Consider the following 54201-nt stretch of genomic DNA (forward strand, 5'->3'; position numbering starts at 1 on the left):
TATTTACCACCACAAACCGATGCTGGCACTAAGACCGCACTCAATGAACTGTATACGGCCATAAGCAAACAGGAAAACGCTCATCCAGAGGCGGTGCTCCTAGTGGCCGGGGACTTTAATGCAGGGAAACTTAAATGCGTTTTACCTCATTTCTACCAGCATGTTAAATGTGCAACCAGAGGGAAAAAACCTCTAGACCACCTTTACTCCACACACAGAGATGCGTACAAAGCTCTCCCTCGCCCTCCATTTGGCAAATCTGACCATAATTCTATCATCCTGATTCCTGCTTACAAGCAAAAACTAAAGCAGGAAGCACCAGTGACTCGGTCAATAAAAAAGTGGTCAGATGAAGCAGATGCTAAGCTACAGGACTGTTTTGCTAGCACAGACTTGAATATGTTCCGGGATTCTTCCGATGGCATTGAGGAGTACACCACATCAGTCACTGGCTTCATAAATAAGTGCATCAATGACGTTGTCCCCACTGTGACTGTATGTACATAGCCCAACCAGAAGCCATGGATTACAGGCAACATCCGCACTGAGCTAAAGGGTAGAGCCGCCGCTTTCAAGGAGCGGGACTCTAACCTGGAAGCTTATAAGAAATCCTGCTATGCCCTCCGATGAACCATCAAACAGGCAAAGCGTCAATACAGGACTAAGATCGAATCGTACCACACAGGCTCCGACGCTCGTCGGATGTGGCAGGGCTTGCAAACTATTACAGACTAAAAAGGGAAGCACAGCCGCGAACTGCCCAGTGACAAGAGCCTACCAGACGAGCTAAATGTATTCTATGCTCGCTTCGAGTAACACTGAAACATGCATGAGAGCATCAGCTGTTTCGGACGACTGTGTGATCACGCTCTCCATAGCCGATGTGAGTAAGACCTTTAAACAGGTCAACATTCACAAGGCCTCATGGCCAGATGGATTACCAGGACGTGTACTCCGAGCATGCGCTGACCAACTGGCAAGTGTCTTCACTGACATTTTCAACCTCTCCCTGTCTGAGTCTGTAATACCAACATGTTTCAAGCAGACCACCATAGTCCCTGTGCCCAAGTACACTAAGGTAACCTACCTAAATGACTACCGACCCGTAGCACTCACGTCTGTAGCCATGAAGTGCTTTGAAAGGCTGGTCATGGCTCACATCAACACCATTATCCAAGAAACCCTAGACGCACTCAATTTGCATACCGCCCCAAAAGATCCACAGATGATGCAATCTCTATTGCGCTCCACACTGCCCTTTCACACCTGGACAAAACGAACACCTATGTGAGAATGCTATTCATTGACTACAGCTCAACGTTCAACACCATAGTGCCCTCAAAGCTCATCATTAAGCTAAGGACCCTGGGACTAAACACCTCCCTCTGCAACTGGATCCTGGACTTCCTGACAGGCCGCCCCCAGGTGGGAAGGGTAGGTAACAACACATCTGCCACGCTGATCCTCAACACGGGGCCCCCTCAGGGGTGCGTGCTCATTCCCATCCTGTACTCCCTGTTCACTCATGACTGCATGGCCAGGCATGACTCCAACACCATCATTAAGTTTGCTGACAGTGGTAGGCCTGATCACCGACAACGACGAGACAGCCTATAGGGAGGAGGTCAGAGACCTGGCCGTGTGGTGCCAGGTCAACAACCTCTCCCTCAACATGATCAAGACAAAGGAGATGATTGTGGACTACAGGAAAAAGAAGAGGACCGGGCACGCCCCCATTCTCATCTACAGGGCTGTAGTGGAGCAGGTTGAGAGCTTCAAGTTCCTTGGTGTCCACATCACCAACAAACTAACATGGTCCAAGCACACCAAGACAGTCATGAAGAGGGCACAACAAAACCTATTCCCCCTAAGGAGACTGAAAAATTTGGCATGGCTCCTCAGATCCTCAAAAGGTTCTACAGCTGCACCATCGAGAGCATCCTGACTGGTTGCATCACTGCCTGGTATGGCAACTGCTCAGCCTCCAACCACAAGGCACTACAGAGGGTAGTGCGTACGGCCCAGTACATCACTGGGGCCAAGCTTGCTGCCATCCAGGACCTCTATACCAGGCGGTGTAAGAATTGTCAAAGACTCCAGCCACCCTAGTCATAGACTGTTCTCTCTGCTACTGCACGGCAAGCGGTACTGGAGCGCCAAGTCTAGGTCCAAGTGGCTTCTAAACAGCTTCTATCCCCAAGCCATAAGACTCCTGAAAATGTAATCAAATGGCTACCAGACTATTTGCATTGCCCCCCCCCCCCCCTCTTTACGCTGCTGCTACTCTCTGTTTATTATCTATGAGTAGTCACTTTAATAACTCTACCTACATGTACATATTACCTCAATTACCTTGACTAACCGGTGCCCCCGCACATTGACTCGGTACCGGTACCCCCTGTATATAGCCTCGCTATTTTTATTTTTACTGCTGCTCTTTAATTATTTGTTACTTTTATTTAGTATTCTTTTATATTGTATTTTTTTGTGATTTTCTTTTGGTATTCTTTCTTAAAACTGCATTGTTGGTTAAGGGCTTGTAAGTAGGCATTTCACTGTAAGGTCTACACCTGTTGTATTCGGCGCATGTGACAAATACAATTTGATTTGATTTAATTTGATTTGAATGATGGACTGTCGTTTCTCTTTGCTTATTTTAGCTGTTCTTGCCATAATATGGACTTGGTCTTTTACCTAATAGGGCTATCTTCTGTATACACCGCCTACCTTGTCACAACACAACTGATTGGCTCAAACGCATTAAGAAGGAAAGAAATTCCACAAATGAACAAGGCACACCTGTTCATTGAAATACATTCCAGGTGACTACCTCATGAAGCTGGTTGAGAGAATGCAAAGAGTGTGCAAAGCTGTCATCAAGGCAAAGGGTGGCTATTTGAAGAATCTCAAATACAAAATATATTTTGATTGTTTAACAGTTTTTTGGTTGCTACATGATTATATATGTGTTATTTCATAGTTTTGATGTCTTCACTATTATTCTATAATGTAAAATGTTTTACTAATAAAGAAAAACCCTTGAATGAGTAGGTGTGTCCAAACTTTTGACTGGTAGTGTATGTTACGGAAGTATTATTTCAGTGATATTTGTAGTCATGGTAATAAAACATTAGAACAAAGGACACAAAACAGAAAAAACTTAATTTAATTCATATATATTTTTTACTCTCATCGCTTCTCCATTCAACCATTTTACTGTTTTAAGCCGTTCCCACTTGTCCCTTTGTTGCACCTGGGAAGCACTTCACGATGTGGGGAGAAAGCTACAAATAGAACATAAAGAGCACATAGTACAGTTAGGGTTGGGTTTGGGCTCATAAATACACTTTTTTTTTTTTTTTATGAAAAAACGTTTATGTGAAAAGCTTATCAGATTCAGTTTAATAAGAAATCCATGACCATTAATGCCCTATGTGCAATGACTGATTTATAAATTCAATTAATTTTACAGTTTATTGGCAGTCAGATGGTTCCTTAACCTGAAGGTAGTCGATGGACCAGGAGAAACTGTAATCCATGGTTCAGAGTTATTTAAATAACCACTATTAACTTCAAGGGATTTGGCCACAAACATTGAACTTTGTCTAATTGCCCCCATGACCCACTTCGTGTTTTTTTTAAAAAGGTGTAAAAAAGTGAACTATCCCTTTAACATCTTCAATTTATTCAATTGAAATTGACCCCAACCCTGTTATGGGGTATTCATTTTTAAAGTGATACTGAGAAATTCTTGGAGATTCTTGGAAGTTTTTCCACTTACCCAGAGTCAGATGAACCCATTAATCCCATGTTTTCTTTGTATGCAGTTTGGAGATTATTGAAGTTAGCATGCCATGAGTCATTAGTTATTTTATTTTTTTAAATCAAGACAATACCTGCACACTGTCAAATGCTCATTTGCAGTCAATGAACAAAAACCTACTCACCAGTTATTGCGGCAGTTATTTTTCAGGATCCAATCTGTCTTTATTCAACCCTTTTGTCTTCGTGTTCAAATGATATAAGTTCAGTGTGTCATAACTGATTCTCAAAAGTCATAATGACACAACCAGATATTTCAATTTGAGTTAGGTCTGACTCCGGCTTATCTGTACAATGCTACAAAAAAGACATTCAGTGCATTTGGAAAGTATTCAGACCCCTTGACTTTTTCCACATTTTGTTACGTTACAGCCTTATTCTAAAATTGTTTAAATTGTTTTTTCCCCTCATCAAAAACAGGTTTTTAGAAAATTCTCTCCCCCGATTGTTCAGTTTGGCCGGGCGGCCAACTCTAGGAATAGTCTTGGTGGTTCCAAACTTCTTCCATTTAAGAATGATGGAGGCCACTGTGTTCTTGGGGCACCCTTCCCCAGATCTGTGCTTCGACACAATCCTGTCTCAGAGCTCTATGGACAATTCCTTTGATCTCATGGCTTGGTTTTTGATCTGACATGCACTGTCAACTGTGGGACCTTATGTAGACAGGTGTGTGCCTTTCCAAATCATGTCCAATCAATTGAATTTACCACAGGTGGACTCCAATCAAGTTGTAGAAACATCTCAAGGATGATCAATCAATTTTCCCAAATTCAATCATATCTTTAGGAGTCACTGTAACTAGCTTGCTTACAGTTTGTGGTGAGTGAGTGTGTTCTTGCAGAAATACCTGCCCCCTTTCATTTTGAGCACCTGCCCCATGAAAGGTCTGTGCACGGCCCTGCATTTACACTGAATAAAAATATAAATGCAACATGTAAAGTGTTGGTCCCATGATTCATGAGCTGAAATAAAACATTCCAGAAATATTCCATACACACAAAAAGCCTATTTATCTAAAATGTTGTGCACAAATTTGTTTACATCCTTGTTAGTGAGCATTTCTCCTTTGCCACCTGACAGGTGTGGCTGATTAAACAGCATGATCATTACACAGGTGCACCTTGTGCTGGGGACAATAAAAGGCCACTCTAGAATGTGCAGTTTTGTCACACAACACAATGCCACAGATGTCTCAAGTTTTGAGGGAGCGTGCAATTGGCATGCTGACTGCAGGAATGTCCACCAGAGCTGTTGCCAGAGAATTGAATGTTCATTTCTCTACCATAAGCCGCCTCCAACGTCGTTTTCGAGAATTTGGCAGTACATCCAACCGGCCTCACAACCGCAGACCACGTGTAACCACGCCAGCCCAGGACCTCCACATCCGGCTTCTTCACCTGCGGGACTGTCTGAGACCAGCCACCTGGACAGCTTCCCTGAGAAACCGTCTCAGGGAAGCTCATCTGCATGCTCGTTGTTCTCACCAGGGTCTTGACCTGACTGCAGTTCGGCATCGTAACCGTCTTCAGTGGGCAAATGCTCACCTTCAATGGCCACTGGTACGTTGGAGAAGTGTGCTCTTCACAGATGAATCACGGTTTCAACTGTACCGGGCAGATGTCAGACAGCGTGTTTGGCGTCGTGTGGGCAAGCGGTTTGCTGATGTTAACATTGTGAACAGAGTGCCCCATGGTGGGGGTGGGGTTATGGTATGGGCAGGCATAAGATACAGACAACGAACACAATTGCATTTTATCAATGGCAATTTGAATGCACAGAGATACCGTGACGAGATCCTGAGGCCCATTGTCGTGCCATTCATCCGCTGCCATCAGGACTTGTACACAATTCCTGGAAGCTGAAAATGTTCCAGTTCTTCCATGGCCTGCATACTCACCAGACATGTCACCCATTGAGCATGTTTGGGATGCTCTGGATCGACTTGTACGACAGCGTGTTCCAGTTCCCGCCAATATCCAGCAACTTTGCACAGCCATTGAAGAGGAGTGGGACAACGGTCCACGGTCCAGATGGAACAAGATAAATGGATACCTCAATTGAGATTGATTCCTTTCCTCCATGATGACTGATCCTGCATGACATAAGAGGGATCTTATCCAGTCCTTTTATCAGTGATTGTGAAAGAAAGGAAACGAAGAAAGGAAACCAAAGTAGAGTATTGAAACATCCCTCTGGATGTAAGGAGGGTGAAAGCTAAGCTCCTGTCCTTCAGGCTGAAAGCTAAGCTACTGACCTAGAGGCTGAGAGCTAAGCTACTGTCCTAGAAGCTGAAAGCTAAGCTACTATTCTAGAGGCTGAAAGCTAAGCTACTGTCCTATAGGCTGAACGCTAAGCTACTGTCCTAGAGGCTGAAAGTTAAGCTACTGTCCTAGAGGCTAAATGCTAAGCTACTGTCCTAGAGGCTAAATGCTAAGCTACTGTCCTAGAGTCTAAATGCTAAGCTACTGTCCTAGAGGCTGAACGCTAAGCTACTGTCCTAGAGGCTAAATGCTAAGCTACTGTCCTAGAGGCTGAAAGCTAAGCTACTCTCCTAAAGGCTGCAAGCTAAGCTACTGTCGTGTAGTCTCTCTCGCTGGCTTCCAGTCATCAAATTCACTATTCTTGTCTAGAATTGCTGGGTTTGAGCCTAGCCCATCACTAGCCAATAAGGAAAGACCTCCATCTAGTGGCTGATGATGTCAGTGACTCACCCAGACTAGAGTGAAGCATTGTGGGATTGCAGGGTATAAATATCCCTCCATCCCTTGTCTCAGATTCTTACTGAAGACAGAGTGAGTTAATGTCCATCATGTCATTCTGTTGTATAGGCTACGTCCCAAATGGCACCCTATTCCCTATGTAGTGCACTACTTTTGACCAGAGCCCTACGGGTGAGCCCAGAGACCTACAGTGCACTGTATAGGGAATAGGATGCCACAAAGGCATACAGTACAGCACTGTACCACTGTTGTCCTGGCAACGATTCACAGAACAAGGCCAGATAGATTAGTTTGCCTGCCAGTGACTGTCTTTGCCTCCCTCTTTCCCTCCGTCCCCTATTTCTCCTGCACTGAATATTTCTTATCCATTTAGCTTGCTCTGGCCCAAAATGGCACCCTATTCCCTATATAGTGCAATAGTGTTGACCAGAGCCCTATGGGCCCAGGTAAAATGTAGTGAACTACATAGGGAATTGGGTGCCATTTGGGACTCAGACTGGCTGCTTGCATTCAGCATTGTGTAGTGTGGTAGTGGGGTGGGTATAATTAAAGTGACACAACTGCAGTACGTGGGGTCTGTGAGCTGTGAGAGACATTTAAAAGGGAAGTAGCCGTTTCAGTACAGCAGCGAGCCACAGAGAGAGAGAGGAGGATAGAGCTTCTCAGTATGCCGTAGAACATCCATGTTTCTAATCTAGCTTGTAAAGGACCCTGATAGGAACTGGGAAAGAGAAATGTGTTTTATATTCTCACAGATTTAACTGTGTTATTTGGATTGTGCACATCAGTGCTTTCCACTTCACTGGATCTGGATGCAGGATCTAGCCAGCCCAGAACTGCAGCAAGTCAGCTGGTTTTATCCGTTTACCCCAAATTGCTTTTTACTCCCTTTTCTCTTCTATTCGCTTGAAATGCGCAGATGAGCAAGAGGCAGTCGGTCAGCGGCACAGTGAGCACAGGGGACCAGGAGGACATACAGAACAGTACAGGCATCTTGAAATAGAAATATAAAAGGAGGAGAGGAAGAGGAGGAGGAGGAGGAGGAGGAGGAGGAGGAGGAGGAGGAGGAGGAGGAGGAGGAGGAGAGTGTGTTGTGTGGCAGAGCTGTGGTATGCCCTGCTCAGTGCCTAGCAGTAACATGGCCGTGATACAGAAGAAGGAACAGAGAGAGACCCCCAGCAAGAAGACAGCACCCCAAGAAGACAGAAAGGGTGTTTCTACCAGAGATACTCAAGACAACCAGAAAAAGGACAGCAGAGCCGGGAGACAGGGAGGTGAGTACTGTAGCGTTGATATGGTTGTTTCTTACTGCAGGGGTTACAGGGTGGTGGGTAGCTGTAGCTTTGCTATGGTGAGGATGATAGCTTTGCTGTTGGGGTGTTCACTGTGTTTATAGAATGACATGGAGGTCATTGACGTGAGGTTGGTATCGTAGCTTTGCCGTGCTGTTTACTGTGTTTATATACAGGGCAGGCTGTCTAAAGCAGAATCAGACAGCATCAGCCTCTCCCTTCTAGTTCATCATCAGTGAGGATATGTTCCATCATGTATCTAGTAAAAGCATGATCTGGCGCACACCCAGAGAACATTATTTAGTGTAGAGGTGCTGACTAATGGAGAATAAACTGTAAAAACAAATGAAGAGAGTTGCACACTCTATCTATATCTCCCAGTAATTGATTGGGTAAACTAGGTGGTTTCTTATCCAATAAATGACTGGGAGTTTATACATAGAGTGTGCGACTCTCTTTATTTGTTTATATAACCATCATGTATCTAGGCCACATAATAAAGTTATCTTACCTTAGATTTATTCCGTAGAATGTCTGCCTGACATGTACCAATGGATCAGATGATCTGATATTGCCTCATATCTGTAGATAGACTTTCATCATATTCTCTACTGCCATTTTGTTTTGTAAACAGTGAGGTAATGAAGTAGCTTATTGAATCACACTCTTTCTCTGCTGTGGTAAACATCAACACGCATCATAAGACTGAAGCCCATTATTATAATATCCATTATTAAAACATCCATTATTATAACATCCATTATTATAACATCCATTATTATAACATTGAGTGTCAGGGAAGATCATTTTCGTGTGTCTGTCTCAAGCAAAATAAATATACTTTCTTATGTACGTCTCTTGCACCAACATGTTGAGGCTTATCACCGGTCTGTTATCTTATCAACATGTTGAGACTTATCACTGGTCTGTTATCTTATCAACATGTTGAGACTTATCACTGGTCTGTTATCTTATCAACATGTTGATACTTATCACTGGTCTGTTATCTTATCAACATGTTGAGACTTATCACTGGTCTGTTATCTTATCAACATGTTGAGACTTATCACTGGTCTGTTATCTTATCAACATGTTGAGACTTATCACTGGTCTGCTATCTTATCAACATGTTGAGACTTATCACTGGTCTGTTATCTTATCAACATGTTGAGACTTATCACCGGTCTGTTATCTTATCAACATGTTGAGACTTATCACTGGTCTGTTATCTTATCAACATGTTGAGACTTATCACTGGTCTGTTATCTTATCAACATGTTGAGACTTATCACTGGTCTGTTATCTTATCAACATGTTGATACTTATCACTGGTCTGTTATCTTATCAACATGTTGAGACTTATCACTGGTCTGTTATCTTATCAACATGTTGATACTTATCACTGGTCTGTTATCTTATCAACATGTTGAGACTTATCACTGGTGTGTTATCTTATCAACATGTTGAGACTTATCACCGGTCTGTTATCTTATCAACATGTTGAGACTTATCACCGGTCTGTTATCTTATCAACATGTTGAGACTTATTACTGGTCTGTTATCTTATCAACATGTTGAGACTTATCACTGGTCTGTTATCTTATCAACATGTTGAGACTTATAACTGGTCTGTTATCTTATCAACATGTTGAGACTTATCACCGGTCTGTTATCTTATCAACATGTTGAGACTTATCACTGGTCTGTTATCTTATCAACATGTTGAGACTTATCACTGGTCTGTTATCTTATCAACATGTTGAGACTTATCACTGGTCTGTTATCTTATCAACATGTTGAGACTTATCACTGGTCTGTTATCTTATCAACATGTTGATAAGGCTAGAGGCTGTCATGGCTTAAGGCCTGTATCAAGTACAACCAGTAGATTTTCTAGAAACTGGAACGATATGACCTATCTGATTCTAAGACATATTTGTCTAAGGTTGTGTCTCAGATTTTGCCAGCAGGTATAAACCATAATGATGCTGTTATAATGTAAAACCTGTCATGAACTGTAAGTCCACCTTATAATGTCTTATAACATCTCACAATGATCCTGACTAAATAAGAGTCATTTTTTGTCAGCTGAATGTCAGAGAGACCTGAACATGATGTTCTCTTTAATTCTTTCTTTCATACCAGAAAAAGGCAATGAAGACATAAAGCCCAATAATTCAGAGAAGAGAAGAGCAGTCATCTGTGTCCCTGCCTCCATCAAATCAGCTGTGATCAGTAACAACACAACCAGTCCTGGAAACCCAGCAGGTCTTACACCAGTGCTCTCCCTCTCCCTCTCCCTCTCTATCTCTACACTGAGAAAAAAAGTATTCCATAGGGGTTCTTCGGCTGTCTCCATAGGACAAACATTTTTGGTTCCAGGTAGAACGCTTTTTGGTTCCAGGTAGAACGCTTTTGGGTTCCATGTAGAACCCTCTGTGGAAAGGGTTCTAGATGGAACCCAAAAGGGTTCTACCTGGAACCATAAAAGGTTATTCAAAGGGTTCTCCTATGGGGCCAACCAAAGAACCCTTTCAGTTTCTAGATAGCACCTTTTTTTTCTAAGTGTATCTCTATCTGTCTCTCTCTCTCTCTGTGCCTGGGGTACTGTTTGTTCTTTGTGGGTCAGTCATCATGAGTTCTCTTCCTCTGAGGTTCACCACTGTTATCAAAACATGAATTTCATGCTTTATTATCATGGAACAGTTTGAGTATAAGCTGTCATTGTGCCTTCATACAAACCTTTCCAATGTTATTTATTGTCTTAACTCTTTATTGAAACTTAAAAAATGTCCCCCAATTGTTAACCTAATGTTATTCTGGCCAGACTGAATGAAATTGAGTTTATGGAGCAGCTAGCTACAGTCAACCCATCTTAAATCCCCTGTCATCATCACTGATGTTGATCACTGATGTCACCAACCCATACTGTATGTACCGTGACGTAGAGTGAATGGTACATCTTTTCTAATATTCCAGGGCCACAGGCGCTGAAGGTTGATGAGAGGCTGAGACTAGCGAAGGAGCGGAGGGAGGAGCAGGAGAATCAGCTTGGTATGTGTAGCCACACATGATGACCCTACATCTAATACACCTATGAGACCACTCAAATGTCAGTCACTTATTTTAGTAATTCCTCTGAAGTATTTTGGTAGCCTGGTCCCAGATCTATTTGTGCTTTCTTCTTGCCAGCTCCCATGGTCACTGTCATGCCAAATTAGTTTATTAGGAGTTATCTATACTGCACAAAGATCTGGTACCAGGGTAGAATTTTGGTGGCTACTAAGTCCCACAATGTGTTTGCAGTGTCCAGAGAGCTGAGCTGGTTGGCTCGGGAGGAGCGGGCCAGGCGTCTCTATGAGCAGCGGCTGGAGGAGAGGAAGAGGAGGCTGCAGGAGCAGAGAGAGAAGGAGGAGAAGCGAAGGACAGCTCTTGAGCGGAGGGAGGAGCTTAAAAAACAGCTTAGTATGTAGCCACCACCCATGATGATGGTGGTTCTCAACCTGAGGTACTAGTCCCCCCAGGCGGTACCTGGCCTATACCCAGGGGGTACCTGGCCTATACCCAGGGGGTACCTGGCCTGTACCCAGGGGGTACCTGGCCTATACCCAGGGGGTACCTGGCCTGTACCCAGGGGGTACCTGGCCTGTACCCTGGGGGTACCTGGCCCGTACCCAGGGGGTACCTGGCCTTCTGGGTACCTGGCCTATACCCAGGGGGTACCTGGCCCGTACCCAGGGGGTACCTGGCCCGTACCCAGGGGGTACCTGGCCTATACCCAGGGGGTACCTGGCCTATACCCAGGGGGTACCTGGCCTGTACCCAGGGGGTACCTGGCCTGTACCCAGGGGGTACCTGGCCTATACCCAGGGGGTACCTGGCCTGTACCCAGGGGGTAACTGGCCTATACCCAGGGGGTAACTGGCCTATACCCAGGGGGTACCTGGCCTGTACCCAGGGGGTAACTGGCCTATACCCAGGGGGTACCTGGCCTGTACCCAGGGGGTAATTGGGAAGACTCATAAGAACATAGGCACAATGAACAGCTAAATGTGATTTAGGGCTCTGTAACCAAAGGAGGTTGAGAACCACGGACCTATGATTTAGTTAAATAAATAAACCAAACTAAACTCCACTTAATGTGTATGTAGTTTCCAGAGAGCTGGGCCGGTTGGCTCGAGAGGAGCGGGCCAGGCGTCTCTATGAGCAGCAGCTGGAGGAGAGGAAGAGGAGGCTGCAGGAGCAGAGAGAGAAAGAGGAGAAGAGGCGCACTGCCGTGGAGGAGAAAAGGAGGCAGAGGATGAAGGAGGAGACAGTGAGTTCTTGTGCCTGAGGGGTCAGATGGAACAGTAGTTGCTTCTGATTAGGTGTCTATTGTGGGCATCAGTGTTGCTTTACAGCTTTTTACAAATAAGCAGTTTTTCCACAGAAAATAAAATGTACTAGTGTAAGTTGAGGGTCTGAGTACAGGTGGATGGATGACCTTCTGTAGGAGCAAGGACTGGATGGAGACGGATAACTATTTAGCAGCTTTAATGGTCAAACCACATTGAACATCACCAGCCACCGGAACTAGAACTGTCTGTCACTTCCTGTATCAATAAAGCTTAACCCCACACAATTAAAGAATTGGCCAATAGGAAAACAGATAATTCGTTACCAGGTAAAGAAATAGGTAAACACAGTTATTTCCTGTAACACAGATTCACCACAAATCAGCAATGTCTATAACTGCCATATAAATGAAATTATTACTCAGGAAATAATCCTACACTAGTAATTCCAGAAAACAGATACTGTTTTCCACATTTTGTGTACATATTTGAAGCTAAACGGTTTTAAGGCTCAATACGATGTTATGGATCTTGGACCAAGTTACTGTATCACTAGTCTTGCTTGCCAAACTCATACAGTGGATGTGAGAAGAGACTACTGCATCTCTGACACTGAGGCTTGTTGTTGTCTGAAGGAGCGCTATGAGTCTGTGGTGAAGAAGACCTTGGAGAAGAGCCAGAGGGCCAAACAGAGACTGAGCCAGGGCTCTCGAGGAAGGAAGACCGACAACAAAAGCGGTAAATCAATTAAGGCTGTGTCTCAAATGGCTCCCTATTTCCCAGCTTATTCTTTTAACCTTCACTTTCTTAACTTTCCTCCTATTTCCTACCCTTTCTTACCTGTATTTTCTATCTCTCTTGTATTTTTCTATATCTCTTGTATTTTCTATCTTTGTCTTGTATTTTATATCTCTATTGTATTTTATATCTCTCTTCTATTTTATATCTCTGTCTGGTATTTTATATCTCTCTTGTATTTTCTCTCTCTGGTCGTGTATTTATATCTCTCTTGTATTTTATATCTCTGTCTTGTATTTTATATCTCTGTCTTGTATTTTCTATTTCTCTTGTATTTTCTCTCTGTCTTGTATTTTATATCTCTGTCTTGTATTTTATATCTCTCTTGTATTTTATATCTCTGTCTTGTATTTTATATCTCTGTCTTGTATTTTATATCTCTCTTGTATTTAATATCTCTGTCTTGTATTTTATATCTCTGTCTTGTATTTTATATCTCTCTTGTATTTGATATCGCTGTCTTGCATTTTCTATCACTGTCTTATATTTTATATCTCTCTTGTATTTTATATCTCTGTCTTGTATTTTATATCTCTCTTGTATTTAATATCTCTGTCTTGAATTGTATATCTCTCTTGTATTTTATATCTCTGTCGTATTTTATATCTCTGTCTTGTATTTTACAGTGAGGGAAAAAAGTATTTGATCCCCTGCTGATTTTGTATGTTTGCCCACTGACAAAGAAATGATCAGTCTATAATTGTAATGGTAGGTTTATTTGAACAGTGAGAGACAGAATAACAACAAAAAATTTGATTTTCATTTTAATGAGGGAAATAAGTATTTGACCCCCTCCCAATCAGAAAGATGCATGGTTCCCAGGTGTCTTTTATACAGGTAACGAGCTGAGATTAGGAGCACACTCTTAAAGGGAGTGCTCCTAATTTCAGCTTGTTACCTGTATAAAAGACACCTGTCTACAGAAGCAATCAATCAATCAGATTCCAAACTCTCCACCATGGCCAAGACCAAAGAGCTCTCCAAGGATGTCAGGGACAAGATTGTAGACCTACACAAGGCTGGAATGGGCTACAAAACCATCGGCAAGTAGCTTGGTGAGAAGGTGACAACAGTTGGTGTGATTATTCGCAAATGGAAGAAACACAAAAGAACTGTCAATCTCCCTCGGCCTGGGGCTCCATGCAAGATCTCACCTCATGGAGTTGCAATGATCATGAGAACGGTGAGGAATCAGCCCAGAACTACACGGGAGGATCTTGTCAATGATCTCAAGGCAGCTGGGACCATAGTCACCAAGAAAACAATTGGTAACACACTACGCCATGAAGGACTGAAATCCTGCAGCGCCCGCAAGGTCCCCCTGCTCAAGAAAGCACATATACAGTCCCGTCTGAAGTTTGCCAATGAACATCTGAATGATTCAGAGGAGAACTGGGTGAAAGTGTTGTGGTCAGATGAGACCAAAACCGAGCTCTTTGGCATCAACTCAACTCGCCGTGTTTGGAGGAGGAGGAATGCTGCCTATGACCCCAAGAACACCATCCCCACCGTCAAACATGGAGGTGGAAACATTATGCTTTGGGGGTGTTTTTCTGCTAAGGGGACAGGACAACTTCACTGCATCAAAGGGACGATGGACAGGGCCATGTACCGTCAAATCTTGGGTGAGAACCTCCTTCCCTCAGCCAGGGTATTGAAAATGGGTCGTGGATGGGTATTCCAGCATGACAATGACCCAAAACACACAGCCAAGGCAACAAAGGAATGGCTCTAGAAGAAGCACATTAAGGTCCTGGAGTGGCCTAGCCAGTCTCCAGACCTTAATCCCATAGAAAATCTGTGGAGGGAGCTGAAGGTTCGAGTTGCCAAACGTCAGCCTCGAAACCTTAATGACTTGGAGAAGATCTGCAAAGAAGAGTGGAACAAAATCCCTACTGAGATGTGTGCAAACCTGGTGGCCAACTACAAGAAACGTCTGACATCTGTGATTGCCAACAAGGGTTTTGCCACCAAGTACTAAGTCATGTTTTGCAGAGGGGTCAAATACTTATTTCCCTCATTAAAATGCAAATCAATTTATAACATTTTTGACATGCGTTTTTCTGAATTTTGTTGTTGTTATTCTGTCTCTCACTGTTCAAATAAACCTACCATTAAAATTATAGACTGATCATGTCTTTGTCAGTGGGCAAACATACAAAATCAGCAGGGGATCAAATACTTTTTCCCCCTCACTGTATATCTCTCTTGTATTTTATATCTCTGTCTTGTATTTTCTCTCTGTCTTGTATTTTCTCTCTCTGTCTTGTATTTTCTATCTCTGTCTTGTATTTTCTCTCTCTGTCTTGTATTTTCTCTCTCTGTCTTGTATTTTCTCTCTCTGTCTTGTATTTTCTATCTCTCTTGTATTTTCTATCTCTCTCTTGTATTTTATATCTCTGTCTTGTATTTTCTCTCTCTGTCTTGTATTTTATATCTCTGTCTTGTATTTTCTATCTCTCTTGTATTTTATATCTCTGTCTTGTATTTTATATCTCTGTCTTGTATTTTCTCTCTCTGTCTTGTATTTTATATCTCTCTTGTATTTTCTATCTCTGTCTTGTATTTTATTTCTCTGTCTTGTATTTTATATCTCTGTCTTGTATTTTATACCTCTCTTGTATTTTCTATATTTTCTCTGTCCCTGTGTATTGTCTTTTCTCTACTATGCTTGGCTCTGCTGTAGCTCCTCGCCACTCCCCCCTGACTGCCTGGGAGAGGGCTCTGGTCTGCCGCCTCCTCACCCCAACATGCTCCTACCTAGCCAGGAGCAGGAGTCATAGTTGTCAGTCAAGAGAAGAGGAAGGTACTCTCCAAAGGCCTGTAGAGTAACAGTTATACACTGATTGTACAAAACATTAGGAACACCTGCTCTTTCCATGACATGGACTGACCAAGTGAATCCAGGTGAAAGCTATGATCCCTTATTGATGCCACATGTTAAATCCACTTCAATCAGTGTAGATGAAGGGGAGGAGACAGGTTAAAGAAGGATTTTTAAACCTTAAGACAATTGAGACATGGATTGTGTATGTGCCATTCAGAGGGTGAATGGGCAAGACAAAAGATTTAAGTACCTTTGAACGGGGAATGATAGTAGGTGACAGGCACACTGGTTTGAGTCAAGAACTGAACACTGCTGGGTTTTTCACGCTCAACAGTTTGTCCACCAAGAGTTTGTCCACCACCCAAAGGACATCCAGCCAACTTGGAGTCAACATGGGCCAGCATCCCTGTGGAACGCTTTCGACACCTTGTAGAGTCAATGCCCCCGACGAATTGAGGCTTTTCTGAGGGCAAAAGGGGGGGTGCAACTCAATATTAGGAAGGTGTTCCTAATGTTTGGTATACCCAGTGTATATAGACATTTATAAAGACCAGATCTCAATCCAAGAAAAAGGACATAGCATCAATAAAGTGTATTTGGTTAAATTAATTGATTTTAGGGGCATTGACGTTCCAATATGGATTTGGACAATGCTTACTTACAGTGGGGAAAATAAGTATTTAGTCAGCCACCAATTGTGCAAGTTCTCCCACTTAAGAAGATGAGAGAGGCCTGTAATTTTCATCATAGGTACATGTCAACTATGACAGACAAAATGAGATTTTTTTTCTCCAGAAAATCACATTGTAGGATTTCTAATGAATTTATTAGCAAATTATGGTGGAAAATAAGTATTTGGTCAATAACAAAAGTTTCTCAATACTTTGTTATATACCCTTTGTTGGCAATGACACAGGTCAAACGTTTTCTGTAAGTCTTCACAAGGTTTTCACACACTGTTGCTGTTATTTTGGCCCATTCCTCCATGCAGATCTCTAGAGCAGTGATGTTTTGGGGCTGTCGCTGGGCAACATGGACTTTCAACTCCCTCCAAAGATTTTCTATGGGGTTGAGATCTGGAGACTGGTTAGGCCACTCCAGGACCTTGAAATGATTCTTACGAAGCCACTCCTTCGTTGCCCGGGCGGTGTGTTTGGGATCATTGTCATGCTGAAAGACCCAGCCACGTTTCATCTTCAATGCCCTTGCTGATGGAAGGAGGTTTTCACTCAAAATCTCACGATACATGGCCCCATTCATTCTTTCCTTTACACGGATCAGTCGTCCTGGTTCCTTTGCAGAAAAACAGCCCCAAAGCATGATGTTTCCACCCCCATGCTTCACAGTAGGTATGTTGTTCTTTGGATGCAACTCAGCATTCTTTGTCCTCCAAAAACGACGAGTTGAGTTTTTACCAAAAAGTTCTATTTTGGTTTCATCTGACCATATGACATTCTCCCAATCCTCTTCTGGATCATCCAAATGCACTCTAGCAAACTTCAGACGGGCCTGGACATGTACTGGCTTAAGCAGGGGGACACGTCTGGCACTGCAGGATTAGAGTCCCTGGCGGCGTAGTGTGTTACTGATGGTAGGCTTTGTTACTTTGGTCCCAGCTCTCTGCAGGTCATTCACTAGGTCCCCCCGTGTGGTTCTGGGATTTTTGCTCACCGTTCTTGTGATCATTTTGACCCCACGGGGTGAGATCTTGCGTGGAGCCCCAGATCGAGGGAGATTATCAGTGGTCTTGTATGTCTTCCATTTCCTAATAATTGCTCCCACAGTTGATTTCTTCAAACCAAGCTGCTTACCTATTGCAGATTCAGTCTTCCCAGCCTGGTGCAGGTCTACAATTTTGTTTCTGGTGTCCTTTGACAGCTCTTTGGTCTTGGCCATAGTGGAGTTTGGAGTGTGACTGTTTGAGGTTGTGGACAGGTATCTTTTATACTGATAACAAGTTCATGAGTGGAGGACAGAGGAGCCTCTTAAAGAAGAAGTTACAGGTCTGTGAGAGCCAGAAATCTTGCTTGTTTGTAGGTGACCAAATACTTATTTTCCACCATAATTTGCAAATAAATTCATTAAAAATCATACAATGTGATTTTCTGGAATTTTTTTCTCTCAATTGATCTGTCATAGTTGACGTGTACAAATGATGAAAATTACAGGCCTCACTCATCTTTTTAAGTGGGAGAACTTGCACAATTGGTGGCTGACTAAATACTTTTCCTCCCCACTGTAATTACTTATTTACATGACCAGATTTCCCACCAAAATGAAAAGCTCAGTATCGCTGCTAGCAAGCAAATTAAAATGATCTACTAACTCTTTGCTTCCTTTCCTCTTCTTTTTTCAACCATTTTTGGGCACACTTACATCCTTTCACTGTATCACTTGCTAACCGTCCACCCCATTGCTCCACAACAATGAAACAAACTGGTTCAGTTGTCCATGTTTGTCCCCGTTCAGTTTCATGCCACTCCATGCCTGCCACTGCCACCAACTCTCACAAATCACCACACCGCTCTGGACCACCTGACCACCACTGGGTGCAGTCAGGCCTCCAGGCAGACTACCGCTCTGGACCACCTGACCACCACTGGGTGCAGTCAGGCCTCCAGGCAGACTACCGGTCTGGACCACCTGACCACCACTGGGTGCAGTCAGGCCTCCAGGCAGACTACCGGTCTGGCACACCTGATCACCACCGGGCACAGTCACTCTTCCAGGCAAATCTCCGGGCAGACTACCGGTCTATCATCCGGGCAAACTACCAGGTAGCCGCCTCCCCCAGTCCCAGCCATACGCTCTTAGAAAAAGAGGAGAACCCTATTCGGAGAACCCTATTTGGTTCCAGGTAGAACCCTTTTTGGTTCCAGGCAGAACCCTTTTGGGTTCCATGTAAAACCCTCTGAACATGGAACTGAAAAGGGTTCTTCAAATAGTTATCCTATGGGGACAGCTGAAGAACCTTTTAGGTTCTAGAATAACCTTTTTTTCTAAGAGTGTACCGGCAACAGACCCATCATCGTGGCACAGGTAATATTACATCACAGGTTATATAACATCACAGGTAATACCTTCTGGAAATGTAATTGTAAACATAGAGATAGATAGTTGAACCTCTATGATTGCTAAATGCTTGGGTCGACTGAGTTGGTGGGATGGTGGTGTTGGTTTGTCTCCATGTAATGTACGAACTTGTGGGAAATGATTTCCTTGGAGGAAGACAATAAACTCTATATTCTATTCTATCCATTCATCATGTAAACTGGATTATTGGACGACATTCACTGTCATACTCTACCAGAGAGTCACAATTTTCTATGCATTTTCTAAGATACAACATTTATTGGTTATAAGCCTAAATCACTTTGATGTCTTTCTGCAGTCCCAAAAAGACTGCAGTAAAATGATCTTGTAACATGGCTGTTGATTTATTATTAAGTTAAAAGCAGCACAGCAGAAGGAGAGTGAGAGGACGGTCAGACAGCAGCCTTACATAACCAATGCTCCCGTGAAAGTGTTACCCACAAACCCACAGAGCAGAGATGCAGTGCCCTCTCCAGAACGGTATGTGACTGTCCGTCTGCTACTATGTCTGGATGTTGTGTCACACAAACTACTTATCATGTACCTAATTTATTTCATACAGTGAGAGCTCTCTTGAGAATTGTTGTGCATAATTTAACCAACCACACGTCTTTTGTAGAATACTTGTAACCTGTCCAGTAAATTGATGTTGTTTGCTTATTTATCTCAACAAAAGTATTCTCCTCTTCTTTTTTTCAGTAAACCTGTGATCAGACACAAACCTGTGATCAGACACAAACCTGTGATCAGACACAAACCTGTGATCAGACAGCCTCCATCAAAGCAGGTTGGGCTGGAACTGGACCCTGTTCCGGAGGAGGATGGTCCTCCAGTCTCCAACCAAACCCTCTCCCCTGGAAACTCACGGCCCAGCCAGACCATCTCTCCTTGGGCTCCAGTCCCCAATCACACCCTCTCCCCTGGAAACTCACGTCCCAGCCAGACCATCTCTCCTTGGGCTCCAGTCCCCAATCACACCCTCTCACCCGGGAACTCACGACCTATCAGGATCTCAGCAGCAGCATGGGACCAGGTCCAACCATTCCTAGGCTTACCTGAGGACGATACAGGTGAGAGTCAGCATCTAAAAGTGCAAGGTACTGCACCATCAACTACTATTTATTTCTGGAATTCCCTAGATACATTTCAGATATTATAATGTACAGTGTAGGGTGGGGGTCAATTCCATTTTAGTTCAGTCAATGCAGGAAGTCCAGTTCTACTCATTAAAAAACAATCAGGAAATGTGGTTCAATGTGCATTTGGACTCTTATGACATGTCCACCTACTCAGCCCCCCTTCCTGGAGCCCCCTCCTGCCCCAGGTCCTCTGCTGGCACCATGGATCCAGAGGAGGCCTCACGTCTCCTGGCCGAGAAGAGAAGAGAGGCCCATCTGAAGAGAGAGAGAGAGGAGGAGGAATGCCTGCGCAGGGAGGAGGTAGAGAGGTACGGACGGAGGAGCACCTTACATCTTCCCATCTCTCTTCTACTGACCCAACATTCATCTTCCCAGTAGAAAAATAAAACCTGTTGAGTAATCTTTTTGCTTAAAAGTCAAAAATGTGGTTGTGATTTTTTTTTTTTTTATACGACGGACCTGCCAAGGTAGTAATAATAATAAATAATATGCCATTTAGCAGACGCTTTTATCCAAAGCGACTTACAGTCATGCGTGCATAAATTTTTTGTGTATGTGTGGTCCCTGGGATCGAACCCACTACCTTGGCGTTACAAGCGCCGTGCTCTACCAGCTGAGCTACAGAGGACCACCAGTAGTCTAAAGCAGGGTTTCCCAAACTCGGTCCTGGGGGCCCCCTTGGGTGCACGATTCATTTTTGCGCTAGCACTATACAGCTGTTTCAATTAACCAACTCATCAGCAAAATCTGAATCAGCTGTGTAGTGCTAGGGCAAAAACCAAAACGTGCACCTGGGGGGTGCACGAGTTTGGAAAACCCTGGTCTAAGGGAGCATTTCACATGTTCAGAGGATAGATTAATTTGTATGGTGATGTGCTGTGGTGTTATGCACGTGTTATGTTATGGCATGTTATGTGGCATCACAGGCGAGGCAGAGAGGAGCTGGAGTGCAGGAGGGCAGAGGAACGAGCACGGCTCGAGGCTGAGGCCCAGTGGCTGGCAGAGGAGAGGAAGAGGAGGGAGGAAGAGGAGCAGAGACATGCAGAGGAGGAGAGAGCCTGTGCAGAGGAAGAGAAAGCCATCAGAGCCACGCAGGAAGCTGCTCTCCTCCAGAAACAGGTGAGGGATGTAGTCTATAAATACAATTTTAGTAGAAGCCCAACTTCGTCCACTTATGTACAGTATATAAAGTTTGTATCAGTGTTAATAATGCAGCATCTTGTTCCGTAATGGCTCTGGTTCTCTGTGTCCTTTCCCAGAGAGAGGAGGAGGAGGCCCAGGCCAGGGACAAGGCAGAGCAGCAGAGGCTGCAGAGAGAGAAGCACTTCCAGAAGGAGGAGGAACAACGACAGGAGAGGAAAAAGGTGATAATGGAGGGAAGACGTGAACTCTGAACTCTAGGCAGTTACAAGAAACATGAGGGTCGTTATGTGTCATATTCTTATCATACTGAAATGCTTTTTAGGATAATCTTGGAGATCCAGATAGTGTCGAATTGACAACAAGGAGCACCCAGGATCTTTATACAGTGGAGCTTAACTTCAATACATGGGGTAGAGAGATGTTAGGGGTAATTGTTGTTGTGTTTCACAAAAAAAACATTTTTATAAGGGTGAAATGTTATGTTATGAAACATTTGTTTTCATAAGGGTGTTATGATAGTTTAAATGAAAGCTTTCAAGACTTTTCACAGACCTCTTTTTGTTTTCAGCGACTGGAGTTGATCATGAGGAGGACTAGGAAGACCTCAACTGAAGATAAAAAAGTCAGCACAACAGCCTAGTTCAGAGGAACAGTACATTGCCCTGAAGCACTCAGGTTTTCTGCCACAAGTACCAGAGTTAACCTCTTAAGCAAAAAAAAAGTTAATTACCACCGTTGTTAAGCATATTTTGTTTTTAAAAAACAAAACAAACTTGTCCTTCACCAAATTGCTGTGATTGCTTTCATGATGTGATTGCTTTCATGCAGAAATCCATCTCAAAGGTACAGTGGCTTTAGTTTAAAACTAAACAAAAAGGCCTTGCACTTTCCTGCCCCAAATACCATCCTTCGGAACCATATTTTACTTTTTTCAAAACAAACGGAACTTTCCCTTGCCTTAAACAAATTGACATGATTGTTTTCATGCAGAAGCCGGTCCTGAATGGGAAGTCAAACAGGAACTCCTCCTCTCCAGAGGAAGCCCAACCAAAAAAGAACACTGAGCCTGTGAAGAACGGCAACGGCACTTTAGAAGAGGTCATCAACCTAGGGGTCGGGACGGGGACCAAGCTGTCCAATCTAGGTCTGAGTGGCGTGGAAGACAACATAGTTCCTGTCGTGGCCTTCAAAGAACGGAGGTACTGTATATCTACAGTATATTTATGTCTGTTTGATGTATGTTCTGTGATATAATATATAATGTTATCTGAAGTGATGTCTTGTATGTCGTCAAGCTATTCTTTCTATGGGACATTAATGTATTAATTTGTTTGTTCGTTCGTTCATTCGTTCATTCAGGTCCCTGATAACTCTGACAGGCATGGAGGAGATCCAGTCCCATCAGAGTACAGGTGAGAACTCATCACCACATCCTCCATCAGCTCATCTATACTCTCTATGCTATGTAGATATTACACTAGAGTCCTGAACGAATGAGCCCCCCAAAAGTCCAAGATTTCTACTTTGGGCACCGCCAAGAGGTTATGGGCTCTCAATATTCAATGTGTGATTCGAACCCTGAAGCTGATTACATAGCTAAGGTCTCTCAATCATTTTTTGGTATGTGCCTCTTAAGTCTAAGTATGAACTGAATCCACTGATTTGATCTTATTAACCCATTTCTATCACGTACTCCTTAGAAGTTATCTGAGTATCGTACAGATCAGAGGGGGGAGACAACCCATCCACAAATCTTTCCACAGCTGTGGTGTTTTTTCCTTTTTCAACAAAGAAAGCAATAACTTCAGCATTTTTTTCCTGCCCTGCACTTTTAGAGAGAGCATGTGATAAGAAACTAACATTTCTCTGGAGGACTTTCCTATCTCGAAAGGAGATCACCACCGTTTGGTCACATTTCTCTTTAATCCAAAATGGCACGAGCTGCATGTGGCATCACCATCTACATTCTGAAACACTAGACAGGGGAGCTTGTTCAGTGTTGCTGCAATGACAATGTCTTATCTAGTCTGTAAATGAGGGTCCATGCCTCCAAGCTGTAGATTTAATGTGATTAAATGAATAGTTTGATATGGTGGGCGTTAGATACATTAATACATTGTGTAAAGATGTATTCTGTCTATACATTTTTTACTGTATTGTTACTGAAGGTTTCACAATCTTGACTGATGTTTTTAGTCATGTGCTGTAGCTTATTCCCTAAGCTTTTCCTAACTATGCTGCTATTTGAGCACTTTGCCTTCCAGTTAGTAGGATAGTGGTGTGCTAGTTTCTGACCAAAAGCTTTTGTTTTTAGTTCAAATACACGCCACTTTCTGTCTTACTTTCCCTATTTCTGTGGATATAATCTAATAATATTTTTCAAAGCTGCTATGGAACTTGTGTGGTTTGTAGTATTAGAGTCCTATACTCACTTGAGGGTTGACCACTTGCAAAGTATTTTGGCAGTTCCTTACTTGGAAATTGTGCAATCATTTTAGAAAACAAATTATATATAAAAAGGGTCTGAAGTGTAAAATGTAAGTCTGTTTATTAAGAAGGTGTAAAAACAAATAAAGCAATGCACTGATAAATCTGTGATCTGGTATGAGTAGGTTGTCATTTGTTTCATACACTGCCCTCCTGTCCATGTACAGTGCATTAAGAAAGTATTCAGACCCCTTCACTTTTTCAAAATGTTGTTACGTTACAGCCTTATTCTAAAATGGATTAAATAAAATAACATTCTCAATCTACACACAATACCCCATAATGACAAAGCGAAAACAGGTTTGTAGAACTTTTTGTACATTTATTACAAATAAAAAAACATACCTTATTTGCATAAATATTCAGACCCTTTGCTATGAGACTCGAAATTGAGCTCAGGTGCATCCGGTTTCCATTGATTATCCTTGAGATGTTTCTACAACTTGATTGGAGTCCACCTGTGGTAAATTCAATTGATTGGTCATGATTTGGAAAGGCACACACCTGTCTATATAAGGTCCCACAATTGACAGTGCATGTCAGAGCAAAAACCAAGCCATGAGGTCGAAGGAATTGTCCTTAGAGCTCCGAGACAGGATTGTGTCAAGGCACAGATCTGGGGAAGGGTACCAAAAAATGTCTGCAGCATTGAAGGTCCCCAAGAACACAGTGGCCACCATCATTCTTAAATGGAAGAAGTTTGGAACCACCAAGACTCTTCCTAGAGCTGGCTGCCCGGCCAAACTGAGCAATCGGGGGAGAAGGGCCTTGGTCAGGGAGGTGACCAAGAACCCGATGGTCACTGTGACAGAGCTCCAGAGTCCCTCTGTGGAGATGGGAGAACCTTCCAGAAGGACAACCAGCTCCGAGAAACAAGATTCTCTGGTCTGATGGAATCAAGATTGAACTCTTTGGCCTGAATGCCAAGCGTCACGTCTGGAGGAAACCTGGCACCATCCCTACGGTGAAGCATGGGGGTGGCAGCATCATGCTGTGGGGATGTTTTTCAGCGGCAGGGACTGTGAGATTAGTCAGGATCGGGGGAAAGATGAACAGAGCAAAGTACAGAGAGATCCTTGATGAAAACCTGCTCCAGAGCGCTCAGGACCTCAGACTGAGCAAAGGTTCACCTTCCAACAGGACAAAGACCCTAAGCACACAGCCAAGACAACGCAGGAGTGGCTTCGGGACAAGTCTCTGAATGTCCTTGGGTGGCCCAGCCAGAGCCCGGACTTGAACCTGATCGAACATCTCTGGAAAGACCTGAAAATAGCTGTGCAGCGACGCTCCCCATCCAACCTGACAGAGCTTGAGAGGATCTGCAGAGAAGAATGGGAGAAACTCCCCAAATACAGGTGTGCCAAGCTTATAGCGTCATACTCAAGAAGACTCAAGGCTGTAATCACTGCCAAAGGTGCTTCAACAAAGTACTGAGTAAAGGGTCTGAATACTTACGTAAATGTTATATTTCAGTTTTTTTTATTTTAATACAATTGCAAACATTTCTAAAAAACTGTTTTTGCTTTGTCATTATGGGGTATTGTGTGTAGATTGATGAGGATTATTATTTTTTTTAATCAATTTTAGCATAAGGCTGTAACGTAACAAAATGTGGAAAAGGTAAAGGGGTCTGAGTACTTTCCGAATGCACTAGGAAACTCTGAAATGTCCAACTTGTTAACTGGTTGAACGCGGCATGTGTATAACTACAACCAGTAAGCAAGTCTAAAATGAACGAGTTTCCTAGTTCCGACTAGCACCTGAATGTGGCGTTAAATAATGGTTTGTCAACTGTAAAAGCATTGAATCTGTATAAAAATGTGAAAATATAATACACCTCTTTTCCCCCTGTTCACAAGTGCAATATGGATGTAAACGCTTAGAACACAACAGTTTAATCACTCAGAAAATAAAACACCTCAATATCATTACAAACATAATCATGACACAGTAGCAAGAATCATTGTCAGGTTCAAAGATAATAGCAAGTCAGTTCAAACAGTGATATGCATGTCCCACATCTCAGTCTGTGTCCTGAAGCAGAGAGGTGTCAGTCTGTGTCCTGAGACAGAGAGGCGTCAGTCTGTGTCCTGAGACAGAGAGGCGTCAGTCTGTGTCCTGAAGCAGAGAGGTGTCAGTCTGTGTCCTGAGACAGAGAGGTGTCAGTCTGTGTCCTGAGACAGAGAGGTGTCAGTCTGTGTCCTGAGACAGAGAAGTGTCAGTCCGTGTCCTGAGACAGAGAAGTGTCAGTCTGTGTCCTGAGACAGAGAGGTGTCAGTATGTGTCCTGAGACAGAGAAGTGTCAGTCCGTGTCCTGAGACAGAGAGGTGTCAGTCCGTGTCCTGAGACAGAGAGGTGTCAGTCTGTGTCCTGAGACAGAGAGGTGTCAGTCCGTGTCCTGAGACAGAGAGGTGTCAGTCTGTGTCCTGAGACAGAGAGGTGTCAGTCCGTGTCCTGAAGCAGAGAGGTGTCAGTCTGTGTCCTGAGACAGAGAGGTGTCAGTCTGTGTCCTGAGACAGAGAGGTGTCAGTCTGTGTCCTGAGACAGAGAGGTGTCAGTCCGTGTCCTGAGACAGAGAGGTGTCAGTCTGTGTCCTGAGACAGAGAGGTGTCAGTCTGTGTCCTGAGACAGAGAGGTGTCAGTCCGTGTCCTGAGACAGAGAGGTGTCAGTCTGTGTCCTGAGACAGAGAGGGCCCCAGTGGACAGGTCAGGAGGATGGAGGTATCTGAATCATCTGCAGTAACTGCCTGGTCTGCTCAGTCTGTGCATGCACCCTCTTCAGCTGCTCCTCCAGCACACCACCACTCATCACCACTGAAAACTCTCCGTCTGAAGAATAACATGACATAGCATAGCATAACATAGCATTACATTGCATAACACAACAACAAGCCGTTGACTATAACTTCATGTACCTGCCCTTACGTTAATGCACTTCAGTTTATTACGTTTCTCAGGACAAAATAACTAGAAAGTAGTGTTATTGACATTAAGCACAGAAATGTGTTATTTTAGGCATAGACAGCATGACTGGTAAAAGTGTTGTTACAAAACCAGGACCAACCTTTCTTGAGGTTGCATAGAGTAACAATACTCAGCTGTTGGAATCTCACTTCCTGGTTCTTGAGGTACATCAGGATATATTCAGAGATGGCAGCATAGTGTGGTTTCAGTAGTTGGATGACATGGTCTGTATGATACAGTGAGGGAAAAAAGTATTTGATCCCCTGCTGATTTTGTACGTTTGCCCACTGACAAAGAAATTATCAGTCTATAATTTTAATGGTAGGTTTATTTGAACAGTGAGAGACAGAATAACAACAGAAAAACGCATGTCAAAAATGTTATAAATTGATTTGCATTTTAATGAGGGAAATAAGTATTTGACCCCCTCTCAATCAGAAAGATTTCTGGCTCCCAGGTGTCTTTTATACAGGTAATGAGCTAAGATTAGGAGCACACTCTTAAAGGGAGTGCTCCTAATCTCAGCTTGTTACCTGTATAAAAGACACCTGTCCACAGAAGCAATCAATCAATCAGATTCCAAACTCTCCACCATGGCCAAGACCAAAGAGCTCTCCAAGGATGTCAGGGACAAGATTGTAGACCTACACAAGGCTGGAATGGGCTACAAGACCATCGCCAAGCAGCTTGGTGAGAAGGTGACAACAGTTGGTGCGATTATTCGCAAATGGAAGAAACACAAAAGAACTGTCAATCTCCCTCGGCCTGGGGCTCCATGCAAGATCTCACCTCGTGGAGATGCAATGATCATGAGAACGGTGAGGAATCAGCACAGAACTACACGGGAGGATCTTGTCAATGATCTCAAGGCAGCTGGGACCATAGTCACCAAGAAAACAATTGGTAACACACTACGCCGTGAAGGACTGAAATCCTGTAGCACCCGCAAGGTCCCCCTGCTCAAGAAAGCACATATACAGGCCCGTCTGAAGTTTGCCAATGAACATCTGAATGATTCAGAGGAGAACTGGGTGAAAGTGTTGTGGTCAGATGAGACCAAAATGGAGCTCTTTGGCATCAACTCAACTCGCCGTGTTTGGAGGAGGAGGAATGCTGCCTATGACCCCAAGAACACCATCGCCACCGTCAAACATGGAGGTGGAAACATTATGCTTTGGGGGTGTTTTTCTGCTAAGGGGACAGGACAACTTCACCGCATCAAAGGGACGATGGACGGGACCATGTACCGTCAAATCTTGGGTGAGAACCTCCTTCCTGCAGCCAGGGCATTGAAAATGGGTCGTGGATGGGTATTCCAGCATGACAATGACCCAAAACACACGGCCAAGGCAACAAAGGAGTGGCTCAAGAAGAAGCACATTAAGGTCCTGGAGTGGCCTAGCCAGTCTCCAGACCTTAAACCCATAGAAAATCTGTGGAGGGAGCTGAAGGTTCGAGTTGCCAAACGTCAGCCTCGAAACCTTAATGACTTGGAGAAGATCTGCAAAGAGGAGTGGAACAAAATCCCTCCTGAGATGTGTGCAAACCTGGTGGCCAACTACAAGAAACGTCTGACCTCTGTGATTGCCAACAAGGGTTTTGCCACCAAGTACTAAGTCATGTTTTGCAGAGGGGTCAAATACTTATTTCCCTCATTAAAATGCAAATCAATTTATAACATTTCTTACATGCGTTTTTCTGGATTTTTTGGTTGTTATTCTGTCTCTCACTGTTAAAATAAACCTACCATTAAAATTATAGACTGATCATGTCTTTGTCAGTGGGCAAATGTACAAAATCAGCAGGGGATCAAATACTTTTTTCCCTCACTGTATATGAGCAACAAGAAAAATGCATGTACAGATGTAGGATCTTAATGTGACCTATATTGTCAAAGCAATATAATCCTGCAGCAACAGGATTTGAATGCTTAGTCCATAATGTTACTTGATCGGTGGTTAGGCTTTTAGCAATTACATGAAAAGTGCAATACTGTTAATATAACCATGTGTAAGTGTGGGTTTTCAGGGAATTTATGTACATCACAAAGCTCATCTTCATTTCCAGCAACAAAAGAGTGATCAAATCAAGAACTTACATCTGTATGAGCACATATGGAACAATCTTGCTTATACAGACACAGTATAGCATTTAAGAGAAAATATATGTATTATTGATAGTATTACACTATCAATCTTTGTGCTAGTCACAGATAAAATAAAGGGACTAGACAACAAACAAAATACATGCATATTACCGTTCATCTTTAGTTTGCTGATGATGGAAGCAGACCTATAGGACAACTCTGGATTGTCCATTTGTGCAGAGAACTTCACCAGACTTGAAACATGTTCAGGAGTAATCTTTGTGGCCAAATGAGATTGAAGTAAGTCTGAAAAGGGAAGACAAAAGTTGTAATAGAGGTGAGGTGACATAAGATAAATTAAACTGGCTTATGAATTGTATTCTCACCCCAGCTTGTCAGGTGATGTAAACAGGAAGTGACGCACAGAACGGTCTCCTCTGAGGTCACACTGGACACAAGGGCCTTGAGAAGTCCGGTTAAACACTCACTGTCCATAACAGCCTGCAGACAACACAAGAAGGCTTGATCATCACATGTCCATATGAATGAAAATTCATTTAATATGGCTTCCAATAATCACTGCATTCATATGATGTTTTTACAATGACATCACATGACCAGGTCAGAGTCTGGATAATCATCTTAAAAAGGACCATTCTAGGGATGCTAAAAGTTAACATGTGACTGAACATATAGATGGAAACCACATCTACATTCCAATGTCCATACTAGCAGACCAGTGAGAATGAAGCAATGTTATGGACATGCATTCTACATAATATGGACATTGGAACAGCGCCTCATATTCTAGTGAGTGAATGAGTGAGTGACATGGCAGCTGTTATTACCTGCTGTCCCTCGCTGGTGCTGCTCAGGTTGGTGATGATAACAACACTGTGGTTGATGATGGAGCTGGATCTGTGACAGAGGAGCAGCTGCCCTATCACCTGAACCAGGCCCTCACTCACCAGGCCCTCCTAGAGGGAAACACAAGGACTACTGATTGCTAACACATCGGTTGTAATCACCACCATTATCATCATTATACAATAGATCGAATCCTGTCAGATATGTCAAACCTGGAATTTGAACCAACAACCCTCCAGTTACTAGTCCACCTCTTACTTCCTACCACCTTGAGGCTACTGCTGCAACAAATCAACATCTAGTTTTAAAAGTCTTACTCTATTGGGTTGGTGTGTGGCTAGGCCAGACAGTAGAGCTATGGCAGACTCTGTCAGAGGGGGAGTAGGGGAACACAGCAGGGCCTTCAGAGGCAACACACAGTCCAAGTGCATCAGCTGCTCCTGGGTCACAACTACAAAACAAAGCACAACACTGCATCCAATCCACAAGGCTCTGTACAATCTGGGTTGAATACGTGCCTAAAATGTTAAACAGAGTGTGTTCTGCGGCTAAACGTTATAATTACCATTCCCTGAAAGGATTTGGAGGCATCTGCAAGCTTGGGATGCATTCTGTAAATAAAATATAAAACATTTGGGCTGAGGTTGAGTAAGAAAACATTTCACTGTGAAAGAGTGTAACATCTGTTGGACATGCTAGTAGATATCCATAGACTTCCAGTCATTGTGCTAACTCTAGTTAGCATTGGCTCGTGAAACGACCTCTAACTTCCTTCATACTGGACACAGAGACATATAAATGGTATCCACGAGTTAATCTGACTCTGGGTAAGTAGATACAGGGCCTGAATGCCAAAATCTTGAAGTATCCCTTTAAGACCAGCCATTACCTTCTGCACTGATGAGGACATGAGTGTCAGTAGAGACTTCAACAGAAAACGGTCTCCAATGCCCAACATCTTTGGATGATGGTCCGGGACAGTGGCTATATTGCTCAGGGCAGAGCAGCTGTAGAACTAAAATACAGACAGAATATCAGTTTAGTTCAGAGCATAATAGAAGTTCAGACTGAAGACCACTGGGACAAAAAAAGTACACGATTGGTCATCATGCTATAACGGTTTTAAATAAATACATAAATACTAAAAAACTGCAGCACATAGATACTTTGATGTGGTTTAAAAGCAGCAATATTTGGCTAGAGGGCAGGAGACAGTGACAGTGACAGTGGATGTTTTACCTGGACCTCATAGTTGGAGGACTGCAACAGAAGTGCCAGTACAGGAATGGCTCCTTCTTGACATAACACTCTCATCGTCCTCTCTAGAAAGAAGTACAGCAATGAAGGCTAATGTAATGCAAGATTAATGGAAAGGTAAAAGAAGGCAGACAAAAGAATGGCCAGATATGGAGACGTACAGTTTGTCTAGGAATTAGTTATGAGGGTTATGAATTAATGTTGGGACCACATGAATAAATCTATCCATCTATTCTTGATTGATCTCTATGGTTAACATTGACACGCGTCACTTGTTTTGAAATGTCAACAAACCAGCTAATGTGTCATTTGAACACCACCCATTGTGTTCATATCCACACAGCAACAACCCAGAATGTGGCAGCAACCTGAGATGTGTGCATAGTACATGGTGTAAAGTACATTATGCACTGGTGGACATAGTTCTGTGCAGACGTACCAGACTGTGTGAGGTTTAAAAGGGCCCAGACTGCATTCTGTTGGACTCGAGGATCGTAAGACTTGGCTGAAACCAGTAGTGGAATCACCCCATCAGCTGACACGATAGCTTCCCGGTTTGAGTCTAAATAAATGTGAGGCAATAACAAACAAAAAAACAGATTAAATGTCATGTCTAGTTTGGACAACAGAGTCATGTTGGGTTAGAATAGAATGTTGAGTTAGAAAAGAATGTTGAGTTAGAAAAGAATGTTGAGTTAGAAAATAATGTTGGGTTGGAATAGAATGTTGACAGAACAAATGGAACACGACGTCCCACATATGTGCCATGCCTTTCACCTTTCATTAACCAGCCAGAATGAAGCCGTGATCATCTTTCAGCAGGGATATCATACATGTTGTGCTTAGTTTCTTATCTGAGAGTAGATCAGTTTGCAGAGAAAGCAAATTTAGAGAAACCTGATCCTATCGATTGTAAACATGAAATGCATTGACAATAGCACCAGCACTTTGTTGCACTAATGTTGTAATGTTGACGTGTGTAGTGGTGTTGTAACCTCTCAGCCAGTGACATCTAATTTTCCTCTGGGGATCATTATAGTTCAAATCAAATCAAACGTAAACACTAGTCCACCAACCTGAGGAGGCCAGTGAGGCAACACATTGACAGGAGTTACACTGGACAGTGGGGTCCCCAGACTGGAGCATCTCTAGTAGGGGCATCAGCAACCCTGTCTCAATCACCTGCTCCTTACTCACTGGAAGACAATAGTACAGTGTTAGACCTTGAGACAGTGCGTGTGCATGTGTGTGTGTCTGTGTGTACATACCTTTGTTCTTCACTAGCAGATGAACCAGAGACCGAGTGGTGATCCTCTGTACCTCCAGATCATTAGAGAGCAGTAGGGTTGTGTATGGCTCCAGGAGAGCAACAGGTAGAGGATAATCCACTGCAACAAGACAGGATGAGAGGCAATCATGTCACCAATCATATCCCTTATTTTCAACTCTCTAAAGGTAGTTATAGGCTGTACAGGATATATTTCTGCCTACAGACCTATTGGCTGCCTCCATGTAACAGGGGGAATCCATTTTTATCTTCCTGCCCTCATGGAAAACATTTGGTCAGACATTTTCATAATACTGGTCACAACTGTCACAAAGCATATCACTACAACAGCATTGATAAACTGATGGGAGACCTGTACTGCACAGCCGCGACAAAACAGTAGAATATTACAATGGTATAGCAAGCTTTATAATAACCATCTGTCTCAAATAAAACATGACACAATCAGCTACTTAGAATTACCCTTAAACAGTACACTGAATGAGGTGTGTTTGACTGATGTGTAATAAATGAATGCTGACCCATGACTTCTTGATGCTATGTATTTAATGCCTGTAGACAATACAATATTGGATTGAGCAGTGGAGTTAAAACTTTGATTAGACTAGTGTGCACAACTACACATCCATTTAGAATACCAATACCTGTGTCCAGGTGGTTCAGTAGTGCATGAGCAGCCTGTCTCTCGTGCTGCTCTGAGATATAGGATGCAGAAGTTGCTCTCTTCTTCCGCAGACAGCTGCATCTTGACAGGTCCTTTGTACAATCCGTTATCTTCTGTACAAATTCAGATGACAATCTCTTCACATAAACAACGAAGTCCTTCAGCAGTTGTGCACACTTTTCACATATTCCAGTGGCCATCTCCAAAGCAAAGTGATATCAACCTTCACTACAGTAAAACATACATATTGTTAAAATAAATTTTAAATAGGATATGTTACTTATTCGTTGAATTCTAGTAGCAGTGCTCAAGTAGTAGTTTATTCGCAAGCCATCTTTTGTGTGTCTCTGGTAGAACAAAGAAAGACATGCACCTGCCTGACAGCGTCAAAGCATTACCTGTAATGTGAATGGAGAGTTTAAGACGCCACGTGACATAATTGTTCTCGCCCACTGGACCGCATGTTCCTTTGTGTCATTCTGAGCGTGTATATACAACGAAATATGATTCAACATTCCTTGAAATACAAACGTATGAATACATAAAATATAAATGCATATAAGTTTGGCTATTAATTAATTGCTATCCAAAAGTAGAGTATATTCAGATATGGGTAATAATGGCTGATGAAAACATATGTGCAATTTTTGTTGAAATGTTTGTATGTAAATGTTAAGTTGTCTATTGTTTTTGTTTATGTATGTTTCTGTCTATTGTAAAAAAATAAAATAATATTACAACAAAACAAAAAACATATGTGCAATGTCTTGGATACATTTTAAAATGTAAACTCCAGGGAAACATTATATCTGAAAAAAAGTTACAATGTACACATAAAAAAAAAAAAAGTGAAATCAAATCAAAGACCATAACTGAAACGTCATCCACAATACTTTTTTCCTTCTCTAACCCTCCAGTTGGGGCGGCAATATAACGTTTGGACGTAGTCCGCCATAAAACCTACAGAAGAAGAAGAACAAGCACAAGAACAAGAACAAGAAGAAGAAGAAGAAGAAGAAGAAGAAGGAGAAGGAGAAGGAGAAGAACAACAACAACAACAACAACAACAACAACAACCAACGCAACGCAACGCAACGCAACGGAACCGAACCGAACCGAACCGAACCGGTGGGTGGCCACAATCATTGTCGTTTACTCACATATGGTGGTAAATTGTATGTTTACCATGTTGTCGATGTTAGTTTGCATGTCAATTCACCTAAATAAACAATATTTTAAGACACTGTAAAGCTTGGCATCATTGTGGTGACCCTTGTAGCTAGCATTAGCTAACGTTAGCAGCTAGCTATACTGTAACGGTCAGCTAGCCAGCCGGCTAGCTACAGCTTTTTGCAAAGCAAATAACTAGCTAGCTAGCTATGTTTTGTCTTTCATCAGTTGAGTAGGCCTAACCTATGTGGTCAAGATGGACTGGCTAGGTAAGCTAGCTTGCAGACTGTTCAAATACAAAGTTAGAAAACGTCTGTTGCTTGCAGTCAGACCAATAACATTGTATTGTACCCTGTTAGCTAATTAGCTAGCTAACTTATTACAGTACGTTAACTACCACATGCATGTATCTGATTAATCTGCTGCCTTACATTTTTCAGGAGGAAAATCTCCATTGGGTCTTTTGCAAGCAGAATGAGTGTCACTTCAGAATGCCAGCAGGTGAATACACACAATCCCAGTCTTTGCCAAACATTGATTGTATTGTGGGTACGAAGCTAGGTTAATAACTCAATCGATTATGAATAAAGGAAACATAGTAACAGACTATATATTTTTTTATCCAGGTGAAAGTGAAGCCCGAGCTAAAACCAGGGCCACATTTGACGAGTCTTCATCAGAGAAGGAGAGTCCGGCTCAGCCAGAGCAGAGAGGCACGTTGGAATAGGTCAGATCAAGAAGGCTTGGGGCTGAAATCCCTTTAAATTGGATAATGTTGTAGTCTACAATATTTGTTGTGCTGGTACCTGTGAATTAACTTCCATGCACATAAATGTCTCTCTCACCTTTGCATCCCCACTCTTATCTTTCAGCTCCAGACTTTGATACAAAACCTTGACCTCGTGAAAGACACAGAGGACGACGATGAGACTATCCTCCAGAACACTTATGACCCCGACCAGGGCAGCCCTCGTTTCACCAAGAACAAGCGCAGGGAGAGGGAGGTAGCAGAGAAGGTCAACAAACAACAACGGGAACCAGGACGAGGAGGAGGAGCATCGAACCAGGAGCAACCAACCAGGAGCAACCAATCAAAGGAAAGAGGAAGAGTAAAAGGGTGTGGCCTCAGTGCAGCAGGAGGACAGTTCTATCATTCAGATCGACCAGACTGACAATACTGCTGGAAATGCCAAAACACCCAAATCCAAGGCCTCTTTGGAGTCGGAAGACCTGGGAATATACATAGGAGAAAGGGTAATAAAGGGAAGAGTAAAAGAGGAGAGGAGGAGGTGTCTGGGGACCAGAGTGGGGCTGCAGTGGAAGCTGAGGATGAGTTACTCCATGAGTATCAGCTGCAGATGGCACAGGAAGAGGAGAGGGCTACCGTGAAGAAGACTGTACACAAGAAGACAACAACGGACAAGACCAACGCTGCCCCTCTGGAAGTAGTAGCATTAAACAATGAAGGTGCGAAGAAGAAGAAGAAGCTGAGGTCGTCGTTGGATCTGGAGAGGGAGATGAGGTGTGTAGAAGAAGCTGAGGTGGTCGTTGGATCTGGAGAGGGAGATGAGGTGGTCGTTGGATCTGGAGAGGGAGATGAGGTGGTCGTTGGATCTGGAGAGGGAGATGAGGTGGTCGTTGGATCTGGAGAGGGAGATGAGGTGGTCGTTGGATCTGGAGAGGAGATGAGGTGTGTAGAAGAAGCTGAGGTCGTCGTTGGATCTGAGAGGGAGAGATGAGCTGTGTAGAAGTCTTACAGGATGAACTTTCAGAACTCTAGTGAGGTTTGCATGAACCTGTAAGGAAGCGGTAAAGGAGGGCTTCTCAAACTCTTTGGGTCCGGGGACAACTTTTGTGATAGCAAATTCATCAGTGACCCCCCCCCCTCATCATCAGAACACAACTCCAGTGAGATAAAAAATTGCATACAAGGAGTTTTACTATGACGTCAGCAGTGCATGGAACCAAGTCTCAGGCCCTGGGAAGGAACTCCTCTTGGCATCAGAATGAAAATTTAGCAGTTTTCAAGCTAATTTCAATTTGAGTTGAAAAATTGACAATTGGTGGAGTACTGTGGATACCAATATCCCTGTGAGCATCCCTGGCCCATGTTGCCCAGGGTTAAGAACATCTTAATTGTAGATTAATAATATTACATTTTATTGTATCACACACTCTAAACCTATTCCATGGATCCCTTGGCCAAAATGTGTTGAATCTGTTGTTACTAGTAATATTCATAAAAAATATATTATGTAACAAATAAAGTACTACTTTGAGAACCCCTGCTGTAGAGGACCTAGCCTGGTCCCGGATATGTTTGTGCTATCTTGGCAACCCTTATGGTCAACCCTTATGGTCAACCCTTATGGTCAACCCTTATGGTCAACCCTTGGCATGACGATGTCCATAGGAGGTGGCTATACAGCACAAACATATCTGGGACCAGGTTATAGGCCTAAATGACCTGCTATTGCATTGTTGGGTTTTGAGTTTGCAAGAAAGGCATTTCACTGTACTTGTGCATGTGACATTAAAACTTGAAACTTGAAAGTTTAAACTAATACCATGGAAAATAAAGATGATAATCTATTCTGTTTCGCTTAACAGTATGGTAGAAGATCTGCAGAATAGCCAGTCCGAGGACATCACTGAGAGGATGAGGTCCAAGGAGAAGAGCCACCAAGAGGAAGACAGAGTAGAATCTTTAAAATCCAAAGGCAAAAAGAAGAAGAAAATTAAACAAGGTGGGTGAAAAGAGAAAACATTCACCTGGTCATACAACCTGCATTATGAACTGTTAGGAATAATGTGGCTATGCTGTTCTTGTAAAGTTGGTGTGATGTTGTTTTTGCTATCTTCAATAACATTAGTTAGTGTGATACTGTTGTACAAAGACAGGGAAGTACAACTACTCTGCTTTACTTGAAAGGAGAATAACATGATAATAACATTTAGTAACACTTATTCAAACTCATTTCATGTACACTACCGTTAAAAAGTTTGGGGTCACTTAGAAATGTCCTTGTTTTCCATGAAAACATACATGAAATTAGTTTGAATAGGAAATATAGCTAAATGCATTGGAAATGTAGTCATTGACAAGGTTAGAAATAATAATTTTTAATATAAATAATAATTGTGTCCTTCAAACTTTGCTTTCGTCAAAGAATCCTCCATTTGCAGCAATTACAGCCTTGCAGACCTTTGGCATTGTAGTTGTCAATTTGTTGAGGTAATCTGAAGAGATTTCACCCCATGCTTCCTGAAGCACCTCCCACAAGTTGGATTGGCTTGATGGGCACTTCTTACGTACCATACGGTCAAGCTACTCCCACAACAGCTCAATAGGGTTGAGATCCGGTGACTGTGCTGGCCACTCCATTATAGACAGAATACCAGCTGACTGCTTCTTCCCTAAATAGTTCTTGCATAGTTTGGAGCTGTGCTTTGGGTCATTGTCCTGTTGTAGGAGGAAATTGGCTCCAATCAAGCACCGTCCACAGGGTATGGCATGGCGAATGCAAAATGGAGTGATAGCCTTCCTTCTTCAAGATCCCTTTTACCCTGTACAAATCTTCCACGTTACCACCACCAAAGCACCCCCAGACCATCACATTGCCTCCACCATGCTTGACAGATAGCATTAAGCACTCCTCCAGCATCTTTTCAGTTGGTCTGCGTCTCACAAATGTTCTTCTTTGTGATCCGAACAACTCAAACTTCGATTAGTCTGTCCATAACACTTTTTTCCAATCTTCCTCCGTCCAGTGTCTGTGTTCTTTTGCCCATCTTAATCTTTTATTTTTATTGGCCAGTCTGAGATATGGCTTTTTCTTTGCAACTCTGCCTAGAAGGTCAGCATCCCGGAGTCGCCTCTTCACTGTTGATGTTGAGACTGGTGTTTTGCGGGTACTATTTAATGAAGCTGCCAGTTGAGGACCTGTGAGGCGTCTGTTTTTCAAACTAGATACTTTAATGTATTTGTCCTCTTGCTCAGTTGTGCACCGGGGCCTCCCACTCCTCTTTACATTTACATTTACATTTTCGTCATTTAGCAGACGCTCTTATCCAGAGCGACTTACAAATTGGTGCATTCACCTTATGATAGCCAGTGGGACAACCACTTTACAATATACACTGCTAAAAAAAATAAAGGGAACACTTAAACAACACATCCTAGATCTGAATGAATGAAATAATCTTATTAAATACTTTTTTTTTTACATAGTTGAATGTGCTGACAACAAAATCACACAAAAATTATCAATGGAAATCAAATGTATCAACCCATGGAGGTCTGGATTTGGAGTCACCCTCAAAATTAAAGTGGAAAACCACACTACAGGCTGATCCAACTTTGATGTAATGTCCTTAAAACAAGTCAAAATGAGGCTCAGTAGTGTGTGTGGCCTCCACGTGCCTGTATGACCTCCCTACAACGCCTGGGCATGCTCCTGATGAGGTGGCGGATGGTCTCCTGAGGGATCTCCTCCCAGACCTGGACTAAAGCATCTGCCAACTCCTGGACAGTCTGTGGTGCAACGTGGCGTTGGTGGATGGAGCGAGACATGATGTCCCAGATGTGCTCAATTGGATTCAGGTCTGGGGAACAGGCGGGCCAGTCCATAGCATCAATGCCTTCCTCTTGCAGGAACTGCTGACACACTCCAGCCACATGAGGTCTAGCATTGTCTTGCATTAGGAGGAACCCAGGGCCAACCGCACCAGCATATGGTCTCACAAGGGGTCTGAGGATCTCATCTCGGTACCTAATGGCAGTCAGGCTACCTCTGGCGAGCACATGGAGGGCTGTGCGGCCCCCCAAAGAAATGCCACCCCACACCATGACTGACCCACCGCCAAACTGGTCATGCTGGAGGATGTTGCGGGCAGCAGAACGTTCTCCACGGCGTCTCCAGACTCTGTCACGTCTGTCACATGTGCTCAGTGTGAACCTGCTTTAATCTGTGAAGAGCACAGGGCACCAGTGGCGAATTTGCCAATCTTGGTGTTCTCTGGCAAATGCCAAACGTCCTGCACGGTGTTGGGCTGTAAGCACAACCCCCACCAGTGGACGTCGGGCCCTCATACCACCCTCATGGAGTATGTTTCTGACCGTTTGAGCAGACACATGCACATTTGTGGCCTGCTGGAGGTCATTTTGCAGGGCTCTGGCAGTGCTCCTCCTGCTCCTCCTTGCACAATGGCGGAGGTAGCGGTCCTGCTGCTGGGTTGTTGCCCTCCTACGGCCTCCTCCACGTCTCCTGATGTACTGGCCTGTCTCCTGGTAGCGCCTCCATGCTCTGGACACTACGCTGACAGACACAGCAAACCCTGGGTTGTAGACTCCGTCTCATGCTACCACTAGAGTGAAAGCACCGCCAGCATTCAAAAGTGACCAAAACATCAGCCAGAAAGCATAGGAACTGAGAAGTGGTCTGTGGTCACCACCTGCAGAACCACTTCTTTATTGGGGGTGTCTTGCTAATTGCCTATAATTTCCACCTGTTGTCTATTCCATTTGCACAACAGCATGTGAAATGTATTGTCAATCAGTGTTGCTTCCTAAGTGGACAGTTTGATTTCACAGAAGTGTGATTGACTTGGAGTTACATTGTGTTGTTTAAGTGTTCCCTTTATTTTTTTGAGCAGTGTATATATATATATATATATACCAGTCCAGTCAACGGTTTGGACACACATACTCATTCAAGGGTTGTTCTTTATTTTTACAATTTTTTACATTGTAGAATAATAGTGAAGGCATCAAAACTATGAAATAACACGTATGGAATCATGTAGTAACCAAAAAAGTGTTTAACAAATCAAAATATATTTTATATTTGAGATTCTTCAAATAGCCACCCTTTGCCTTGATGACATCTTTGCACACTCTTGGCATTCTCTCAACCAGCTTCATGAGATAGTCACCTGGAATGCATTTCAATTAACAGGTGTGCCTTCTTAAAAGTTAATTTGTGGAATTTCTTTCCTTCTTAATGCGTTTGAGCCAATCAGTTGTGTTGTGACAAGGTAGGGGGGGTATACAGATGATAGCCCTATTTGGTAAAAGACCAAGTCCATATTATGGCAAGAACAGCTCAAATAAGCAAAGAGAAACAGTCCATCATTACTTTAAGACATGAAGGTCAGTCAATACGGAACATTTCAAGAACTTTGAAAGTTTCTTCAAGTGCAGTCGCAAACACCATCAAGCGCTATGAGGAAACTGGCTCTCATGAGAACCACCACAGGAATGGAAGAACAGAGTTACCTCTGCTGCAGAGGATAAGTTCATTAGAGTTACCAGCCTCAGAAACTGCAGCCCAAATAAATGCTTCAGAGTTCAAGTAACAGACACATCTCAACATCAACTGTTCAGAGGAGACTGCGTGAATCAGGCCTTCATGGTTGAATTGCTGCGAAGAAACCACTACTAAAGGACACCAATAAGAAGAGACTTGCTTGGGCCAAGAAACATGAGCAATGGACATTAGACCGGTGGAAATGTGTCCTTTGCTCTGGAGTCCAAATTTGAGATTTTTGGTTCCAACCGCGGTGACTTTGTGAGATGCGGTGTGGGTGAACGGATGATCTCCTCGTTTGTATTTCCCACCGTAAAGCATGGAGGAGGAGGTGTGATGGTGTGGGGGTGCTTTGCTGGTGACACTGTCTGTAATTTATTTAGAATTCAAGGCACACTTAACCAGCATGGCTACCACAGCATTCTGCAGCGATACGTCATCCCATCTGGTTTGGGCTTCGTGGGACTATCATTTGTTTTTCAACAGGACAATGACCCAAAACACCTCCAGGCTGTGTAAGGGCCATTTTACCAAGAAGAAGAGTGATGGAGTGCTGCATCAGATGACCTGGCCTCCACAATCCCCCGACCTCAACCCAATTGAGATGGTTTGGGATGAGTCAGACCGCAGAGTGAAGGAAAAGCAGCCAACAAGTGCTCAGCATATGTGGGAACTCCTTCAAGACTGTTGGAAAAGCATTCCAGGTGAAACTGGTTGAGAGAATGCCAAGAGTGTGCAAAGCTGTCATCAAGGCAAGGGGTGGCTATTTGAAGAATCTCAAATACAAAATATATTTTGATTTGTTTAACACTTTTTTTGGTTACTACATGATTCCATATGTCTTATTTCATAGTTTTGATGCCTTCACTATTATTCTACAATGTAGAAAACAGTAAAAATAAAGAAAAACCCTGGAATGAGTAGGTGTGTCCAACCTTTTGACTGGGACTGTATATGTTGGTCCCGACAATCTATATACCAAAATTATTAAGATCTGATAATTTGAACATGTATTCACAGGACTTGATTCATGAAATGTGTAAAACACTGTAACCCCATGTGTCTAAAGACTAATTATAGTATGATATAGAAACAGCTGAAGTTCACAAACGATAATGAGTTGAATCATATACAGTGAGGATAACAAGTATTTGATACACTGCCGATTTTGCAGGTTTTCCTACTTACAAAGCATGTAGAGGTCTGTAATTTTTATCATAGGTACACTTCAATTGTGAGAGACGGAATCTAAAACAAAAATCCAGAAAATCACATTGTATGATTTTTAAGTAATTAATTTGCTTTTTATTGCATGACATAAGTATTTGATCACCTACCAACCAGTAAGAATTCCGGCTCTCACAGACCTGTTAGTTTTTCTTTAAGAAGCCCTCCTGTTCTCCACTCATTACCTGTATGAACTGCACCTGTTTGAACTCGTTACCTGTATAAAAGACACCTGTCCACACACTCAATCAAACAGACTCCAACCTCTCCACAATGGCCAAGACCAGAGAGCTGTGTAAGGACATCAGGGATAAAATTGTAGACCTGCACAAGGCTGGGATGGGCTACAGGACAATAGGCAAGCAGCTTGGTGAGAAAGCAACAACTGTTGGCGCAATTATTAGAAAATGGAAGAAGTTCAAGATGACGGTCAATCACCCTCGGTCTGGGGCTCCATGCAAGATCTCACCTTGTGGGGCATCAATGATCATGAGGAAGGTGAGGGATCAGCCGAGAACTACACGGCAGGACCTGGTCAATGACCTGAAGAGAGCTGGGACCACAGTCTCAAAGACAACCATTAGTAACACACTACGCCGTCATGGATTTAAGTCCTGCAGCGCACGCAAGGTCCCCCTGCTCAAGCCAGCGCATGTCCAGGCCCGTCTGAAGTTTGCCAATGACCATCTGGATGATCCAGAGGAGGAATGGGAGAAGGTCATGTGGTCTGATGAGACAAAAATAGAGCTTTTTGGTCTAAAATCCACTCGCCGTGTTTGGAGGAAGAAGAAGGATGAGTACAACCCCAAGAACACCATCCCAACCGTGAAGCATGGAGGTGAAAACATCATTCTTTGGGGATGCTTTTCTGCAAAGGGGACAGGACGACTGCACCGCATTGAGGGGAGGATGGATGGGGCCATGTATCGCGAGCCAACAACCTCCTTCCCTCAGTAAGAGCATTGGAGATGGGTCGGGGCTGGGCCTTCCAGCATGACAACGACCCGAAACACACAGCCAGGGCAACTAAGGAGTGGCTCCGTAAGAAGCATCTCAAGGTCCTGGAGTGGCCTAGCCAGTCTCCAGACCTGAACCCAATAGAAAATCTTTTGAGGGAGCTGAAAGTCCATATTGCCCAGCGACTGCCCCGAAACCTGAAGGATCTGGAGAAGGTCTGTATGGTGGAGTGGGCCAAAATCCCTGCTGCAGTGTGTGCAAACCTGGTCAAGACCTACAGGAAACGTATGATCTCTGTAATTGCAAACAAAGGTTTCTGTACCAAATATTAAGTTCTGCTTTTCTGATGTATCAAATACTTATGTCATGCAATAAAATGCAAATTAATTACTTAAAAATCATACAATGTGATTTTCTGGATTTTTGTTTTAGATTCCATCTCTCACAGTTGAAGTGTACCTATGATAAAAATTACAGACCTCTACATGCTTTGTAAGTAGGAAAACCTGGTAAATCGGCAGTGTATCAAATACTTGTTCTCCCCACTGTATTTGGCATATTTGGTGTCAGGTCAGATAACAATACTATATGCTTCCGGTGTGGAAGAACTTGACTGGCCTGCACAGAGCCCTGACCTCAACCCCATCGAACACCTTTGGGATGAATTGGAACGCAGACTACGAGCCAGGCCTAATCGCCCAACATCCAACTCACTAATGCTCTTGTGGCTGAATGGAAGCAAGTCTCCGCAGCAATGTTCTAACCTCTAGGAGAAAGCCTCCCAGAAGAGTGGAGGCTGTTATAGCAGCAAAGGGATTTTGGAATGAGATGTTTGATGAGCATACTTTTGGTTATGTAGTGTATGTTGACACCACATTTCATGTATTTACACCAAACAGAATTTGTTCAGCGGAGCATTTTGATGAAATATATTACAAGGACATGAATGGGTTAAGTTTCCCTGTAATAATGGACAATAAATTATTCTTATTTTTATTCTTCCAGATGGACCTGAACTCGTTCCTGCCTCCTCCGTCCCTCCTGCCACCACATTCCAAACTGCAGCTGTCTGGTTCCCTTGGAGCTCAGTTCATCCCCCAGTCAACCCTCACCTCCCAGAACCGTGAGTGGCTCCAGACAGGCCCTTTCTCTAAAAAGATCTGTCCACTCCTCACCTCTTGGCCTCCATTGCACTGATCCTTGATCTGAAAGTACTGACCAGGTAGAAGCCAGCCTAAAGAGGAGCTTCCACCATATTGTTTTCAACTGAGTGGCGCAGTGGTCCTGGTTCAAATCCAGGCTCTGTCGCAGCCGGCCGCGACCGGGAGACTCATGGGCGGCACACAATTGGCCCAGCGTCGTCCAGGGTAGGGAAGGGAATGGCCGGCAGGGATGTAGCTCAGTTGATAGAGCATGGTGTTTGCAACACCAGGGTTGTGGGTTCAATTCCCACGGGGGGCCAGTATAAAAAAAATAAAATAAAAAATAATAATAATGTATTCACTAACTGTAAGTCGCTCTGGATAAGAGCGTCTGCTAAATGACTAAAATGTAAATGTAAATGTAAACTGCCAAGTGTTTCCCTGTCATTGCAGATGAAGGGGAGGACACAGATTGTACTGCTACAGGTCTATGAATCTAAGCAGCTCTGTCAACTACTGTGTCGTCAATAATTTGTAAGAATTAGGGTCAGTTTACCCAAATGAGCTTAAGACCCATTCTTGCAGAATGAGAGCTTTGGCCAGACATTCCAACAACAAGGGAAATATTTAACCAAATGGAACATTTCCAGACTCACTAGACCTTACAGAGCAGCTTGTACACTGTACATAAAGACCAAGACAGGCCTCTCCTCGTCTTCACCTGTGTCTGTAGCCGTAGGTGTTCACACCTCTACGATTTATGTATGCTTTGAGTTTTATCTTGGATGTAATATATTAATATGGTATGACTTTTTCTTCTGTGTGTTTGCAGGTGGTTTCAGCCCAGTGGGCGAGCGTCTAGGAAGAGCTCCATCTCTCAGGCTACAGACGGTAAGGCACCATTATAATGTTATATTTGGCAGCCATTTCTGCTTCTCTTTTTGCTTCCTTTTATGTGTATTTTATTGGGTAACTTCATTGTAGTCTTGTGAACTGAATATTTATTTATCTATTTGAAAGAGACAGTAATGCAGGAAGTTTAATATGTAATTGAAGTTTATAAAAGTTCCCTTTCTTCCCTCAGAGCTTGTCTGATCGTCTGTCTACAGCCATTAGAGTGGAAGCAGATTATGTTTTTATATAAGAACATACTGTACCCAAAAATCTAATATGACAATTTAACATAATCTGTTATTTTACCACCATGGTCAATAATTCTTAAATCCTTTGAAATTGTTCTCTCTCTGTCAGGTTGTGTCTTTGTACGACTACAGTGCTAACCGGGCAGATGAGTTAACGGCACAGAGTGGTGATGTCATCCGTGTGCTCTACAAAGACAATGACAACTGGTGGTTTGGCCGGCTGGCTAACGGACAGCAGGGATACTTCCCAGCTACCTATGTTACGGACGAGCGTAAGTAGAGTGTTATATCTGTTCCACATTAATATAATATGCACTCAGCAGACACTTTTATCCAAAGCAACTTACAGTACAGTGATTGCATACGTTTTATTGAGCGCTTGTGTATATAATTCCTATGGGAAACCCACAAACCCACCTTGCTGTTGCTAGTGGCATACTCTTTAGAGCCCTGCATGCTTTAGAAGCCATGCCCGCGACGTTCAGTTCCTACCCATGCCCGCGACGTTCAGTTCCTACCTATGCCCGCGACGTTCAGTTCCTACCCATGCCCGCGACGTTCAGTTCCTACTCAGGCCAGATTGCCAAATTTAAGGCCACGCCCTGCCCGAAACAGAAATAACTTCCTCCAGTAGTAAATCCATTAGCTTCTCCTCTCTGTCCTCTGCTCCCTGCACGCAGCTCGCTCTGCATGCGCAGTATCCATAGCAACGGCTCCGCTTTGGCTGCTCTGGTCAATGAAGAGACATGAGACAGGCAGTGAGCTGTTAGCAACTTTTCGTCACGCTAAACTCAAGGAACGGTATTATTTTCTGTGAAATAATCTCTCCTGTTTTATATTTGACGAGGTTGAAACACCTGACACCATGTCATGATCTTAGTCCGATATGACTGTACTGCGCAGCAGAGCACGCGCAAATGGCTCAGCTTCAAAATGGTAGTGATCAAATAAGTGATGCCCTGCCCGTACCCTAGTTATTGATGAAAAAAACGTGCCCTACCCGGCCCTAACCCAGTGTATAGTGTCTGGGCCTGTCGGGCTCGGGTCGGGTAACAGAGCTCTAATACTCTTAACAACTAAGACACACTGGACCACTTTTCTACATGGAAAAGAAGCCATGTGTCTATAAAGTAAAGTCAGTATAGATGTGTTGTCTGAGGCTGAGCTATGTCCCTCGTCTGTCCCAGGGGATTACAACGAGGAGCTGTCTCAGGCCCTTGAGGCACAGTATACCCTGTCTGAATGGACTGACCAATCAGGCCCTCTGTCTGAATGGACTGACCAATCAGGCCCTCTGTCTGAACGGACTGACCAATCAGTCCCTCTGTCTGAACGGACTGACCAATCAGTCCCTCTGTCTGAACGGACTGACCAATCAGTCCCTCTGTCTGAACGGACTGACCAATCAGTCCCTCTGTCTGAATGGACTGACCAATCAGTCTACCCTGTCTGAACGGACTGACCAATCAGATGAGAGGTTGACACCTACCAAGGTAAGGAGACAGTGGGGTTCTGTTTCAGCGATCGTTTTGTGATGTAGCTAAAGTGTCTCTTGGTTAATAATATAATAATATGCCATTTAGCAGACGCTTTTATCCAAAGCGACTTATAGTCATGTGCGCATACATTTTTACGTATGGGTGGTCCCGGGGATCGAACCCACTACCCTGGTGTTACAAGCGCCATGCACTACCAATTGAGCTACAGATGGAGCAGATGGAGCAAGGTGATTCTTTTTAAAATAATTTACCCAGACATCCCCTCCACTGATACAGTCCTCAGTTATGTGTGTTGTCTCGTTCCTCTCCTTCAGGGAACAAAGGTTACTGGACGAATCATTTTCTTGTCCTCCCTCTTCTTATTTCCCTCCACTCACAGGTGTCCGCTGCCGTTGTTTCTGGGAAACTCAAGTTAATCTCTGAGCTGGACACAGACCCTGAGCAGCCTGCTGCCACCAGCAGTCCTCTTCCTCACAGCAACAGTCCTCTTCCTCACAGCAACAGTCCTCATAACAGTCACAGCAGTCCTTCTGATATCATCCTGATGTTTAAATGTATTGTGTACACTCATCTTCTAACCACATAGTGAGTAAATGGGAAGAAAATGAACTTACTAGAAACAAGTTATAGCTTAGTATGTTACACTAGATACATAATAGATTATACGTTATTCTAGATAATTAAGGTTGAATACATAAAAGAGCGTAAAATGGTTTTTAGTAATTGTTCAATCACTTTCACATTTTGGGCTGTTTTCTGTTTATCTAAAAGAGTGAAGAAGAAAATAACGTTAGTGAAGAAGTTGAAAGCTCCGTCATCGCCACCACCAGCCACATCCTCTGACCCTGATGCCCCAGAATCATCATCTACCAAGAGGAGAACCAAAGCTGCAGGCAGCAGACCACTGCCCCCCAGCCCCAGGAGAGGACAGTCCAATAACGCCTTCCAGCCTGATACCTAGACCCATGGCTCTATGGTTAAGAGTACACTAAAAGTAAAGAGTTTAATGCTAAATTCCTCTTTGAACAGAAGATAACAAGTATGTTTATAAGGAAACTATCCTGTAAAGCTTAAACATAGTTTTTTTTCACTAATATGTTTTAAATGATGTCTGCATATATATATATATATATATATATATATATATATATATATATATATATATATATATATATATATATATATATATATATATATATATATACATACAGTGGGGAAAAAAAGTATTTAGTCAACCACCAATTGTGCAAGTTCTCCCACTTAAAAAGATGAGAGAGGCCTGTAATTTTCATCATAGGTACACATCAACTATGTCAGACACACCTACTCATTCAAGGGTCTTTCTTTATTTTTACTATTTTTTACATTGTAGAATAATAGTGAAGACATCAAAACTATGAAATAACAAATATGAAATCATGTAGTAACCAAAAAAGTCTTAAACAAATCAGAATATATTTTATATATAACTTCAAATAGCCACCCTTTGCCTTTGACAGCTTTGCACACTCTTGGCATTCTCTCAACCAGCTTCACCTGGAATACTTTTCCAACAGTCTTGAAGGAGTTCCCACATATGCTGAGCACTTGTTGGCTGCGTTTCCTTCACTCTGCCGTCCGACTCATCCCAAACCATCTCAATTGGGTTGAGGTCGGAGGATTGTGGAGGCCAGGTCATCTAATGCAGCACTCCATCACTCTCCTTCTTGGTAAAATAGCCCTTACACAGCCTGGAGGTGTGTTGGGTCATTGTCCTGTTGAAAAACAAATGATAGTCCCACTGAGCCCAAACCAGATGGAATGGTGTATTGCTGCAGAATGCTGTTGTAGCCATGCTGGTTAAGTGTGCCTTGAATTCTAAATAAATCACAGACAGTGTCACCAGCAAAGCACCATAACACCTCCTCCTCCATGCTTTACGGTGGGAAATACACATGCGGAGATCATCCGTTCACCCACACCGCGTCTCACAAAGACACAGCGGTTTGAACCAAAAATCTCCAATTTTGACTCCAGACCAAAGGACAAATTTCCACCGGTCTAATGTCCATTGCTCATGTTTCTTGGCCCAAGCAGGTCTCTTCTTCTTATTGGTGTCCTTTAGTAGTGGTTTCTTTGCAGCAATTCAACCATGAAGGCCTGATTCACGCAGTCCCCTCTGAACAGTTGATGTTGAGATGTCTGATACTTGAACTCTGTGAAGCATTTATTTGGGCTGCAATTTGAGGCTGGTAACTCTAATGAACTTATCCTCTGAAGCAGAGGTAACTCTGGGTCTTCCATTCCTGTGGCGGTCCTCATGAGAGCCAGCTTCATCATAGCGCTTGATGGTTTTTGCGACTGCACTTGAAGAAACTTTAAAAGTTCTTGAAATGTTCCGTGTTCACTAACCGTGTTGGCAAAGGAGAAATGCTCACTAACAGGGATGGAAACAAATGTGTGCACAAAATTTGATAGTAAAGCTTTTTGTGTGTATGGAACATTTCTGGGATCTTTTATTTCAGCTCATGGAACATGGGACCAATACTTGACATGTTGCGTTTATATTTTGTTCAGTATAGCTAGAAACGTTTGTAAAATCTGTAACTCTGCAGTCAGTGAGGAACAAGGTACCTAGAGTTCTCCGAAGTCCATTATTGTAAATTCAGAGTTTAAAGCTAGAATGTGCAGTTGAAACAATAACAAAGCGGCACACCCCGCCTCTGTTTTGGTAAAAAGCTTAGAGATGAGCCATTCTCAAATTAGGGATGAACCATTCTCAAATTCATAGACAAAGCTATGGTTGCAAGGATTTACCATCCATGATATCATGTTTTGAGGTGATACAGTGTTTGTTTACATTTACGTTGTTTACAAATATTGGAGTAAAACAAGCTTCTATTTTGGGTTCTGATGGGTTACGACAATTGAACTAAGCTCATGGGGAATTTATAAGTTATATTCTTCAAGAATCAATGGGTATATTATCATTAATTTATAAATCCAAAAATGGATGTAGCAACCAAGGATTCTAGCAGCAGAGCAGAGGCACACATTGGAATCAGGCCAAAGCCATGTAACTACAACTGAGAAGTAACTCGACAACTGTAACCAAGGTCTAGGCTTACATTAGTTACATATTTTCAAATATTATGGTATCCTTGAATTAACTTCATTTTTTAATCATTTAAAGGGATACTTTGGGATTTTGGCAATGAGGACCTTTATCTACTTCCCCAGAGTCAGATGAACTCGTGGATACCATTTTGTATGTCTCTGCATGTAGTTTGAAGGAAGTTGCTAACTAACACTAGCGCAATTGCTTCATTGCGCTAACACTAGTTAGCATTGGCTCGCGAAACTACCTCTAACTGCCTTCATACTGGACACAGAGATGTAAAAATTGTATCCACGAGTTAATCTGACTCTGGGGAAGTAGATAAAGGGCTCATTGCCAAAATCCCTTTAATAAATGGATTTACAATACAATGGAATACAATACTTGCTTTATTGGTCCATTTGCTCACATATTCTTTATTTATTGCTGTCACAGATATGGTCATTTTGGTCATTGGTCAATCTACATAGCAATGAAGGAGGTTAACAGCTAGATTATGGAGTGATTTCTGTGCAACAGAAATTGTATTTGAATTCTATAATTTTTTTATCTGTATTAAGATATTGCATTTGAATTAAATATTTTTGAATTTGTAATGCACAAATTGAATAATTGGATTAATAAATTGAATTAGTATTTAATGAATATTGCATTTAGTTGTAACATTTTATTTCAACGTAATTCAATATTAAAATGCAATATTTATATATTAAGTTTCAATATGGTAGTTATTGCATTAATTGTCTGTGTACCAAGTTTATCAAAGTTAATATATTCAGCTTCTCAGATGCATTCAGATTCAGTTTTCAAATTCAGTTCTCTAAATTCAGATTCAAAACAAAATACTGGTACTTTGCCAGGCAGGAAAGGTAGATGAGAACATATGGGGCGGCGCACAATTTGCCCAGCGTCGTCCAGGGTAGGGGAGGGAGTGGCCGGCAGGGATGTAGCTCAGTTGGTAGAGCATGGCGTTTGCAACGCCAGGGTTGTGGGTTCGATTCCCACGGGGGGCCGGTATGAAAAATAAAAAAATAACGTATGCACTCACTAACTGTAAGTTGCTCTGGATAAGAGCGTCTGCTAAATGACAAAAATGTAAAATGTAAATATAGAATCAAACTCTTTGTGGCAAACAGGACCTACAATAGAGGTACCAATGGAGCAGTTTCTGGCGGTTTTCTGAAGCCAATGTGGCATGTTGAATTTGACTGTTTTGGCTATAAGCTATTATGACCCCATTCCTGAAAGCTTACACTCTCTGGAACATGCACGTGCCTGTTTCCCTCTATGATACTCACAGGTTGCGCAGGACACATTACAAGGGAATGTGACAAAAAATAAGAAGCAATTTGGCCCCTATAAGAATATAGTTGAATAGCCCTGTGTAGCAGAGCCTCGGAGAGGCCACTGCCATGGACCAGAGCTAGGAGGGGTTTCAGTGTACAGAGTAAACAGTTCAAACGTAGGTTTTTATTACATAACTTGTACTAACTAGGCTAGTGACTAACTAGAGACTAACTAGTGTATGTCTGCTGTATTCTGGACATTGTACAGTGCCTTCAGAAAGAATTCACACCCTTTGACATTGTGTTTTAGGTTATTGTCCTGCTGATAGGTGAATTTGTCTCCCAATGATAGTTGGAAAGCAGACTGAACCTGGAACCTGTTTTAAAATCACCATTGGCCTCATGGTGAAATCCCTGAGCGGTTTCCTTCCTCTCCGGCAACTGAGTTAGGAAGGTTGCCTGTATCTTTGTAGTGACTGGGTGTATTGATACACAATCCAAAGTGTAATTAATAACTTCACCATGCTCAAAGGGATAATCAATGTCAGCTTTTATTTTTTAACCCATCTACCAATAAGTGCCCTTCTTTGCGAGGCATTGGAAAACCTCCCTGGCTTTTGTGGTTGAATCTGTGTTTGAAATTCACTGCTCGACTGAGGGACCATACAGATCATTTGTATGTGTGGGGTACAGAGATGAGGTAGTCATTCAAAAATCATGTTAAACATTATTATTGCACACAGAGTGAGTCGTTGCAACTTATTATGTGACATGTTTATCAAATTTTTAATCCTAAACATGTTTAGGCATGCCATAACAAAACGGTTTGAATACTTTGACTCAAGACATTTCAGCTTTTCATTTGTAAAGAATTCCTAAAATAATGCTTGTTTTACCCCATTGTTTGTAAACAATGTAATTGTAAACAAACATTGTATATGGATGAGAGTGGTTACATTTATCCAGGCCCATCCATCAGTTTTACCAAAACAGAGGTGGGGTGCCGCTTCGTTATCGTTACAATTAAGGACTAACTTTTTGTTACTGTGGTTATACTTTAAGTTTCTTCTTCTTGAGCATTTCTGTTTTGAAGTTATGTAATAAAAACTCAAGTTTGAACTGAGCCTCTGTACCCTGAAACCCCTCCTAGCTCTTGTCCATGGCAGTGGCCTCTCCCAGGCTCTGCTACACAGGGTTATTCAACTATATTCTTATAGCGGCCATTATATTTGTCACACTCCCTCCTAATGAGTCGTAGCTTTCTTGGGAATGGGGTCATAATAGCTTAAAGCCCATACGGTTCAAATGCTAGAGCCAAATTCATAGGAAGAAACAAATTAAACATGCCACATTGGCTTCAGAAAACCGCCAGAAACTGCTCCATTGGTACCTCTACTGTAGGTCCTGTTTGCCACAAAGAGTTTGATTCTATATGTTCTCATCTACCTTTCCTGCCTGGCAAAGTACCAGTATTTTGTTTTGAATCTGAATTTAGAGAACTGAATTTGAAAACAGAATCTGAATGCACCTGAGAAGTTGAATATATGAAACTTTGGTAAACTTGAAATTATGGTTTGTAAAGTTGATACACAGACAATGAATGCAATATCTATCATATTGAATTTGAATATTTATTTAAATTGAAAATTGAATTTTAAAACTGAATGCAATATTAATATTAAAGTTCAATTTGGCACCGATTCCGACCTGAATGAAGTGCGTGTAAATGGAACATTATTCCCTTGTTATGCACTTCTCTGCATATTCTGACCTTGACTTTAATCATGAGAATAGCATGCTATTCACCCTCTGTTGGTTCAGGGTGGAGATCTAAGAAATGAAGGTGTGGAGGAGGTGTGTCTACAGATAAAACCTATTCTGACCTTCACTTAATTCCCTCATAATCCCACCACCTTTATGCACGAGGAAACGATAAATAAGGTCAAGCAAACCTGCCGGTTCCAAGTAGAAAAATAATCTACTTTATTTTTTTGAAATAACAGCATTCTCCATGCACTGTAATTTATAAATGGATAAGAGCTCTAGGTAAATGAGTAATCCGTTTGGAGAAGGGGATTGTAAATACACATAGCAATTGTTTTGGATAATTGTTCTTTATGATCCCTGGAGGAGAATGTGAAACCAGCCATATCGAAGCAAACTGAAAATCACATCAACATGACGTGTATTGTGGACCCTTTTCCACAGTGAAATGGGCTATAAACAGCTGTGCTGTTATTCAGAATTTTAATTGTGTGCCCTTATAATTTGAATGGATGACATTTGGACACCCAAGCTAAAGGCTTCTGTAGGGCTGAACCTGCTGAGTTGATGTATGTGCTTTAAAATGTTTTAATTATAGCCTATAGGCTTTTCTCCATTTTATTTTACAATTTGTATCATGTTAAATACTAGCCACTATCCGGAGCCACTGTCAGACCCACATATATTTAAAACTGTCACTTTAGTTTCCTTCAATTTGTAGCTTACAGTTATCAATTCCATTCAGTTGACCTTTCTTTCCTCTGTCGTGTCCGTGTAAATTGTTCCTGAGGGTCGCTAGCATTAGTGGCAGGGGCGCAACTTTGGTTTTAGAAGTGGGGGGGACATAACTAAAAAAATAATAAATAATCCAGTTGGATAAACACTCGGAGGCGTCCGCATGGTCCAAAAGCATACTGTTGCCTCGTTTTTTGTATCACAGTCCAATGATAAAACTGGGGTGGACAAAAATGCAATTTCAGAATGTGAGGGGCCCCTGATTAGTGGATCATATTAGGCTAACATTGTGCAATAATTTGGGCCATGTAGCCTACTTGAATCATTATGGAACTCAGACCACACATAGCAGGTTAAACCTGGAACCTGGCGCACGGTTCACGACGACTGGACTGTTGTCATACAGTTCCATGATTAGTGATGATTAGGGTAGATTTATAGGACTATTGTTTAACCCCTATTTACACTTTTTTCCACCTTCCAATATTTCATGGCTTGAACTTGAACATGACAACTTTCAGGATGAATCAAACCACTTTTTTATTCATCAATATACTTTGTGCATAAAGGCTTGTCGTGGAAATATTTGACTCAAAAAGTAGTCAACTTAAAAATATTTCTCAAGAGACTGCAACTTGTGAATTTAGAAATTAGACTTGTATTATTTGCATAACAAAGCCGAGCTTGCTCCATGGAGCAACTGTCTCTTTTTGGCTTAGAGATCTCTTATATACACACACAAATGCACAGTCATGTTTACATCGCATACAATTACTCCCCTTAGGGCAAATGATTAACTTATTTTAGTGCCACACTACCCTTATCTTTCAACGTCCAGATGTCACATGTGGCTTACTCCAAAAGGTCATGGGCGCTTTTCCATAGGAAGCCTCTTCCCTAATCTCATTATATTGGTAGCAGACCCTTTCCATAATCTCATTATATTGGTAGCAGACCCTTTCCCTAATCTCATTACACATACATACATTAATTTATGTTTACACACTGTATTGGCTATATTCCTTATTTAAACATGCATCTGGATTATAGAATGTCAGTCATGTTTCCTATATTTTACTTTTGACATTTCCCA

The 54201-nt window shown here is 42.6% G+C and overlaps 3 protein-coding genes across 3 annotated transcripts; 2 read left to right on the forward strand and 1 right to left on the reverse strand.

The window, feature by feature from the left end:
• Positions 1 to 7680: 7680 nt before the first annotated feature.
• On the forward strand, positions 7681 to 22657 carry LOC311102994 (uncharacterized protein; the record flags this gene model as incomplete). Its single annotated transcript, XM_084144493.1, has 16 exons — positions 7681 to 7816; positions 9980 to 10102; positions 10814 to 10888; positions 11141 to 11299; positions 11986 to 12149; positions 12804 to 12906; positions 15653 to 15772; positions 18239 to 18570; positions 19242 to 19366; positions 19619 to 19956; positions 20180 to 20333; positions 20961 to 21144; positions 21285 to 21389; positions 21737 to 21790; positions 22159 to 22367; positions 22528 to 22657. The coding sequence occupies 16 exons, from the start codon at positions 7681 to 7683 to the stop codon at positions 22655 to 22657; spliced, it is 2511 nt and encodes an 836-aa protein (XP_084000619.1).
• Positions 22658 to 26362: 3705 nt separating this feature from the next.
• LOC311102735 (uncharacterized protein) lies at positions 26363 to 32981 on the reverse strand (the record flags this gene model as incomplete). The annotated part of the gene is made up of 13 exons (XM_084144110.1): positions 26363 to 26484; positions 26720 to 26845; positions 28877 to 29011; positions 29092 to 29206; positions 29554 to 29682; positions 29890 to 30023; positions 30138 to 30183; positions 30462 to 30587; positions 30812 to 30894; positions 31269 to 31391; positions 31906 to 32025; positions 32098 to 32217; positions 32762 to 32981. The coding sequence occupies 13 exons, from the start codon at positions 32979 to 32981 to the stop codon at positions 26363 to 26365; spliced, it is 1599 nt and encodes a 532-aa protein (XP_084000236.1).
• Positions 32982 to 33745: 764 nt separating this feature from the next.
• On the forward strand, positions 33746 to 45986 carry LOC311102566 (uncharacterized protein). Its single transcript, XM_084143947.1, has 9 exons — positions 33746 to 33909; positions 34392 to 34452; positions 34578 to 34678; positions 34824 to 35641; positions 36562 to 36698; positions 43449 to 43566; positions 44418 to 44476; positions 44837 to 44999; positions 45915 to 45986. The coding sequence occupies exons 4-8, from the start codon at positions 35310 to 35312 to the stop codon at positions 44863 to 44865; spliced, it is 675 nt and encodes a 224-aa protein (XP_084000073.1). The 5' UTR covers positions 33746 to 33909; positions 34392 to 34452; positions 34578 to 34678; positions 34824 to 35309; the 3' UTR covers positions 44866 to 44999; positions 45915 to 45986.
• Positions 45987 to 54201: the final 8215 nt, after the last annotated feature.

This window comes from Coregonus lavaretus, assembly GCF_964263955.1.
Source record: "Coregonus lavaretus genome assembly, chromosome: 27".
Taxonomy (NCBI): domain Eukaryota; kingdom Metazoa; phylum Chordata; class Actinopteri; order Salmoniformes; family Salmonidae; genus Coregonus; species Coregonus lavaretus.

Excerpts from the sequence above, each read along its gene's own strand:
- LOC311102566 (XM_084143947.1), top strand. The coding sequence starts at position 35,310 with ATGGCACAGGAAGAGGAGAGGGCTACCGTGAAGAAGACTGTACACAAG. Across the intron at positions 36,699-43,448 it reads GAAGAAGAAAATTAAACAAG|ATGGACCTGAACTCGTTCCT; the intron begins GTGGGTGAAAAG and ends TTATTCTTCCAG. Across the intron at positions 44,477-44,836 it reads CATCTCTCAGGCTACAGACG|GTTGTGTCTTTGTACGACTA; the intron begins GTAAGGCACCAT and ends TCTCTCTGTCAG.